General features: G+C 36.6%; 2 protein-coding genes across 3 annotated transcripts; both read right to left on the bottom strand.

The window, feature by feature from the left end:
- Window positions 1-23,030: 23,030 nt before the first annotated feature.
- LOC139123165 (QRFP-like peptide receptor) lies at window positions 23,031-39,044 on the bottom strand. Of its 2 annotated transcripts, none has more exons than XM_070689233.1 (4): window positions 38,398-39,044; window positions 27,616-28,026; window positions 26,856-27,065; window positions 23,031-24,685 (listed from the first exon to the last, which is right to left on the bottom strand). In XM_070689233.1, the coding sequence occupies exons 1-4, from the start codon at window positions 38,851-38,853 to the stop codon at window positions 24,563-24,565; spliced, it is 1,200 nt and encodes a 399-aa protein (XP_070545334.1). In that variant the 5' UTR covers window positions 38,854-39,044; the 3' UTR covers window positions 23,031-24,562. The 2 variants fall into 2 exon arrangements, with proteins under 2 accessions (XP_070545334.1, XP_070545335.1); XM_070689234.1 differs by having other exon boundaries at window positions 23,033-24,681; window positions 38,398-38,965.
- Window positions 39,045-66,645: 27,601 nt separating this feature from the next.
- LOC139122329 (SUMO-interacting motif-containing protein 1-like) lies at window positions 66,646-68,589 on the bottom strand. Its single transcript, XM_070687723.1, has 2 exons — window positions 68,506-68,589; window positions 66,646-67,467 (listed from the first exon to the last, which is right to left on the bottom strand). The coding sequence occupies exons 1-2, from the start codon at window positions 68,587-68,589 to the stop codon at window positions 66,646-66,648; spliced, it is 906 nt and encodes a 301-aa protein (XP_070543824.1).
- Window positions 68,590-72,089: the final 3,500 nt, after the last annotated feature.

Raw genomic sequence — 72,089 nt, 5'->3', positions numbered from 1 at the left:
GACGTGAAAATGATGGTGATTAGGTTTCATATTCCAACAATTAATGGCCGAAAAATGTACCACTCATGATGTAAATTCTAAAAAGTTAGATTGATGGGTTGCAAAAAAGGAGCACGAGACGATCAAGCATGTCCTATATGTTGATCGTCATACGGGAAATCGATACATTGGTATATTTTGGGATCGACTATAAATGCAAGTGTGAAAATCAATTGGGAAATAAGGTTATTACCGATATACCGATTTCAACTAGATATATCGTTTCGACGCGAAATGTCACGGATTGTTCTTGATGCAGCCATTCCGCTATAGAAGTCTTGCCTTTGACTTTGACTTTGATAAATACAGATATTGCTTATTTCGGAAATGCTGTGACACTGAAATGATGATGTGCTTTCAGTATTTTGTTTTTTTGCATCAAAGATTGGTCTCGAGTCAGGATGTCGCTTTTAATTTTGCTTTGGTCTAGGCGTCCTTGGGGGCTGATTTCGTCGCTTGGTGATTTTGTTGCCGTGGTGATCAAAGCCTGTATTTGACGGCAACTGCATCTACTGAGGTTGTTTTTCTCTTGGGATGATATAATTTGTAGCTAGTTTTAATGATCGATCATGTTATATTGAACATGGGACGACAACTGTGCAGGACTCTCTTAACACGTAATTAAAGGTGATTGTTTGAATGTAATAAAGCCTACAAGGCCTAACTTTTATTTGCGTGTTAACTCCAGTGGATGTCATGCGTCAGGCGCCCTTTCCACAGCAAAATTTTAGTGCACAAGTACGCGGTTGTAGAGATGCGGAGACTGATGTTAGGTATGTATACACAGTAGCTAAACTCAGGAAAGTCGATCTTAGAGTTGTCTGAATAAAAATATAAGTTGTTTATTTTGAATATGATCAATGATGAATCTATACCTTTTTCCTCATTTCACAATCGGCTGGATGTAATCCCTATCTGCTACCGCCATCGAGTCCAGCGCCATTTTCCGACAAAATGGATTTACCGTAGCCCCTATCTGGAATACTCCTTGCATATGTCAGGTAAAAGTGGAAAACGTTGGCGTATAGAATCCTGGCGTTTGGTGCGATCTGCCCGATAAGTGCATCCGATTTCATTAAATTAGCGCCAAACGCTAGTAGCTGAAAGACTTCTCATAGAATTTGCCGAGAACATGTTAACGACGATAAATTTAAGCAATTGCCTTGTTTCATTTCAAATAATACCCTGATTACGATATCGAAGTATCAGTCGAGAGCAACATTTGAAAAGACCAAAATATAAGAATTGCACATTCCCCTTTGAAAAAAATATTTCACCGATTAATGCAAATAAAAATTGCTAGGTGTCATGTTATAATGTTTAAATGGCTGCAAAATGAAGTGCACATGCAGTAAATTGTAAAATGTTAGACTGCTTGAGTAGGTCTTGCAAAAAAGAAGCACATGACGATCATATATATATACTCTGATGTATCGATATCTCTCTTGTATTATTAAATAATTCATAGTATTTTGATGTGTTTTGGAATGGATAATCTTACTGTTATAGAGAGAAGCTCGTCGCTCAACCGTGGGCGCTTACTATGCCCTAGTCACCCATTGAGCTTATTGTTTCAAAGCTGAAGACGATACTACAGGTATGGTCACTGACCGGGTACTTTTCCAAATTTGGCCTAAAAGTATTTTCCAAGCGAAAGTCTTTCGAAATTCCTGCTAACGTCACTTTTGTCGTTTTAGTGGGAACAAGACGTATCTATTTTCTCGTTTCATGACCTATTCTGGCGAATAGCAACAATGATGAGCATGTTGATGTTACACACACACACACACACACACACACACACACACACACACACACACACACACACATATATATATATATATATATATATATATATATATATATATATATATATATATATATATCTCGAAGTATACAGATATCCTCATCGAAAATTAGCGTGCTCGATGCGGGAAGCTGAGCGTTATAAATAATAACACAAATTATTTCAAGCACAAAGTCACAATATGTGTTACTTAAGTTTTTTACGCATCCTGCAATCTTCAGACAGAAGTGAAAGGATTCTTAGCAACACTCTCATTTATATGTTTCGGACGTACCATTCTATTTGAAGGTGGTGTTAAAATTTGATAGATAATATTTGCTTTGGTTGCGACATTTTATAACAAACTCAGAGCGTTTGTTTAACAACGTAGATTTCTTAGCATTGATAATGTGCAGCTTTTCTGATATACAAATATTACATCGCTTGCCTACGTTAGCTTGATGCTTCGTCAATAATTGAACACAAAGTGTCAAAGACTTTGTCCTTACTTTTTAAGTTCCATACAAACTTTGACAACTCTGTGTTATATTTTTATTTATCGTTTTGGGACGATTGCATGTGGTTAGTGAAGGTGTTATAAGTGAGACAGATGTAAGCCTTCTCCGTTTTGTCCTCCGTTAATACTATGGCCTTGTAAACCACACCTTTGACTTGATTGTTACCCTTCAAGGGGCATGCAGACTTGACCAGGCAATTACAATCAGCTGGTTGATCCTTACGCTGATCTCCAGTGATTACCCTCTTATTATGCGATTTAATTATACTTGCCATATTCTTCATACAGCTGTAACTCACTGTACTTGTATTTCTATTGAAGATCTTGTGAAGTTTTGACTCTTTGGAAAGTGCTTGTCAACAAGCTTAAGAAATTTCTTGCCTGTATTAGTTTTCATATTCTTGCAAGAGCGTCAGGATCAACCAGCAGATTGTAAGGAGATGAATGCAGGACTTCAATTCTGGTCGAAAGCTAGAAGAATCACCACTAATTGAACTAATTACAACTTACAATACCATCCCCTAGCAGAGTTTGTAATAAGGATTCTCATTTAGTACATGAAAAACCTTAGCTATATTTGATAGAGCTTTAAGGAAGAATCGCAATTGCACACAAATAAAAAGTGGACAGAAGCACGTGCACTGTTGCAGTAACTTGTAATTTGCGTTGAATCTAAGCTTAAGGTACTTGTTCAATGCACCAATCGTTGATGCAGTCAAAGTAGGTGATCATCATAATTATGTGTCCTTTTACCCCTGTCACGATTTCCCATCTTCATCGACACTACACAGAGATAATTAATATAATTTCCGTGGTTAAAATGCTCTGTAACTGGGTTTTTTTGCGTTTTGTTATTCTTTATTTACACTTGCTCTTTTCTGGTTGTGCATTTCTATACGAGGTCATAACACATGAATAGAAATGTCGACTTCAGATATTTCACGTAGGAATGCAGAGCATTTTGGAACATACTCTCTTGGGGAAAGACCTACATCACTTATTTCGAAACATCAGGAAAATCCATCTCCAATGCATATCATAATATAAATAAAACAGCACTAAATTTCCGGCTCAATTACGGATCTACTCAGACTTTCAGATCATATCAATAATGCATTAGGTATCGCCAAGGGTCTTGAGAATAACAAATTCCACTAAACACAGATTACATTACTTCTCTATGTACTCGTTTTCAGCAGAACAGATAATCTATTATCCATTCCAATTTCAATTTACAGATGTGTCCTTAGGGATATTGCTGCATCATAACTCTGGTCTGAGAAAAAGGTGAATTTACGTGAATAAAATCCACCCACCTTTTCAGAAAGTATTTTTTTTGTTCATCACCATCTGGGATCGCTTAGCGTTGTTAGGCTTTTATATGTATTTCGTATTTGCAAGGATTAGGTTTCTCAATTCGCTATTACTGCATTTTCCTAGCAATTTTTAAAAGTGTTTCAATTAAAAATGAATAAGTCGATTTTATTCCTTTTCATAGGAAATATATTCTATTGTCTCCTTACAAAATCGTACAAGTCGTTTATTTATGAATGGAACAATGAAAAGAACGGAGCTTACAAATGCGGAAACGAAATGAATCTGATCTTAGACTTTGGATTATCATTCCTCAGATACTCTCGTATCTTCAGAAAATCATCTACTTGCAATTGTTAGATATCGTGAACTTATTCAACTTGTCTCATAAATGAATAATATATGTTATTAGGAGAGGAATCACATCTCCTGAGGCGGTTAATACAGAGGCTCTGGTGGCATAACATCGTCAAACACATTGGACAGAACTTATTGAAATAGTAAATCACTATAAGCGTCTCTCCTCCTTTCAAAGCATATAACATTCAGAACGTGTATTTCTGTTTCGGTGATTTCAACGAATGTATCTCATACTCGTTAAAATGCAAGATGGTCGTTACTTGGCAGAGTGGTCGTTATTTGGCAAGGTGGTCCTTATTTGGCAGAGTGATCGTACGACTCACATACTTGAATTTCACGCTCGCTCTTCACCATTTTTCATTCATGGAACGGATTGATTAAGAATAACATTAAATTCATAAAATCATTGTATCATAGATTGATATTTTCATTTTGACAGGAAAATTGCTATAGCTTATAAATTTTTCAGCATAGATTTTTCTATTCTTCGGTTATACTAACAAAAACATATGATTGATTATTTAAGGCGGAGCTGCACGTCACCAACGGAGTTTTTTAAAAGCAATTTCTCTTGCCAAAAATTACAAGGAAACACCCTTATACTATACATTTTCAAGAAGCAGAGAATATAAAGTTTAGTATGGTAGCAACACTTTATATATTTTGGATAGAAAACCTTAAGTTTGGCGTGAATGACAAAGTTAAGTCAAAAACTTGATACTATTTTCTGAAATTTAATATTCACTTGAAACAAGACCATATGTAGAAAAACCGACCATTTTCTTTCATTCTAAAATGGCAGGGATTCTGACATTCAAAAAAGAGCTGCATGTTGCCAACACAGTTTTTTTAAAGCAATATTTCTCATCAAAGATGATGAGGAAACCCCCCTTATATTATATATTTTCAAAAAGCAGAGACTCTAAACTTTAGTATGGTAGCAGTAGTTTAGTCGAACGATGAAGTGGGTGTATATTTGGGGTATAAAACCTCAATTTTGATAAAAATTAATTTAAGTCAAAAACTTGGTGATATTTTCTGAAATATAATATTTCACTTGAAAGAAGAGTATATGCAGAAAAAAACGGCTATTTTATTTGGCATTATCTATACTCATTCTAAAATAGCAAAAGTTGAAAGACTGACACTCAAACAAGTGATTAAAATCATTATAAATAACATTAAAATGCCTCTTATTCAAAATGTAAGAACTCTATTGCCGAACAAAATAGGCGGTTTTTTTATACAGCATTTAAAGAACATTTTGCGAAAATTTCAGAAAAGTTGACCCAGCCAGAGTAGAGTTAAAGGAAAAAAGAAGCAAAGAAATCGGGTGATTGCATACATTTGCATAAATTAACACTTCTTTATCACGCAACTTACGACTTTTTGACAAGCTAAAAGGTGACCCTAACCAATATTTTAATCTTGGCTTCACACATATCTGAAAATGGAACAAATCTTTGCAGAAAGGTGGAATTTAGCAAAATACGCTATGTTCACCTCAAAATAGCTCCCATTTGCAGTGTACACCCTTTTAATATTAAAATCCTTCGGTGAATTCCATAGAACATTTGAAATATCATATCCCACATTGTAATACACTCTTTTAAAATATTTGATGAAGTTCGGGGTATTACACTCGAATTTTCGCTTTTAAATAAAAGACCTTATGTCTTCTATTACAAGTACTGTTGCTTAGAGACGACAAGGAAGCAAGATTTCTGTGTCATAAAAAAGTAAATTTTCAATTCACATAGTGCAAAATACCGTACATCTTTGCAATATTAAGGGTATTTCCCTTTCACGAAACCAAAAACAAATTAAGCTTCAAGGTACACAGAATAATATGATTGAATTTCTTTAGCGACAGTAATGACAAAACCTCGACACAAATGTTCATGAATAAGCAACGAAACAGTATACACAAGTTAATAAGCCACTGTCAGGATATTATCTTCCCAAGAGAGTTGTCTGTACGTATGTATGGATGGATGGATTGATGGATTGATGGATTGATGGATGCATGCATGCATGCATGGATGCATGCATGCATGCATGCATGGATGTATGTATGTATGTATGTATGTATGTATGTATGTATGTATGTATGTATGTATGTATGTATGTATGTATGTATGTTTTAAGTTCACAATTCAAAAAGTGGATCGGCGCGTAGGTAAGATAGGCATGTCCTAATTCCATTACCAGTTCCAGCGAGAGGGGAATTATATTTTTGAAATTGGGAAAATAGACGAGCCACGAAATTCGGTGATTTGCATAAATTTGAATAATTTACACTTGTTTCTCTACCAACTTACGACTGCTTGACTAACACTTGAATTTTCACCATGGTTGTAATAGAGGACTTGTTCTCTTCTATTGCACGTTTTGCTGCTTAGAGACGACAAGGATATATGACTTGTTCTGTCATGGAAAGTAAATTTTTAATTCACATAGTGCAAAATACCGTACATCTCTGCAATATTAAGAGTATTTCCCCTTTTACGAAAGCTAAAGCAAAATTTAAGCCTCAAGGTACACCGAATAATTTATTGTTTATATAGCACACCACGTTCAGCAAGGCTTGAGTATTCCACTTTTAAAGGGAGGTTTCGTCGGAACTGTGCATGTGTCCCTTTCTTTCTTACAAACAATCCATTTCTTACATGATATCCAGATGCATCACGGCAGCATAGCTGCAATTCTCAAATTTAATGATATTCACTGTTAACAAACATTTTTTACTTTCACCATCGCCAACGTACCCCAGATACAGTGTTTACATCGGTCTTAGGGGTTTCTGGCAACCTTTGAGCAGAGTTCCGACGATCCCCTCCCTTTAACTGAAATCTGACATTTTCCTCTTTCGGCGACGGGAATAACAAAGCCTAGACACGTTTGTTCATGAGTGAGCAAGGAAAGTGTTAACATTGTGTTTATTTACTAACTTTTCTCTGAAAACGTACCAGCACGCAGACGGCAAACAAAGAATTTCATGCAAAGCAACTAAATTAGGTGACTTCTAGTATAAACGTAAACATGAAAACAAAGTGTATTCATCATTGACACACATACATATACATACATACAAACACACAGACACACACAAATACAAACACATACATGCATGCATAGATATGATGTATGTCTGTCTGTCTGTCTGTATCTATCTATCTATCTATCTATCTATCTATCTATCTATCTATCTATCTATCTATCTATCTATCTATCTATCTATCTATCTATGTTTGTATCTATGTATCTATATATCTCCCTATGTATCTATCTATGGATCTATCTATGTATCTATCTAGTTATGTATATATGTATCTATCTAGGTATGTATCTATGTATCTATCTAGGTATGTATCTATGTATCTATCTAGGTATGTATCTATGTATCTATCTAGGTATGTATCTATGTATCTATCTAGGTATGTATCTATGTATCTATATATGAGGTTTACAATAGGGAAACCGGATCGGCGATGATTTACGACAGCCTTGCCACCAATTTCCTGACCACTGTAATTGATGAATGTTCCTTCATCAGCTGTTCAATTTTGAAATCATTTATTTACTCTTGTTCATTTGACTCGTTCATAAATTGATTAGCCTCTTTTTGTGTAGTATTTATCCTGATATTTTTGCACTGCTTAGTATATGCAGTCGTATCCATTTATGTACGTTCATCACGAATTTATAATGAACCATTATTCAACAAACATTTTGAGTACATGACCAAAGAATTTTTAATAATGTAACAAGTATTGTCCCCTAATATATTTTTCAGTGTAAAGTATCTAATATATTTCGTACTTAAACCAGAACAAGATGGCAACCTAGCAAAAATGACGTCAAACTGCTTCTAGATGATGACCTTTCATTAACCAAACCCTCTATAACCTCTTTTATATGAGTAATCGACCCTATCGCGTTTACAACAGGTCCCTGCAGTAACTGAAGAACATTCATTGATCACCTACGGTGGCTATCGACTTTACGCTTGAGTTGGTGATGAAAGAAACGCGGTATTTCATTCACAGTAGTACAACAGTTAATGTTAACTCCGGGGAGAAACCGTCTGTTAACATTTCACATCATAAGTTACACTCTGTTTGCCACCCTTTTGTACTGTTTACGCCTTTGATTGTTTGATTTTCGCTTTGGAAATGAAAATTGCTAACCAATGAGAGACAGCATCTTCAGGTATTTAGTGAAGGTGTAAATCCCTCGTTTTTGTGTTGTTGTAGGTAAATCGTTTCGTGGCGTATGATAAACGGGAAGGATCATATTGATTATATAAGTGGTTTTTTAAAAATAGGACAAGTAAACATATCTTCAGTGCTTCAAATCTTGAGATCGGCATCGAGCAATACGTGACAAGGAAGAATCAAAACCCACTTTCCTTAGATGACAAGTCCGATACGTCGGTAGCATCCCTGTATTGAATATCTTAACCGCCCACAGTGAATGAATATACAAGCAAATACTCAAAATGGTTCATCCATAAACAAAAATAGTTGAGTCCATTGAGGTGACCCATACTTGTTGTGCTTTTACACCTAATGACAATTATAAAATTGACATCACCTCGGCCTCTGCTGATGGTGACGACAGCGACGACAACAATGCTGCTGTTACTGCTGCTGCTGCTGGTGATGATGCTGATGATGATGCTGATGATGATGATGATGATGATGATGATGATGATGATTACAGTAATGGTGCTGATGCCATGCTTTTGAATAAACTGATGGGTGTGTAATTGGTATAAAACAAATAGGAAAGGACGACTAAATTGAGGCATCATCTGTATCAAGGATTTCTCTGCAAACTAAATGGAGTCATACAGCTAGGAATATGTTTTATTGTACTGTTGTATCCTCATTGAAACAAGCAGACAGAACGTCTGTGTGTACATTGTATACGGTATAGACATATTGACTGACCATGAGGGCAACAGCATACATCTGCACCCTGAGGGACTGTGAGTCACCCAAAAAACAGACTGTTTCCCGAGACCGAAGGCCGAAGGAAACAGTCTGTTTTGGGGGTGGCTCAGGCCTGAGGGGCTAAAGACGTACGCTGTTGCCCTCATTGCCAGTCAATATGTATTTTATAACACACCTCATCTGCAGTCATGCATAAGAACGTACCATTCACAAAACTTGTCGCATATAATATGTTGGAGTGATTCGGCAAGAAATAGTTTTTCCCCACAGGGTCAAAATACCTCTGCAAAACGTTCAATACACCTTTGATTATCGTTTTCGTCCGTTTTGACTCCTTGTTGGAAACCAGGGCATTTGGGTCTTCTTCAGAAAAAGAAGGATAAACTGAAAAATTGCTCGACTATAGTTTCACTCGGTCGCAGACGACATCTTTGTTTAAATTCCAGTTCGCGCATGCGCCAATGTCAATTTTGAGGTCAGCGGGCACCCTTTTTTCGGAACTGATGCGTGGCAGGCAATAGTTCCGACAAATGATGCCTGATGACGTCGTGAACGTGGTTCAGCACAAAAAGATTCACTGCTCACTGCGTCTCACGCTACCAGACAAGCAGCACGGAGTAAGACGCAGATACAGGCAAACCGCCATTTTGAAATTTGCTAGTTTTTGGTCTCCCGAAGTTGTTAATTGAGCTTGTCCGCTCATAGTGCATCCTTTTTTGTCGCGTGCTTTTAGTTTAGTATGGTAGCTGCCAATATTTCAAAACTTGTAAGTATGGTTATTAAATCCATGGTTAAATTCTAGCCACGGTCGCATCATGAAACTGATAATTTTAGCTTTACTTCCCAGTAAAATTGAACAGCCAATGACAGCGCTCCATGGTTCAACCAATCAGATTTCGTAATTCTATATATGGGGTTTCCCATTACCTGCTTCTCTGTGCCTGTCACTGAGGCAGGGACCAGCCAACACAAAAAGAACGCATCCCACGAGACTATCCATTGGCGAAAGAGAACACAGACTGGGGATGAGGTGTGTCATAATATTCTATGTTCATTGTGCCCAGTGAACGTTGCCTTCTCAGGGCATTGCGTCTGTTTCTTATGCTAGGGCCATAAGGCTGAACGTTACTTTTTAAACTCCAAAGTTAACACCGTCCACGCATATGTAGATGTTCAGTTTCCATTTGAGAGAACTTATGATTTCATGTGACGATTTGCTGAAAACCAAGAGAGTTTCATAGTGCCACGTTAAGGTTTGTGGCATCTCTTGAGGGTATGGGGTACGTGCTCGATAAATGGAACTCGACATTTGAATGATAAGAAAGTAGACGTGAAAATATGTAATATCACACCAGCCCCGATTATTCCAAATTCAATATGTTCAGCAGTTTCATCGTATTTCAAAATTCTTGTTTTTCTTCTTCTCTGTGAACATCGAAGGGTTACTCCTCTGCGCTTGTGGTCTTAAGTAGCGTCGAAATAGAGATAATGTTTGTTTACTTGATATTCAACAGCCTTCAAACACGAAACTGTCATATAATGTCGATATATATTTACCTCTTGTTTGCATATGTACTCTTTCATTTTGAGTTAATCCCTTTTACTTTTGACGTCAGAAATTCTGATAAAACGGAGCAGATAGGGATAAATACTCCTGTGGAGAAGATAAACTATGTACCTTGTAACTGGTGAAACCCCCGCTGTATAGAACAAACGAGACTAATTCTCCAACAAATGTTGTATCAAAACCGTGTTTCTCTAAATAATCCATAAATGACAGCGGTGCTCTAGCCAAGTGACCTACTTAACATTAACAGTTACTACAATTGCCTTTTTTATATAAAGGTTAGTGCCTATGCAAAAGCAAGTATGAGAATTTCTTCATAATTGGTGTGGTGAACGATGAGGGGATATGATATATGATGAGAAAAGAGGTTTTCCCTTTTTGACTTTTTTAGACACATAGGTGCTTGATGATTTACATCGTACCTGACGATTTCATATCATTTTTATTTCTGGCAAACTTCAGCTTTCAAAATGCATGGAATTGATTTTGACTGAAGAATTGCCATTTTATTTCAGTGTAGATTTCCAAACATTCCTTTACTGAAACGGGGGTCACTGACCAAACAATGAAGGTGCACGTTTATACACTTTTCAAAAAGCGCCAAAAAACCGCCAAGTCAACATTTTTAGCTCACAAGTTCATACACTTGAGCTAATGTCGTAGCAATATCTCTGTGCGTGAGTAAGTTCATGAGTGTGTTTGTTTGTCTGTCAGTTAACATGATATCTTCAGAACGCCTGAACGGATGCAAGTCAGATTTGGTAGACAGATAACATATGCTAATGAATAAAGGCAAAATCTCACTAGACTTTGGTTAGTGTTGCTTACATATTTCGTGCTCATTTGCATAATTAATGATTTTAGAAAAAAAAACAGAAGATACGATGAGAATAGCTGAATAGCTGGTACAAATATTGATCACACAAGAATTTATCCACCGTGAAAGACATAAAGGGGTAACATAAAAATGTATTGCTAATTTGCATATTTGACGAACTTTCTTATTAGGGTTATATCTGAATTGACTCAATAAAAATTGACAAAACGTTTTATGTGTATTAAGATTATCTGATTAACATTATTGAAAGTCATCAAGCATCTTTACTACAGACAATTTATAATTTGCATATTTAATGACTTTTCCTAAATAGGGATATACGTCTTGACTGCCGTACCCACAGTTGACGAAACTTGCTATGTACATGGACGATACTATGATACAACATTATTGAATGTTATTTAGCATTTCTACCTAAAATAATTCCTAATTTGCATATTTAATGAACTTTCCTAATTAGGGATATATATTTGGATTGACTTGAACTAAGTTGACCAAACTTACTATGTATATTGTAGATACTATGATATAATGTTACCAAAAGTCAGTTTTTATTGTGTGAAACATCTTATGACCAATATGCATACGTTGATTGACTTCATTAAAGTCGATGAAACCTGCTCTGTGCGTTGAAGAAATATGATAAAATATTAATGAAAGTTGTTTAGAATTTTCACATCGGTAAGATACTAATGTGCATATTTAATTAACTTTCTAAATTACTGTTATAAGACTGGAAGGCCTCTAAGAAAGTATATGAAACATGCTATGCATATTGATGGGACAATTATGTTTTATGATTGAAAGATATTTTGCATTTTCAAGTCAGCTTATTTATAATTTGTATATCTAATACGCTTTGGCATATCTTGGCATATATAGTTTGAAGGACGTGAGCAAAGGCAATTACACTTGCTATATAAAGTGGTGATATAAGGACAGCAGTCCAAAATTTGGTATTTTTATTTCAACTAATTCCTTTGGAATTGAACTGTGTTGAATATTGTTCATGATGTTAATCATAACATTTTAGTGAATTTGAAAACATGTGGCAAAAGTTTAAATTCACAGACAAATGTAATATATTCTGAAAGGAGAGCATTTTCAGTTCATATCTGGTTTTCATATGTCGTAATGCCGAGAAACAAACCGTATTATCAATTTATCTCAAGATCGAATATACATTTGTAACTTGGTTTCTACTATCCAGTGTTTTCATTAAATATTATGATATATAATAATGAAGGATTAAACCACACCCAACGACGGTATACCATAGCATTGTGCACGAGAGATAGCGAGAGCATATATGGCATGAACTCGTCAAATTTTATTGCTGAGGTGGTTTATAGCCATCATATCATAATATCAAATTGAAATTCTTGCGTAAAACGTCAAAAAGGTAATTTTTTTCCTCTAGCTGAAAGCTCATGCCTATTCCAACCGTGTTATATTGCAAATATGATACGATTATTTTCACGTCTCGACTGATCAGATTGCAGTATTTGCGGACAATCATTTACTTGCGTGATATAATATATATTATATCATACAAGTGTATTGATTGATTTTGATCAGTTCACTCCATATATTAAGTTCACTCGATATATGCACTCGCTATCGTTCGTGCATATATGTCGTGAACTGGTCAAAATCTAGTGGTATAATGTCGCTGGGTGTGCTTTATTGCTTAAATATAACAATATTACAATGGAACTAGCTAAGAATGAGTAGTCTTAATGATAAGGAGCCTTGATACAATGACTAGATCAATTGGAAATATGTAAGTCATATATCTCATAGGCATTGTAGATAAGTTAAACTTTAAGGCGCTCCAGCTAAATGTAGTAGTAAATAGTCATCGGTGTTATTTTTTTCCTATTCTGGAAAAAAATTACTGTGTAGTTTATGTGTTACTTTGCCGATGGCAAGCCTATCTTATCAAAGTATATCGGGACATTAATGTCCTGCAATATTTCCATATCGGTAGATAGAGAGTGGCTTACGAATTTGTTTAAATTGGAAATGTTGTCCCATTCGATCAGAATAAGACAATCGCAAAATCTGAACTGTATACGTTTCTGTGTCGAAAGTTTACAGAAAGACATTTTTTATATTTTCACAGTGATATTTCTGCACCTTACAGGGATAACGTTATCAGTCGATTTCTTGGCGGCTGACATTTCTCTTAGCATTTGGCAACAATGAAATCTATTTGAATTTTTGCGGAATGCTATTCTGTCCTATCACGCTTGATGACTGCATTACTCCATCCCTGTAGGACATATAACTGTACAAAAAGTGCAAACTAATAGGTTTTCCAATTCTCAATACTCCAAGATAGTTACTTTGTATCGCGACAAATTAACTGATAAGGCATACGCGAAATGCATTGCACGTACATCGATGTCTGTCGTATTTTAGGGATTTTGTGACGTCAACTCTCCATAAGGAATACCGTAAGCCGCCAGCGAGACATACATTTTCGAGAATTTTTTTTCCATTTTCAGACTCGGGATAACTGATATTTTGCAATACGTGACTTACACGTCTTAAAAATGTCGACTTTGAATAAATGTCTTTAACATAGTAATCCGCTTGCATAGTAAATTTTAATATTTAAAGCATTAACATGAAACTTTTGATATTGACTGTGAAAGCCGGAAAAATGTTAATTCATTGACTCGTTCTTGATACAATTCGATGTGTTTTGCAAAATATTATATTCTTGGATTCTTAAAATGTATAGGGAGAAATCAACCATTCATTTATTTATTTATTTAGATTCACATTTATTTCAGTTTATGTACTGCGTAAATATGAACGAAATGAAAAATCTTGTTTTTGCTAGCCAACATAAAGTCACGATTTTCAGAATGTTAAAAGTTAAGTCTTTCTGAACCAGAGTTGTAATCATCTTTGCCCATTTTCTATTTTTGAATTGCTACTATCAGTATATACCATTTTGCACGAAGGATTACAAAAATTGCACTTAGTATTGGAATTCGGTTTCTTTCGGTGAAAGTTTACCAGGGCACTAATGAAATATAGTAACCCATTGACTACCTTTTTAGATGATGAGATGATAAAAATTATAATGTAAAATGTCTGTGACGTCGAAAGTAAATGTTTTGTAAAGTGTATTCCCTATGTCTGCACTATGGAAGCTAATTTCCTTTCTTACGTGACGCTCCAAAAAGAACTACGAAATGTTGCAAACGACGATATGCAAAAACAATCACAAGAAAAAAATTATAATGTAAAATGTCTGTGACGTCGAAAGTAAATGTTTTGTAAAGTGTATTCCCTATGTCTGCACTATGGCCACAATGTATAACAAAGGTTTACTTGTTGTCTTCCTTAATTAAACTTGCCTCTCGTATATTGACGATGATAAATGTTTAAACCAAATGACAATGTTTGCGATAATCTCAATCGGCTACAGACTGCTTCAGAAAGGATGGTATTTTGGTGGAGTACAGTAAATAGAAACACGCTTGCAAAATGGTTTCTTATCCCTTTTACAAAACTCAAAAGGTCCAGAATGCTATAATTATTTAACCTTCCGAACGCCAAAACGAGAAATAAATATTTTGCAACGATTTTAACCTCAATGTATACATATCAGATCGCATTTCTGTTGTGATATGTTGAGGATTTGCGCAATCAGGCTTGTCTGTGAAAAGCACACATAATTTTATGGTACAAATTTTTTAAATGTCACATTTGTTCTTCGTAGCTGTATGAAATACGTTTATTCTGTTTAGAAACTCTTGCAAAGATTGAATTCGGAAAGATTGCAAGAGTTGAAGTGTTAGAGAGTGGTTATCATATATATTTTGATTTTTTTCCTTTTTACAAATCGGTTAAAGTTCATTGATAATCTAAACGTCATGTTGTAGTATGTAATCAGTGTTTTCCAAATCCTCTTCGTATTTACTATGCCATGATGTTTCATAAAAGAGTGGAAATGGTTTTCACCATGCCCAAAATCTTTTTGTCAAGTAAACCTTCACACATCAGCTGTTTTTAGACAACATTTAGTAAAATCTTCAATGGACCTGACCAGAAACCCTCCACAGATTAATTATGTTACCATGGTTATTTTTAAACAGTCTGTCTGCATGTGTAATAGTCATCGAGATTTTAGTAAGATTGGATTTTCGTGTGGGTGTCAACCGTGATTACACTTATAGTCGGGTCGGAAGGTAGGGTTCCCATGCACCCCATGGATGTATTTTTTAACCTACATTTTTGTAATCCTTAGGGTCTATATTTAATGAATTTTGATGTTCCCAAAATCAAATCGTGTCCCATGGGTTTCATTTGGCGCCATCTTTGCCGCCATCTTGGCCGCCATCTTGGATTTCAACGATGGGGTAGGGGTCACGTATCTACCGCTCGACGGAAACAGAAACAATAAAATACTATAAACGTTACATTTTTAGAAAGCCAAGATCATGGCCTTTTCATTGATATATAACTTAATAGGGATTAATTAATATTCGAACGTCGATTAGACTTTATAACGGCCATTGGCCGTAAATCGTAAAATTGCTAAATTTCACACCCAATAATTAAGTTCCCGTTCCTCCAAACAATTTTCATAAGGTATTTATATAGTTTTGGAAGAAATCAGTGCAATAAACAAGAAAAACAAGATTAAAAGTATGTGTCTTGAGATTAAGTGGGTGCATGAACTTGTTTTCTTATTACGCGGTATGCCACATATCCGTGTGTAACATAAGGGGTAGGGGTAATGTTTCCCTTTCTGTTTCGAATCATGAATGATGAAACCATAAAATGTTACATTTTTGAAAGTGCTGCATCAGACCTTTCTAAAAATATATAGATTTATGGGGAAAAATTGCATATTAAAGTTACAAAGCTTAAACCTTTCGGTTTGTGTCGATTTTAAGTGATTTTTTAAGAACGAAATTACAACATATGGGGTAGGGGTAATGTTTCCCTTTCTGCCTCGAGCCATGAATTACGAAACCATATAAATGTTACACTGTTTGAAAGCTCTGAAATTGGCCTTTCCAAACATGTATAGTTTTATTGGGAAAAGCCCATATTTTAAAGTTACAAAGCTTATGCCTTTCAGTTTGTGTAAATTTTAAGTGATTTTTTAAGGACGAAATTACAACATATGGGGTAGGGGTAATGTTTCCCTTTCTGCCTCGAGCCATGAATTATGAAACCATATAAATGTTATACTGTTTAAAAGCTCTGAAATGGGCCTTTCCAAACATGTATAGTTTTATTGGGAAAAGTCCATATTTGAAAGTTACAAAGCTTAAACCTTTCAGTTTGTGTCAATTTTAAGTCATTTTTTAAACAAAATTATAATATAAGGGGTAGGGTTAATGTTTCCCGTTCTGCCTTGAACCATGAATTATGAAACCATATAAACGTTATACCGTTTGAAAGTTCTGAAATTGGCCTTTTCAAACATGTATAGTTTTATTGGGGAAAAGTCCATATTTGAAAGTTACAAAGCTTAAACCTTTCAGTTTGTGTCGATTCTAAGTGATTTTTTAAACAAAATTATAATATAAGGGGTAGGGGTAATGTTTCCCGTTCTGCCTTGAACCATGAATTATGAAACCATATAAATGTTATACTGTTTGAAAGCTCTGAAATTGGCCTTTCCAAACATGTATAGTTTTATTGGGGAAAGTTGCATATTTGAAAGTTACAAAGCTTAAGCCTTTCAGTTTGTGTCAATTTTAAGTGATTTTTTGAACAAAATTATAATATAAGGGGTAGGGTTAATGTTTCCCGTTCTGCCTTGAACCATGAATTATGAAACCATATAAATGTTATACTGTTTGAAAGCTCTGAAATTGGCCTTTCCAAACATGTATAGTTTTATTGGGGAAAATTGCATATTTGAAAGTTACAAGGCTTAAGCCGTTCAGTTTGTGTCAATTTAAGTGATTTTTTGAACAATGTGCACAAAACAGTTAGTCCGTTGGCCAGGTATCGAAATCATCCCCTCTAAGCATTTTACCTACTATGATTTTCTGTTAGCTAGTATTCTCAGCTGTCATAATCTGCTTATTTTCCATTTAACTGATGTGTGTGAGAGTGTAACGACTTGTTTGTGAAGGGCTGTCACGCCCTCAGTAGTAAAATAGGAATGGGTTAGGGGTAACATATTTACCGCTAGTCGGAAACAAAAACAAAAAGTACCATAAACAATACATTCTTAGAAAGCCCAGATATAAGCTTTTTACTTTTATGATAATTATTCGACTTTAGATGGCGCCAATATTCCGTATGTACATGGCGGTGAGCAGCTGAATCATTCACATAACGAACGTTGATATGGCCTGAAACTTCGGTAAATTCATTCAAGCAAACTCTTGTTTGATTAAGTTGATAGTTTTCCTTTCTTTTTTATTTCGAGTATTTGCCATGGCATGACTGAAACGAACCTTGAAACGAAGGCTGTACGTATCTATATTAGTCCGAGCCTGAGCGTGATCTGAGAGCAAACAGATCCGCAGATAATGCGAACGATCGCAACCGTTACCAACAGACTCATTATGCAGAGCCATGCCCCAAAACGCCCAACCAAACTTGGCACTAATCATGATCCCAGTCCATTTCGAGCCGGGCTTTAAGGGAAGTGCGGTGGCCTTTGAAAGACCCTTTGGTTTGGTTTTGTACCGTAGTATAGGAAGAAAACCCGACCTGTCGTCGTTGCTATGAATGTTTGTGTTGTTTTTAGCCTCTTTTTTTGCCTATTTGAAGAATCGTCTTTGCAGCCTTCCATCCTGCGTTCTGTGTAGCGAGTGTCTTCGATTGCTCTCTTAAGTTTGTGATGTACAACTGTCTTGAGTCCCGGTGCTTTATTGGGTGTAGAGGTAAATAGTTAGAGATCAGGGTGATAAATTGGTTGCCGCAGTGTCTTTCCAGGTGTTGCCACTTTTGAAGGAATTCAACTCTCGGTATTTTGCCTGGTAAGTATTCTTTAAGGTGTACCTGTAGGCTACGTGGTACTGAATAGGGGCCACTTAGGTTTCAACACATTCGATACTCTTGGCTTTCGCTTATACCCCGTTGTATGAGTAACTGGGATCGGAAATGGGAAAGGCTCAATTAATATCCATCTTTGCTAATATTAATTCTCGTTTGGCTTACAGATGGCCACCTCTACTTGTTTCGGTGAAAATTTGACTTTCAATTGGACAAAACATTGAGTATGACTTTCTTCTGTGTGTTATTTAGGCCTATGAAAAATATGAAAATTGCATACATATTGTTGTCAAATATCTCAAATCTTAGATTGTAAGAGATAGGCTTAGGCTTCCCTGTAATCATACAAATTAGTTAAATGGGAATTTATTGGAGTAGATTACAGTAATCGAAGAGAATGGTTGACACTATAGAAAGACTTATCTCGGATTGCGGGGACCTAACTATAAAAGAACAGCACAGAATACTTGCCGGATGTATTGACTGTTCATTTATAGTACAGGCTAGTACAACATGGAATGTAAAACATACAAATCAAAGAAGTGGCAAATTTTCTCAACTTTTAACAAAGTTTATATTCCATCATTACTATCAGGATTAGGATTTTCCCAATCTATAAATAAGCTATTACTTGATTGATTACACCTTGATTCAGCATGACTAACATTTTGCATTTGCCACGCAACCAGCCATTCCCGTCCCTGGGATCGCGAACAATGCCTTTAACGAAGCTTTTGAACGCTTTTTTTGAATTGTGTAAGAATGTCCTCTCTGTGGAGTATAATGTGTGAAGCCGTTGTCTAGCTCGCTTGACTCTGATGATTATGTTGATTCTTTTTTTCTCAGCTGCTGGTGGCTGATCTAACTCGAAAGTTAGATCAATCTAGTCTCTCTGATTCTATCATGCTGGTGGGAATGGTATCTTCAAGCATTGACCCTAAAACGTCCGTTTTTAGGGTCTTTGCTTCAAAGACGTCAGGGTCTAACATTGGTTAAATGTCATCCATGATAAGAAACTAATGATAGATTCACTCACAAGGCATTTTAAACATTGAGGTGTCAATGGGAATATAAGCCTTTTTAGTCATTTTCTGAGGTTTGTCTCGCCTTCTTATTGCTTGGTGTAGAGAGTGTTTGTTTGCCTTCTGTTTACTATTAGTTGCGTAATTTGAATGCGTTCTGTGACATTTGGCTTTTCGGGTTTAGTTCCAGAATTATTTTGCTATTGAATTTAGTACCCAGTCGAAAATGTAATCCTCATTGGGAGTATATAGTGTTCTGCGTTGTAAAATAATTTCGAAAAATTGGTTATGATCTCTTGTTTTCTGGTAAGGAAGGTAAAGTGTTGTCGATCCATCTTATCTTATTATGGAGAAGTTATATTGTGGATTAATGGTGATTGGTTTTCAGCGATAAAAGATTCTTTCGTGTTCCCGTGTGGTATTAAAAGTAACACTATTAATAGTGAGCTCTGATTTGACCAGACGGTCACGTGACTGTGCATGTATTTACGATATACTGTAAAGTGGCCATTCCATCTCCAAAGTGGGTTTCTTTCACATTGTTTGTATTTTCATCACAAGTTTCAATATACTGATATAATATAGCGATAAACAACCCTATAAGTTGGGTACACCACTCGAGCTCGGTTTTGACCATTTCACTCCTTGTACAAACGACTGAAGTTCGTGCGTATGTGTTGTTTACCGGTCGACACCGTGTGGTATCCTTTCAAAGTGGTGCTTTATTGCTTATATATCTCTCGCGATACAATTAAAGAAAAGGGATTGATTGTTGCTGCTGTCATATCAACTTGGCATGACGACTATGACATCCAATTTAGTGTTTGTGGGTTTGGAATATATAATTTTGACATATTATAGCTGTTAACTTTCTTTCCCTAATTTGAGTTATTGAAATGAGTAAAACGTCTTTATTAACCACCATTTTAGCTTTTTAGTGCTATTCCTATAGAGTATTTTTCTATGTTCCTTTTAACAAGTAAATGTCAGTAAAGTAACACAAACTTTTGAGTTTAGGCATTGTCACTGCAAATTTTTGAGTTTACCCCATCAAGCCATATCTTGTTGGAAAAACAACTGCGTTAGTGTTTCAAAGATATGATATTTATGTGGCTTCCTTATTCGCTGCGTTTGGTAGGAGAGGAAACATTACCCATACCCCTATACCTTAAATGTATATTATAGAGGGATGTACGGCATACCATATATTAGGTAAACAATCGACGCACCCCATACGTCTCAAGAAGATACACTCTTTTAATGTTTTTTTACTTCTCTATTGCATTAAGTTCTTTCAAATGATATCTAAATACCTTGTAAAAATTGTTTGGAGGAACGTGACCTTAATTATTGGGTTTGAAATTAAGCAAATTTTACAATTTACATTTCATGTCCGATATAAAATCTAATCGATGTTTGAATATCGATTTATCCCCGTTTAGTTGTATACCAATGGTAAGGGGATTATCTAGGCTTTCTAAGAATGTATTGTTTATGGTACTTTTTTGTTTTTGTTCTACTAGCGGTAAATACGTTACCCCTAACCCATTCCTATTTTACTACTGAGGGTGTGACAGCCCTTCGCAAACAAGTCGTTACACTCTCACACACCATCAGTTAAATGGAAAATAAGCAGATTATGATAGCTGAGAATACTAGCTAACAGAAATCATAGTGGGTAAATGCCTTAGAGGGGATGATTTCGATACCTGGCCAACGGACTAACTGTTTTGTGCACATTGTTCAAAAAATCACTTAAAATTGACACAAACTGAACGGCTTAAGCTTTGTAACTTTCAAATATGCAACTTTGCCCAATAAAACTATACATTTTGGAAAGGCCAATTCAGAGCTTTCAAACAGTATAACATTTATATGGTTTCATAATTCATGGTTCAAGGCAGAACGGGAAACATTACCCCTACCCCTTCTATTATAATTTTGTTTAAAAAATCACTTAAAATTGACACAAACTGAAAGGCCTAAGCTTTGTAACTTTAAAATATGAACTTTTCCCGATAAGACTATACATGTTTCGAAAGGCCCATTTCAGAGCTTTCAAACAGTATAACATTTATATGGTTTCATAATTCATAATTCGAGGCAGAAAGGGAAACATTACCCCTACCCCATATGTTGTAATTTCGTTCTTAAAAATGACTTAAAATTGACACAAACTGAAAGGTTTAAGCTTTGTAACTTTAAAATATGGACTTTTCCCAATAAAACTATACATGTTTGGAAAGGCCCATTTCAGAGCTTTTAAACAGTGTAACATTTATATGGTTTCGTAATTCATGATTCGAGGCAGAAAGGGAAACATTACCCCTACCCCATATGTTGTAATTTCGTTCTTAAAAAATCACTTGAAATCGACACAAACCGAAAGGTTTAAGCTTTGTAACTTTTAAATATGCAATTTTTCCCCATAAATCTATATATTTTAGAAAGGTCTGATGCAGCACTTTCAAAAAATGTAACATTTTTATGGTTTCATCATTCATGATTCGAAACAGAAAGGGAAACATTACCCCTATCCCTTATGTTACACACGGATATGTGGCATACCGCGTAATAAGAAAACAAGCTCATGCACCCACTAAATCTCAAGACACATACTTTTAATCTTGTTTTCTTGTTTATTGCACTGAGTTCTTCCAAAAAATATATAAATACCTTATGAAAAATTGTTTGGAGGAACGGGAACTTAATTATTGGGTGTGAAATTTAGCAAATTTTACGATTTACGGCCAATGACCGATATAAAGTCTAATCGACGTTCGAATATTAATTAATCCCTATTAAGTTATATATCAATGAAAAGGCCATGATCTTGGCTTTCTAAAAATGTAACGTTTATAGTATTTTATTGTTTCTGTTTCCGTCGAGCGGTAAATACGTGACCCCTACCCCATTGTTGAAATCCAAGACGGCGGCCAAGATGGCGGCAAAGATGGCGCCAAATGAACCCCATGGGACACTATTTGATTTTGGGAACATCAAAATTCATTAAATATAGACCCTAAGGATTACAAAAATGTAAGTTAAAAAAATACATCCATGGGGTGCATGGGAACCCTACCTTCCGACTAGACTATTAAAGCATCACCTGAATTTTAGATGTTGAAATTCCCCTGAATTGCGATTTTGAGTGAGTAATGTGATGCTTTACTAGGTTAGCTCCTAATTGAAAGTCAAGAAATTATCATTCAAGAATAGAGACAAGTGTGCAAAGTTTATTTCTAAATAAATTGTCTTTGTAGAAACATCATTTTCGCAATTCATTTTTCGCTCATATCGGCTTTCATCTGTAATTTACAAAATGAAAGCATCCCTTTGTTTCTTGATAAACATATATATATATATATATATATATATATATATATATATATATATATATATATATATATATATATATATATATATATATGTGTGTGTGTGTGTGTGTGTGTGTGTGTATATATATATATATATATATATATATATATATATATATATATATATATATATATATATATATATATATATATATATATATATAACATGGTACATGCCATTGCTTATGTCTGTGCATACACATTACATGCATAATCACGTGGAATATTTACAAAACCAATTCATATATTCGAACACAGTCAAGATGAAAATAAAGACACTCATATTTGATTTTAATTTTCAACATTCTTGAGTACTAGTTAAGATATAATTTTGTTAAAGAATACGTATAGCAAAATTACGATTTTGTGTGATTTGAACCAGATAAATTTAAATTGATTGTCATATTATATTCAGTAAACTTAAGCACCAAACATAATCTTACAGAAATCCAGCAGGGGAAAGCAAAAATGTGTTTGATATACATAACAGTGAAATGATGCATATTAATTTACATATAAAACGAATGAGCAAGTACTTGGTCCAGTGGTGCGACGTATTTTCTAGAACTGTGCAAGTATCTAGACATACTTCCTTCCTTTCAACTATTAGTGTAAAGTTACAGACCTAGACAGAAAGCAGCTACAGGATATACTTGCAGAATCTGAACAACTGATCACAATAAAATAATTATGAATATCCTTCCTAAAGATGGATTAATTTACCAATTTGTAGACTTTTTATCACATAAATATATAATGATCATTTGATGGTTGATGAAAACGTAGACGAAACATAGCCGTCACAAATCTTTACAAGTGGGCGGGTCGATTTTGAAGGTGTAAAGGTTGAAAATTGTAAATTTAATTATTTTTCGACATATATGAAAATTGACGGATTTTATCTCCAAAGCGAGAGCCAAACTATTCTTGCAAATGTTTTACACTATTATGAGATGAAAATTGAACCACAGCTATGTTTCATTTTGTATTACCCTTTCATCCTTTACACTTTTGCAAATTTTGGTATCAATAATTCATATCAATATCACCAACGTTGAAAGGTGCAGTATACTGACATTTACCTTGACAAGTTCCATGAATAACATCTCCAAATGTCAGGGCTCATATCAGGAGACTTTGCGACTTCGCTAGTTAGATAGCTCAAAAAACGAGTTGCAAGAACTACAATAATATCAAATACGACAGAAAAAATCGGCATAATAATGTTCTGCTCTAAATATTACATCGGTATCTTAATAAAATTATGAACATTGGCACGGTTTCTAAGATATTCTCATCAATCGTAGATTATGTTCTAATAGATCACATTACGCACTCTAGGGCCTCGTTCAGTGATCAATACCTAAATTATTGGGAAAATTAATTAACTGTATTAAAGCTTAGTACCTCATCACGACAATATCAATGATGTGAGTTATGTATTGCCATAAACATCAACCAAGTAAAGTTGACTTCCTTCTTATGTGCTTGCCAAATTTTATAAAACACCTTCTAACTGTAAACGTGTGATAATTCATGTGCACACAGCTTATCGGAACCTTTGCTTTTAGTAAATGTCAGTTCCGATAGGAATCATCATCCATGTACTAATTGACTTTGAAAATGTTGACTCATTCAAATGATTAAATTAATTCTTTCATCGTGTTTCCTCTAGAGCAATGACTTTTATAATTTTCCGACATGAAATTTCACTCTTGATCACATGGGAAAGCCATTCACCGATAAACTTGATGCAAGCATACAAGATGTGTCTTGTGTATCAGGCACATTGTATATTCAAAGAAGGCTAATAGTCTTGATAAATGACGTTCTTGTATATTCTGTTCTAGAGATAGATGATTGATGATGGCGCCCCGCGATCGTCTTGAAATTGCACGGCAGAGCGTGCTTTAAATCTGTCTGAAGGTAAAATGAAATAGACATGAAGTAAATTAACTACTATCGCTTTGAATTGTAGTAGAAGGTGGATGTTTAAAGCGGTGCTGAAAAGTTTAAATGGACATGCAGCAGTTGCCAGGAATTATTTGCAATATTTGTGAAAATGAGGCGTGTGTGATTTGACGTGTATGGAAATGCTACATAATGTAACAAGGGCGGACATACATGGGGTTGGTTATCACTGGCCGTGTGGCATCATGATATACAAGTGACTTTAAAAAGTTAAAAAATTATTTTCGGTTGAATAACTTTAAATCCAGTCAAGTATTCCTGCAAGCTAGAGAAAGTATCTAAAGAGTTGATTTTAATCTAGTTAATTAAACTTTAAAGTATATGGATAACCACAGTCTTCGAAACTGTGCTGAAAGGTCGTATTGGACCAATGCGACCGATGTTAACACTGTATCCGCGGAAAGATGGTGACTGATGAAAGTTAAAACATGCCTGTCATAATCTACATAGAATAATTAAAATGTTGCAGGTATGATGATGTAGTGCATCTAGATATCGTGAACGAAATACATTGTTTGTAAACAAGAAACTCGCACAGGCGAAGTTCCGACGACTGTTTCCTTCTAAGCAAACCACCAACTTTATATCCATGCAAGCTTAAGCAACAGTGCACGTGTTGGATGCATTGCTAACTATCTACTAGCCCACTGATTAAAGGATTTTGAAGTAGAGAGACATGTAATCTTTCATATTTACGACAGGTCGTTGGATTTCAATGATTCTCTATTACGAAACGTAGCGTACAAATTACCGAAATTCCCTGTATGATTAGAGAAGCAACTCGTGAGCACCGAATTTCATAGTTTCACTTTGAAAAAGTGTCGCCATTTCGATCGTACACAGGTGATCATCCAAATTGATCTAATAAGCGTAGGAAAAATGTGGAGTTAAGAAAACAAGTGGAGCACCAAAGGGCGCTGAATATTGATAACGAAAGCGACTGAACTGACATCATAAATTATTCTATAAACTGAGCCTTAAGCTTAATGACAGACAACGAATCACTATGAATAATTTTTATTTGATGCCAAACGATTTTTTCTTTAAAATATTTTAATAAATGCCAAGGAACGTAAAGTTACAGATAATGTCACAGTGATAGTGATAGGTTTTAATAGGTTAACATTTGAACGTGTGCCATAGTGAGCAGATATTGTTCCCGTGATCATGCCGTGCATTGAATTGCGTATGCGAGATGGTAACTGACCAATAATAGGTTGGGTATTGTCAGTGAGTTTGTCAGAGCTGCCATCTTGCAATCAAAACGCAGCGTTGGAGTCGTTTCTATAGGTGACAACTCAGTTAAGTTTGGCATAGTATCGTTATTAACCAACCAACAGACAAACAAACAAACAAATAGCTAAAAAGCTGCTGTCTCATGTCTGTCTTCATTTGCTAATCGGTATGTATGTATGTATGTATGTATGTATGTATGTATGTATGTATGTATGTATGTATGAATGCATGTATGCCACTCTCAAAGATCTCTTTTAATTATTGTTACATCCAAAGTCTATTTAGCAATGTAAAATCTAAAAACACACGGGTCCATCAGTATCGCTTAAATGAATACATCAGCAGGGCGCGAGCTTTTTCATGGATAGCAAGAATGCACAGGTATGTTCGAAATGCGAAAGAATGGACAGCGACTTACAGATTTTACAGTGCTAATTTGCACTGGGTTTGTAATTAGATCGCTTATGCCTATTTTCTAACATTATTGTCTGGGTTTACAACTTACAATGGCATGTTAATCTGATGTGAAAGACGTTTGATAAGTTCAATGTGAAATTTGACTTGATGAAGTATGTCTTGGTTTTCCTGTCCATTGTGTTGTGTGTAACACAACTCTGCACATTTTAACCGTGTAAACGTGTATACCTTCCTTCCCTGAAAACATAACTAATTCTGTGAAAAATCGGAGTCGCTTATTTTACTGTAAAAATGACAGTAAAACAAATTATATTATAACGATTTTAACATTTTACATGAAAAATGAAAATACTCAAGAAGATACAAATGAAGATACTAAACTGTCACCTCTTCCACTGTGATATTAAATAGGCATGTAAAACAAACTTAAGAGGATTTGTTAGGAAAATAGTTACAAGAAACATACCCGGAAGTTTTCGTTGAGAAAGGTGTAGATGAATGGATTGAGAAAGCTGTCTGACATGGCGAGATAGTGCACAGCAAAGTAGACCTTGACCACGGTTTTGCTGTGGACCACAATTAATTGTTCATTGACATGGTAAATGATCCGTAGGACATGTAATGGTAGCCAGCAGAAGAAAAATACAAACACCACCAGTACGACCATTCGAATGACCTGAGAATAGAGTGAGACAGAAACAGTCATTAAGTTACTTCCATCTGTTGTTATAATGTTACTTGTTTATCCATTTAAGTTGTTGTTGTTACGGTTTGTGACATAAAAACAAATGTACCATGTGAATCCTTCGGAATATATCTGTCCAAAACCACTGTAAAGCTCCGATATCCCCAGTACATCTAGAAAAGACAGTACATTGAGTCTGTGGTTTAGAATACATTCCGTTTATCCAGTAAATACAATTGGATGCATAATATGTGCAGATAAGATAAATTTGAATCAAGTGCATTTGACGTTGTTCTCTGTAACCATCTGTTAACGACGTTGGCATATTAATGGTTAGATCTGAATATTGCTATAAAATTTGACACAAGGAGATGAAACAGTTTCCTATTGCCTGGAAAGACAACACGGACACCAATGTTTGTTGAAAATAAAATAAACTTGGCGTGTGGAGTAAAGTGAGATGAAGAATAATGTATGTAAGATAAAAAATAAGGATTAGAGTTACATTATTTTGACACGACAAGTTTTCAACCTTTAATACCTTCCATTTCATTTTCAGTTGTTGTTCATGTCTTGATTTGTTGTCGTTGTCAGGGACGTTTCTGTTCCACAGTTGCTGTGCAATCCTGCCATACATTGCACACATGATTATCAACGGTATAACGAATGATATGGAAGTGTAGCATAGTTCATACACCATCGGGGCGGCTGCATTCCCAGGCCAGGTTTCTTGGCATATCACCCTGGTGACGTTGTTCTCAACAGCAGTATGCGTGCGTGTGATGAACAGTTCGACGATTGAAATGTTGATTGCAAGTATCCATATGACAGCGATCATCAGTATTTTACGGTAGCTTGGAGATCTTGTCCGAACACTGAGTGGGCTTTCCACCGCCCTACACCTGCCCACGCTGATTACTAGCAAGGTGAATATACTGGCGAGGACAGACACCTGCGATATAATGATATGAAAAGCGATTATTTATGAAATGAAATATAATTGAGATTGTCAATATATACATATTGGCTGGCCATGAGGGCAAGAGCGTACGTCTGTACCATGAGGGACTGTGAGTCACCCCCAAAAACAGACTGTTTCCCGAGGCCGTTTTTGGTGTGACTCACAGGCCTGAAGGGTTAAAGACGTATGATGTTGCCCTCATGGCCAGTCAATATGTGTTCTATAACACACCTCATCCGCAGTTATGCATAAGAACGTACCACACACAAAACTTGTCGCATGTAATATGTTGGAGTGGTTCGGCAAGCAAAAGTTTTTCAAGACAGCGTAGCGATACTTCTGAAAATCGTTCAGTGCACCTTTGATTATCGTTTTCGTCCGTATCGAGTCCTTGTTGGAAACAAGAGCATTCAGTTCTTCTTCGAAAAGTAGGATAAACCGAGAATTTTCTCGACTATCGTTTCGCTCGGCCGCAGACGACATCTTTGTTGACATTCCAGTTAGAGCATGCGCCCATGTCCCTTTGAAGTCAGCGGACATCATTTTTTGGAACTGATGCCTGGCAGGCAACAGTTTCACATGATGTCCGACGACGCCGTAGATCAGCACAAAATAAACGCATCCCACGTGACAATCAATTGAACACAGACTGCAGATGATGTGTGCTATAATGATAATTGATTCTAATAGCATTCCTCGTACGCCATGCAACTTTGACATTTCTTCAGTCAAGGTAAAATAACCCCTAACACGTTTGGAAATAATTTGGGATAATTGGATTTTCCTATTTTCAAATTTCTTAAAAGTGTTAGATGCCCTATAGCTGAATGTTGCAATATTGCAAATTACTCATAAAAACAATTGTTTAATGTAAAAAGAAAAGCAGATGAGATTACATTTGCATATTAAATCCACATTACTTCACCATCCAATTATCCCAAATTAGTTCCAATCGTGTTACCTATAGTTTTGTCGGTTGTCTTTACTTAGCTGCAGGAAACTAATCGCTTTCTCAAAAACATTTCAAATCCGTCAGTTATGCCGACAGTTGCGTCATTCAATAAGTTCATGGTATTATGAGTTGTCGCGTTAGATGACTAGATGATCATTAGATGACTAATACCGGTGTAATGTTAAGGAGACCCTTTCATGTATTATCATGTTATGTCTTTGAAAACGAAGCAAATGTAAAACAAACAAAGTTCGGTCGATTTTGACAAAATTTAAGCTTAGGTAGATGATTCCGTGAACTTGTCTCATCAGTTTTTATTCGCATTGGTCACGGTTTTCCCGGATCTGACAGTCAATAAAAGATACAACTCACACAACAAAAAAATAATACTTCTCGTAAGTAATATATATGATAAATTATAAGCGTATATTAAAGGCGAAGACAGAGAAAGTAAAATTAATATTATTTGCATATTTGAATTTCAAAAAAGACTATACTTAAACTGGAGATGTGTATGTACATGTATAAATCAAGCACCAGCAAGAATCGTCGCATTCATTTCTGTCCTGTCAATCGATTACATCAGACATTAAACTTTGTCCACCGAACACTCGTTCGCCTATTTTGGGATTCGTTTCGCAAATTTAATATTCATTGTGTCATTCATCGTTAAATTTCGATTACAAATTAATGAGTTTACAAAAAGCTCCTACAGGTCTACGCACATTAGTCCACAGTAGATGTACACGTTGAGTATTCCTTTTTATACTCTGTTAAATTTAATCAAATTTGAACGTGACAGCCGAGCAAAACTAAAGTAGCAAACCCTGAAATAGGTTATCCGATGGTACTTTGAGTATTTCTAGCAAAGGCCAAGGTCAGGGGAATCAGCAACATATTATTAGATATGTTCTTTGTTTTACGACATCTGTCGATGAACATTAGCGTCATATTGTGAAACGCCAACTTCAGTCAAAGAAAAAATAACCCTGCTCTATAGCCTTCTGTTTATACTTGGAAAATTATAGCAAACACACTCCACAACAAAGATGAACCGTCTCCGCGAACACATGTTTCCATTGACTCGAAACAAATTCATTCTTTTAAAATACCGTCCGAAGGATTAACGGGGTTTCGCTCTGGTCATCATTTTACGATAACCTTGATATCCGACGAACCTAAGCATCCGGGCACTTACATCGTAATGAAGCCATGCATGAAGTAATCTTCCATCATTCTATTCCCTAGCGTTAAGTGATCATGTTAAAAACACACTATAAATTATCTCTCTCTCTCTCTCTCTCTCTCTCTCTCTCTCTCTCTCTCTCTCTCTCTCTCTCTCTCTCTCTCTCTCTCTCTCTCTCTCTCTCTCTGACACGCGATATCTTTGCTACAAGGTGTATGGGTAAATGGCTTACTTTATAATTTTCCCAATTTAGCAATCATTCTAACCGTACTAATGTAACACAGATGACCCCTTTGTTTTTATATGATACAACGGCGGGACGTGGTACAGTATGTGTCGACCAAGCTCTTTCTGGGAAACAATAAACATGGTTATTTCAAGCTATCTGCATAAATTGTTTATTGCCTAGCCTCATTCAACAGACAAAACTCTAGCTGAATACCTGGATTTGTCCGACTTTCATATTCTGACATTTTTAATACACCGAGTCTGCTATCGTGTTTGTTTAGTTAATGGATGATTTCCTGTGACAACATGCCCACAGAAATTGATCTGGTCGTTAAAACTTACATTTTATGGGTGTGATTTAAGCGAAATAAGTAATCATGCACGTTATGCCGGAACTTCATAACCATTTATTAAGGCCGACATATATGCATTGAGAGTTTTTTTTAATTGAATGGTATTGCCCAGAAGGGATGCTGCCAGCGAAATGCAATTACACCCTAAAAATAACAATTGCGTGAAAATAGCTCCAGTCATCTGTGTTCGTTATAAAATCCCTGGTCTGTATTACCAACTCCGACCGACAGAGGAGAGGACTAATAAAATAATATGGTGAATCGTGTCTCTGCTACATGAAACCCTTATACATTTTGCCATGTTTTCTATCAAAACTTTATCCTTTTACAGTAATAAAAGTATGCTAGGTTCATACAGTCTATTTGAAGGACATAAGTTTAATGCTAAGAGAAAATCTTTCGCATGACACATGTATGATAGAACCCGCTTTGTATTCAGGATGATATAAACTCTTAAATTTATGTGAAAACATATATTGACCGTCAGGCGCTCAATCACCTGTCATATTTGTTCAGTAACTTTCCTGATTTGTCCAGTTCTGTAAATGATAAAAAGTCAAGTTGTGTAAATGATAAAGGGAGAAATACTTTCATTTCAAGGATTTTCCATACTTTATGCAGATTTCCTGTGGACGCTTTGAATAGCACGTACTTTGCAAACGGTGAAAGGTCACATTTTGCATATGAAATAAAGTATTCATCGTTGGACCCAGAGGTATCAATAGGCGATATATGTTCAAGTACAATGAGCTGGAACGCATTCTGTAAAATTTGAACTTAGGCTCGCGATAATGTACTTGGTGATCAGATATAGACACGTGAACTTGAAATTGTCCTTAAGCGAACGAAAACGTATTACTCAAAATTTAGAAATAACTTGGAATCGGAAACGATTCTTTAGCTTGCAAGGAGCATATATACAGAGCTATCAAACTGAGCAATAGATACGAGCTGCGTGTATAATATCACGTGATAGCAGTCTACGATGTATTTCAGATGTTATATCGGCTTCACCGGTCCCTTAATTGACTCGATGAATTTATTTCACATGCCTTCAAACTTTACTGGAAAGGGAACTTTAAGGTTTTGTTACGTTGTATTCCCCATCCCATTTCAAAACCTCGGCAATAATACTGTTTATTTGCAAAACAGACATCAAAGCTGACCGACTTACTATTGAAAAAAGACGTATCAGTTTACGCCTGCTGTCATTGAAGTGACCTGCTAACCTTCGGTCATGTATGCTTTCCTTTTAAGGTCAAAGTTATTCTGATCATTATCTTGATGTCAACGTTACGATCATATTTTGCGTCATCAATATGTACATCTGCTTGATGTCAGGTCAACGTCAAAATCTATACCATTCGTTGCCATGTTATCTTATGCAGCCATTTTAGGAGTCAAAAAGATACTTTTCTGTACCGTTGTCTCAGCGAAATTACTCAAAACCTTTCCATTCGAAGTTACCGCCCTGAAGAGAAGTATCAAACAAAATTCTTTGTGAAAACTTAGATAAAACCGTGCTCTGGGGAACCGTGCTCTGGGGAATATTCTTGGCTGCTTAGGCTAGATAATTAGTGAACAAGTATTTGCGACGTTTAAGCTTGTTTACTGCAAAAACATTGTCACAACAATGATAATTAGTATCGTCTTAGTCTGCATTTCATTGTTTGCCGATGTCTCTGTACTCATCTGTCAAATCGTCTCTCGCACGATTCAACCCGCTCAGCGCTAACAAACATGATTGATGAATAAATACTCCAGACAATAGAGTGAAAACAATAAATTGTTGCAATATTCATCCAGATAATAGTCATTGAAATTGAGTAGAAGTCAGTTTCAAATAGTTCATTTAGTTGTTGCTTTGTCCAACAATTTTTCAATTAGGTCATTATTATGTGTTCTTTGTAGTTGCCAATTCAAGGGATTAAATTGTTTTATGGTCAGTGATAAATACTGAATGTTGATTCAAGTGATTACAAAGTCCTTCACTTTATCTTCTCAATTACTCGTCATACTTAAGGTGGTTTGACGATATAATTTTTCATCAATGTTCGTTCAATAAATCATTCTATCCGACGTTGCATATTTATTGTTTAGTCTACTTTGCACTGTGACGAATATTATATTCAACAATGTTTCTCAGCAGTTCAACGGAAACTCATTTTATTCTTTATTGATTTATTTAAGGATACCTTTGGGAAAACGAATCCATTTACAGCATTTTTGTAAACTGTCAGTACATTAATAACTATGACAACATTTTTGAATAAAACATGTACAAAAGCGAGTTAGCTAAATACTGAGCAAAGATGATGCGCGAAATTTCACTTTGATACGGTTAGAATTATTGAAAAGGTCAATTCCAGTAAAACTGATATACAATCGCATTACAATAATCATTTAATTTCAGAGAACTGAAAAGAATTAGGACGACAACGAAGAGGCGTAAATACCAAGCTGAAGCAAAATTTTCGATACAGAATTTAATTTAAAATGTACACAATCTCATTTAGGTAACGCAACTTTGAAAAAACGAGAAGTTCCCTCGCAAGTGATATTTTAACTTGAATTCTGAAATTTGACATGTACATAAAAGCGCTCCTTCGACTATTTCAGAGAGACTTGTAAAGTATAAAAAAAGATGAAGAAGCTATCAGGAGTTACAGCTTTCAAGGAGGGTGGTTTTTCAGACATATGGTCTATTTTAAAGGCATGTATGAATCGTAAAAGTCATGCTGCAACATCAATTTTAAACGAAAGATTATCTCTATGGGCAGCGTCCGACAATATAAGGTCCGACTGTCAGGCAGGAAGGTTTTCGTAAGAACCACAGCACTGTCGATGACATTTTTGTTCTACATGCGATTATCCAAACATCTGATAAAGAATTATGTCAATTATACACATTTATTTATAAGGTTTTTCATTTACGTGAAGAATTGATCTGATATAAATTAATGTTGTTTTGTTCCTGGCACGTTAGCGTTTCTCAGCTGGTCTTCTTTTTCTTTTCCATAAATGTACGTTAAATTATAATTACTTTATCTAGAATGTAACTCTTTTGTACAGGGGCTGGAGGCCTAGAAATACAATAAATCTATCAATCTATCAAAATTACAAATGACCTAAAAGAGGGACAAAACTGCAGCAAGTGAAAATGAATGCAGTAAAAAATTGACCGACTAGCGGGAAATACAGTACTCGTTAAAATAAAGAGCAAAGTTAAAACAAATACAGTAAAATATTAACAGACCAGCGGGAAATAAAACACTTGCAAAGCAGAGACTAAAATGCGCAGACGTTTCGGGTGCAACCCTTCGTCAGTACTAAAAAGCACTGACGAAGGGTTGCACCCGAAACGTCTGCGCATTTTAGTCTCTGCTTTGCAAGTGTTTTATTTACCGCTGGTCGGTTAGTACTTTACTGTATTTGTTTTAACTTTGCTCTTTATTTTAACGAGTACTGTACTTCCCGCTAGTCGGCCAATTTTTTACTATCGATCTATCCTTCGGCTTCTTTCATAGGTACTGTATAGTGTGTCCTAAACCTTCTCAGTTTTTATATAATCACAACCAGGGAATGAGATCGGGTTTTCGCCTTGATCAAACTTTCCTACCTGTAACTGAATTGAATGTTAAAACAAGTACGTTTAAAAATCAAGTGATTTATTTTGCACTCGTGACAAATTATTCACCAGTGGCAATGTTGATCTCATTAATAATCAGAAGACGAACGATACTATTGATCGACAATGTTGATCACATTAATGATCGGAAGTGAGTGAAAGTTAGTTTGCGTTGCCCAATCATTATTCACTTCAGTAATTATCTGTATTCCAATACAGACGAAAGCCAGTGGGTAACTATACAGGAAATCTGATCATCTTTAGAGGATCGAAGTCACGGCAAAAAATTCATGAAGGCAATTATCTCGATCCAGTCTGAAATTCTCAGGAGGGAGTATTTCATGTGATGACCCTTACCGATGTTTTTGCACGTAAGCAAGTGTAGTAAACTTGCAACAACAGAGTATGTGAATATTAATGTAAAATTGAAAGGGGTTAGTCTAAAACAGTGTTACCTTTAACAAGGAAAAATAAGATATTGACACTACAGGGGGCAATATGCACTCGATGTTGGACACGATGAAGTAACGGAATTGCTTCCCTCAGTAGAAATTGCTGCTCTAGGAGCAACTAGAGATGTATGTCTTACAGCGCTGCGACCTCATTCACAGTTAAGATTAGCATCGAGGAAATTGATCAGGGCGCTTGGTTTATCAGGCATTTTGGTACCCTAGCTATCAACACAGGGGTTGAAGTACACTCTGCTGTTTTGGGATTACACTAATAAAACAGAATAGTCGTGCTGCCGACAAAAATCCCCCACTGTGCTCTCACAGGGTAACATTTCATCACTCAAGCAAATGATGCCAACTTTCAACCGCTTCTGCTTGTAAACGTGCGAACATACACAATTCAATTTTGAGATATATTTCTCTTATTTGACCAGGTGATGAAGATTGTGAAGACAATGCGGGCTGTGCATTGAACCCGAGTATAATTAAAAGAACTAAATGCGATATTTTACATTTTTGTCAGATCTTCCATTCTCACAGGAAAACAAGCCAGTATGATACCCGTTACGTATAGAGTTAAATGTTATACAATTCTGCTTTGCTTTCAGAGTTTCTTCATCGTCTACTTGAAACTTTAGGCCATTTTGATGTTTCGCTTTCGTCTGATGTATTAATTTGCTAAATACAAAACCTCAAGCCTTGAGGGCAAAGTTCCGTTTCATGGAAAAAAGATTCTTTTGCACACGGCTAGATCATTGCAATCATCACGAGTGAAATTTAACAGAAGAAATCAGCGAAATCCTACTGATTTACGTGGTGGAGCTTAAGGCGTGCAGGATGCTGTCTACGGAGAAATGATGATACATCATTAGGGCGCGTTAAATCATGACTGAGGTATGCAAACATCTCTCACAGTAGAGCCGGAATCCATTGTTGGAAAGTATACTATAAAAGACACCACGGTTATTAAATTTACGACCTCAGTGATACAACTATTAGCTACTTTCGAAAGCTCATGACTAATTAAACACAAAAGGAAAGTTGTACTCTGCACGTTCTCAATCCGCGGTGACGAACAATTCTGCAGTGATAATGAATCCTGTTGAAAAATTAACCTACAAACAAACAAACAAACAAACAAACAAACAAACAAACAAACAAACAAACAAACAAACAAAAATCAAACAAAGATGGAAGCTCTGACAAAGGAAATCAAGAAGACCATACTGGATCAAATACACTGGTAAACATGTTTCTGAGTAACCCATGATCTAAATGTCAAATATATTAGAGTTGAAACTCAGTTCCAAGGGAAACTTTATTTTGCCAATCCTTTACGAATATCTCGAATTTAAAAACAACTTCTATTCAATTTCGTACAACACAATCTGAATAATTTTCCTTGTAATTGCCCTGATGTATCTCTTGAAAAATCTGTAATCGCAGTACAGTACAATGCTACAAGATCATGGAATCTCGAAATATCAAATGTCAGTCTGTGTACTAAGAGCTTAAGTGAACTGTTCCAATCTTCAGTGACGGTTCGTAGGTAATGTAGGCTCACACAAAATTGATGATGACGTTGACAGCGCTCCCGCTGAATCACCTTGCTAAATGTTTAATGCATTACGTCAAAGTCGATCAGAGGTCGTTTCCTCTTTTTCCGACTGGCGCCTTTTCTTCTTCGGGGCATTTCCACCGTGACGAAAAGTGACCTCTACGTTAGTAGTTTAAATGTCAATTTTAATTGTAAAACAAAACTGAACATGACAATGACAATTATAATTTTTAAGTGGCACATCCTTTTGGAAAAAAGCAAAACGTAATAGCTTGAACTTCCGTAATCGAACTAATTTCCTTCGGATGTTTGTTATACTTTCAGCAGAACTTAATATGGATTTCCATTCCTTTAATTAAACATATTAAAGTAAACAAATGTATTTCTCCGTTGTTAATTTCATTAATATTCATCTTTGCGATTGTTTGATTGATTCTTTTCGAGCGATATGAATACTATTAAGTACTTTACCAATGTATGTACTTTTTGTTTATTAATTGCATAATTACAAAACCTGCCTAATGTGCTACTCATTGTTACAAATATCATAGCATAGAACACCGAATAATATGAAATTAATACGCAATATATCAATTACTTTTTCATGCATTGCTAAATAATTGTTTTATTGGTTTTCGACATCAACTGTAATGATGTCAATTTACGGAAGAGATGATAAATAAACATTGGAAAGAAGTCTATGAAATGAAATGTCCTGAAATGTTGAATTCTCGTCACGATTTCAATTTACGGCACTCTGAAATACTAATTAATGAGATGATAGTGTACCTAATGAGAAATTTTTCTTGTGTCAGGGAACGAAGTGAAATTACGAACCTTAAGCCATGCGTTTCTGTTTGAAATTATTCAATGTGTTCTGACTTCGCCAAGATTAAATATCTCTCCTTGCTTGTGTAAAACACACAACTAGTGCACTAGAGATAAGCTTCCGCAACGTTTCTCGAGACAATTGACAAAATTGAGAAGGCCTTGGATTTTCTGACTTTGAAACGAATGAGAAAGGTTTGACCAAGAGGCCCTGAAATGATTCCTGGCTCGACATGGAACTCTAACCGAAAACACCAGCTTACAAAAAATTCTAAGGGATCTATTTCATATTAGACTATTTTGTTACATAAATTGAATATATATATATTTATATATGTATATATATATATATATAAATATATATATATTCAATTTATGTAACAAAATAGTCTAATATGAAATAGATCCCTCAGAATTTTTTTTAAGCTGGTATATATATATATATATATATATATATATATATATATATATATATATATATATAAGAGCATCAAAAAGTACTAAATATGTTTAGAATACTTTGATGATGTAAACCGAAGATGAGGGTTATGATGGAAATTACAATTATTTTGTAAATCAGACTACCATTACTAAATAAAGTACAGTAATAAGGCTTAGTATACTTTAGTACAATTTTAATGAACCTACCAACGTTGTATGAGTTAAAAACGCTGAAACGCGTAATATATGAACGTATTTATGTAGTTTAACCATGGAAAACGCTATTTCACGTTAGAAAATTTTGTGATCACTCACTGGATTTCCAATCCACAGAGAGTAAAAACGATAAAACAAGGGTTTGTAATGTTACGGTCATGAGCAAATGTTTAACAAATTAATTTAATAAACGTAAATTCAATATGACTGATATAGACAGTTAGTCAGACAGATAGACAGTCAGACAAATAGACAGCTGGGCAAACAGCTAGGCAGATGGGCAAAGACACTCAGGTCGGACTATTCTAGGAAATTATGGGACAATGTCCACTAAATTTTGCCGCTACTCTTCATGTAATTAAGACTAGACTAAAAATGTCATATCGATGTTATTTTTCCATATCGATTTTGTGGACATCAAAACGTCTTGAAGCGGGTGTGATTTAGGAAACTGAGATGAGATGAGCCAGGGAAATTCTATATACTGCAAGTATTGGAGATTGTAAATATATCAACTTACCTGTTGCATGAAATACACGAAAGGGCACATGAAATCACCAAAGGTCCATTCTTGTAACATCACGGACATGAATGTAAAAGGCATACAGAATATTGCCATGGCAATATCGGCCACTGCAAGATTTATCAAATATATATTCAAATTCGATCTTGACCGCTTACTGCGAGACAGGACGACTATTACTGTCAGGTTTCCAACCAAGCTCAGTGCGATGGCTATTGAGTAGGCTGCAATCAGAACAGATTGGCCAGTCGTCGAGATAGGGTCGTCGAATTCAACAGACTGGCTGGGCAGTTCGTCCATCGGCGGTAAGTTGGTCATATTGCCACATAATTGGTTTTGAAATTGCCAGTAGACACTGCTCTGTTTGCAGGATTCCTCGAAACACGAGCAGTTGTAACCCAATAAGAGGAAAAGACGAAGAAACTCAATGCCGGTAATATCACTGGTACTCATACCTAATTCAATGATGTCCCAGTAAACTCTTGATCATTCACAGTATCGAAGCGCAACAACTGTAGGAACTTATCAATGTGCACACCCTTTGCTTCAAATGCGAATTACGTTTGCTGTCGTTCCTCGTTGAGTATGTTTATATATTTGCTCGTGTCCAACCAGTTTGAGCAACACTTGTGTTGTCGCACCTTACGGCGCATGCGTTCAACGGCTGGACGGTCACCTTCAACAGCCAGTTAACAACTTGTAACCGAACGGAGGCGCTTTCCCGCATGGGTGGACGATCTTCATCCAATGTATTAATTGCCCTGCATGAATATTCCCTCATTACGGAGGTCGTTGACTCGAGTTTGCACACGATCCAACCGTCATATATTTCGCAAAAAGTGAAAATAGTAACCCCGCACAACTAGCGCATGAAAGTATGACAGGTGTCGCCGACAAATGTAGCAATGAGAACACGACAATACAGTTCGAAACTACCTTTGTATAGACAATAAAAACAATAAGCAGCACACAAACACGTCAGTATTAATGTTAGAACAAGGGGTCAAAAAAGTGCCTACGACAGAATGCAGAACTTGAACAAACAAACACGTATTAATCAAAATGTAATTAAGTGTTTGAATGAACAGCTCCATTAAACTAAGTCTTTATAAAGCCGTCGTCCAATTTCCCTTCCTTTATCTCAAAGATCAAAAACAACAACCGACAGATGTCATGACGTCGGTACTTGCTATCAGACACTTGGGCTGATCACAATCAGGTTAGTGGCAAATGAATCCGCGACACAAACTGATTCAGTCGGAGTATATGATGTTATCGTATTTCTGACTCAGTTTACGTATAAAGTCACTACTAGTCTCAGGGGGATAAACTTTTACCTCATTTGCGTGACATATATGCTGGTTGATAGTTCCAATCAACAATGGACGACGAAAATATCAAATGCGTACTTTTAAGCAAAAAATGATGGTCTGAAGTTTGGGGTTATACTGTTGCACTATTGTTCGTCTTTTTACTCTATTCATATTCTTACAAAGAAATCATACATGGTGCACGTCACTAGCTGGTATCCATAGTAACAGGAGAGAAGGGACACAATTCTGTTTATTAGCAGCGTTGGATAAAAGTAAACAACATGCCTGCCGTTATGACATGGATCATGTCTCGTTTTGCGCGTTATACAGAATGAATTAGCCCGTTAACTGCTAGAGTGGATCGAGTTGTCTTACATCTGAAAGGGAGACTATAAAAGACATTGCTGCATATGAATGACTAGTATGCGTTATTCCACGTAGTGTTGGTGAATTGGCTTCTATATCTTCTTCTACCCGAGAAACAGATTTGCCGACGATGACTGAACCCATCAACATTACCGCGTTGAACCTCAGCCAAATGATATGAATTTGACAATAAACAGATATAAATAGATATAAACAAGTGTTTTTATAAATTTTCAGTAAATCAAGATATTTAATACTCAACGAGCTTATCAGTCTGGTGCATTATCATTTCGAGTGAATCGATCTGTCGGCTTAGGGAGAGCAAAGCCTCTGTAATTCTACATTCTGCAAACTAACTAAAGTTCACTGACAGTTCGATGTAAAATAGATTCAATTTTAATTATGAAGCGATGCCCTTGTTTTTCATATGCAAACTCAGATATTCTGAGATTAGAATTCCAAGACATGGCGCTGCGAAGTGAACACGCCATAAGCGTCTTTTCTAGTGCTTGAAACCACAGACTTTTAACATTTTATGTCGCAGCTCTCGGAGGAATGTTAATTCCAATTATATTCAGACCTAAGGGATTTCATACTTCGTCATGTATGTGGAGGCTGTAGTTAATTAGGCGAACGAGTAGCTTGGCCGCGTTTGATTGTGTATTTATAGTTGTCCAGGCTGAGAGAGAGGGGAGAAAGAGGTATACAACAGATAGACAGACAGACAGACAGACAGACAGACAGACGGATGGACAAAAATACAGATCGACAAACAGAGACAGACAGAGAGACGACGACGGTGCCAGACAAAGAGAGATATACACACCGAAATAGACAAAGATATACTAATAGATTTAGATAGATAGATAGATAGATAGATAGATAGATAGATAGATAGATAGATAGATAGATAGATAGATAGATAGATAGATAGATAGATAGATAGATGAGTAGATGGGTGGGTGAATGGGTGGATAAATGGATAGATAGATGGAGAGATAAATTGAAGTCTACATGATAGATGAAGAGATGACATCGTGAATTAATGGTGTTGAAATTGATCCTTGTCATATGCAGTTCTCATAAAGTTATTTCTAGTAAGGATAGTGAGAATTATTGACACCATGTGTTCGTACTGTGCCGAGTCATTGGGCTGAACTTTGCTGAATAGCTATAATAGTAAAACCTTTATGTTGATTGTCGAAAAAACAAACAGATGAATTGCAACACAATAGTATGATTTTACTGTGTCGTGGATCAACTGTAATTTTATAATCTTCATGGTAGACAATGGGGAAGTATCGAATATCTCATTAACCTGATGTAACCTTTGTATTCATACGCTGCATTTCAATCGCTGACAATTCCTTTCCGATACTGATAAAATTACTATTGCACCGTTAACATGTTCTTAGTGTTGGAAAGCAAGTACCCGGTGTTTCAACATTAAACTGGGATCTATGGATAAAATGCCATTGACACGAAAAAAATTGCCAGAGGTCAAAGTAACTTGACATGGCTTTGGTCGACACCTGTAAATTATCATCCAGACCTTCTACATGGTAGACTTGACATAAACCCTTTGAAGAAATGAAATACGTTGCATTGCTTTGAGCTGAAGTACAGTCAGTGTAGAAATTTATCGCACTTTAAATGGACCCTTAAATGAACTCCCAGATTAACTCAACTCTTGATTGACATATATCTTGGAATTGATCGGCCATTGCCAAAGTCCTCCTTCTACTGTGTCCGAAATCTGAATGAGATCATCCCTTGGGAGTTGATATACTGCCACCAAATTGTCGTCCTGGGAAACGAGATCGTAATTTTGAAAGCCTGAGTTATGCCCTAATTGGCCTTAACCTTGACAGCTTTACGGTCTGTAGATCACCAAATCAAGTATCGGCATTTACTGTTGCGCTGTTTTCTTTAATTTAACTATCTATTCCGACTTTCCCTGATGGATTTCTGGATCGACCTTGTGAGTCCAATATTTTTGCGCATAAGCGACAAAGCTTGCTCTCACGTTTAGCGTATTACTTAGGGTGCAGCTGAGGTGATGCCTTTCTCATGTATCAACGATAAAATATCTAAGTAATACATCCTCATAATATTTTAAGTTCGATGAAAGAATATGGTTAATACACAAAGCATACAATATGAGTAAAAATCACTAAATTTGATATCTAAATAATCATTTTAAAATTATCAAATAAGATAAAACCACCCCATAATCGATCAAGACGTGGTTTATATGTAGGGCCTCATATCAGAATACGAAATAAAAATAGGGTTATTTGATTCTCTAGTACTGCAATTTGCACAATGACTCCCGATTTTTCTTCTTGATTTTGAAAGATGTTTGAAAGTTTACTGTAAGGAAATTTGAACAAAAGTTTTCACTTTTGAGGCACGTAATACCTTAATTTGTTTTACCTATTTTAACATCTTATTCCGAGATATCTGAGGCGCGTTACGTGATACCTCAATGTCACCGCCTATTTCCTGCTTGTATTTTACATAATTTGTTTTACCTATTTAATATCTGATTCTGAATGATCTATCAGCAATCCATCTTTATTCATTTTCCCGTACCACAGTGTTTCATTCACCCTGAAAATAAATTTAAAGCTTTTAAAACAGTCGATAAATTTAAAGCTTTTAAAACAGTCGATAAAATCTATTTTATTTGATTTTTTACTAAAAGTTGTAAATAATCACCAAATGTATTTTTCTATCAGTTCTGTCACAATCGTTCAGAACTAATTCAGGTTATTGCTGGACACCATCACATGTCTATTAAAGGGATGGAATAATCAGATTTCATACTGGAAGGGGATGTCGTGATCAGAAATGAAAACGACACAAATAAAGTTAAGTGGGTCTTCCCATGTTCTAAATGACTAAATGGAGTGTTTGTGACTATTCAAATTTTGATGTTGTAAAATGTTTTGCCGCGCTTTTGTCGGTTTGATTTATGGACTTTTTCCGAAAATGCCTCAATCTCACGTAGAATACTTCAGCACCGCACCGCAACATTTTAAAGCGGTTGATCGATTTATTTTCACACTGTGTTCTTTGTTTTCATTTTATTAATGCTCATTGGCCATTCCCTGTCCCATCGCTGTAGCAAGCGTATTTATTGGCCAATGGGATGTCGCGTTGTGTAAAACCAGAACAAAAGCGTAGCAGACGACCTACTATACTGTGAATTTGGTTTGGAATTCTCAAGTGGGGACAGGTGCATTTATTTGAACATAGACACGTTGTGAAATGCACAGCTGTGTGTAATTCTTATGAAGAAGTTTCAAACACATTGGTGTGGACGAAAGCGGACTGCATTGAATGTCTCGCGTACATAACGTCAAGTGTTCCATTAGATTCAATGGTAACTTGTCGGTGATGTAGCAGACAACATAGATGTCATTTTGCTGAAACTGACCTGAAACAATCTTCAACTCAACGACTTCGGGATTCAAAACTAATAAAAATTACATAATTGAGAAGGAAATCATATGTTTTACAAATTAAATTATGCAAGAAAAATTGATAAACCGCATATCATTGATTTAAATGTATCCGTGCGCCAAACGCCATCAGATTTTGATTTCAAGGTTGTCGTGTTTACTTTCATTGCATTCAAGCGTAGCCTACTCAATTTTTGTTACATTTTGTTTAGAAATTGCTTTCGACAGAAATCGATAATGAGTGATCTGTGGTGTTTAGCCATGTCCAGTGTCTTTGAAAGCCCAATTTCATACTTTAACTGAATGTGGCAACACTAATATTTGCTATAAACATTGTCTTTCATTGTGCATTCGTACAGAGACTAGAGCAATGAAGGCGAGTAATTTAAATAAATAGAAAAGGGAATGACGTTGTTGCATCCCTGCAAAACGTTTTACTGTGAATATAAAACAGCATACTTTAGCGGCATTAAAGTTTCGCCGGCATCGAATTCACAAAGTCACTACGTGTACTTTCAATGACATTCCATTTCTCAAGAATGGAAAAACATATGGTACTTTTTTACATATCTTTGGAAACTTTGCATTTTTATTTTCTCTATTATTGCCTTGACGAGAAAAGAAGTTATCAGGTATGAAAGTATGGCGTCATGCTAGCGTCTGAACGCCCACAGCTTTGTGTGGGTTGCAGCATATACGAGGATACAATTTTTACCGGTGTTTTGACAAATTTTGCTGCTATGTTTCGGGATGAAAGGAACGGGAGTTGACACGCCAAACTCAAGTCTGAATATGTCAATCATTGCCATCTAAAAACTAACCGTGTGTAGACTTCCTATAATCATGATACCAAGAATACAAGACAGATGAAGATCTCTTGGAAAACATACCAGAGATTCTTTTATACACTGACACGGTCGTTTCACTGTTAAATTACAATCAACCGAGATATAATGACGGTTCCGATACTCAGTTTGTTCTGTTTTTAAGAGTATTAGGTCAGTGTCGATATTCTGATCAGAAAAGCACTTAGTACCATCTCGGGTGCTCAAACCCACGGTATATCAACCGAAGACATCTTGTAAGACAGTGAACTATGCCTCAGGTGATTTACAGCTCCGTACCATGGTTCAAACTCTGAGAGACGTACCAAGCCTTCAGGGACTTGCACGAAAAATATCGGTCCTCTAAATAATAAAATAACTTCTCGGAGTTACAGCCTATGGAACTGTCGACTGGGTCGAGTTATCTACATGTGTTTTGAAGATTCAATCAAACGACACCAACAGCTATTTCTGAAAAGCAGCAAGGGCAAGCTGTTGTTCATGCAGAGTTCGTATACGTAGATTTCAATTCGTAGATAACAGAGAAACGGCTGATAATTTAGAATTTGCTTTGATAACGCTTTGTGGATTGACTTTTTTTTTTGCTAACCTGGAGCAGTCTATCACGACGTTGGATTTTATCGTCACAGAATATTGAGAAAGAGTCATATGCCCTGATATTTTAATTTTAGTTTCAAATCATGCGTATGAACGACAGGTCATGACCGAGTTATCGGTAAAAATGACGTTTGGATGGCATTACACTCTCCTGGGATATTAGATTTATCTGGATTATCAAGTATCCCACGGCACAAAAACAATATTCTGAAAAAACTCCTAAAATGCAATTTCAGGGCTTAGATCAGACTTTGAAGCTACGTCGCGACAAACCTCTGACCGGAGCATCGATTGCACACAAGTTTTGTCGGTATGATGTTTGTCATGATTATCATGTATGATCATCAGGTATTCATTTTCTTGTGCCGTGGCTTAATAACATATCCTAATCAATGGCAGTATGGATTATTATGTCGCGGTAATACAGCATGGTACGTTCACGAATTTACCAGAGTAAATAAACTGTCCTAGTATCTTTCAGAAAACTTAAATTTATGATGGTGTATATTTATTTTCACTTTTGACACGCAGAACATTATTTTGTTTAGTTTAGTTTTTGCTTTTATTCAACTTCATTGAGCAACACAAAGAAGACTAACGATTTCGGAGCACCATTAACACGATTGGAACTAATTTGGGATAATTGGATGGTGAAGTAATGTCGATTCAATCACAGACAAATAAAAAAACAGACTAGCAACGCGGCATGCCTTTTGTTCAATGGTCGTCTCGGTAGACTATGGCCCTTTCATATTAAAATGAGCTTCAAAGTTGTTAAACTTTTTGGAGACTTTGTTTGTGGTTGATAATTGCGCGAGATTATGCAAAAAATACGACGAGATGGAATCGTTTTGGCAGTCGCGTAGCAACCCTAGTTACTTTGTGAGCTCTCAGGGCAGAAACACTGCTTCACGCCAATCAAAACATAACGCGCCAGCAGTTTCATAAACATGTCTTTCCTTGACGAACGTGTAAAAGACGGTATGACTGACCGTAAACCATTGAGTAAAACCAGACAGTATCGATAAAAGACTTTCAAATTTGGTTCAAACAAACTCATTACATATTCATAAAAATATGAGAGGAATTTTTAACATGGTAAAACTCACTTTCGTGAAGCTCAAAACACACCCGTTTTCGCCAGCACGCCAATTCCGCTCAGCACCACACGACAACAACAACACAAACTTTGCCGAACATACTTTCGTTTAACAATTGCCGAAAATCCGAAAATTACCGAAGGATGCATGGTCGGCACTCTTCGGAAAAGAGAGGCGAGAGCTGCCTGAGGCGAGGCGAACATGGATGGGTTACCTAACCATTTCACGCCTTGAACAACACCCGTTGTTAGTCTGTTTGTCTATTTGTCTGTGATTTAATCTACAAATGTTATCTCATCTGCTTTTCTGTTTATATTACACGCTTGATTTTATGAGTAATTTGCGATATTACAACATTCAGTTATATGCACCTAACACTTTTGAGAAATTTGCAAAATATGAAAATCCAATCATCGAAAATTAGTTCCAATCGTGTTCATTTAAGAAATGACATGGCGCCACAAACTGAAGATGTCACAAACGCTGAACACAAAACACGAACGCTCTATCTATGCATCATTTACAAACTCACGCAATCGAAATAAAAAATTATCAAACTTTCTTGAAATAGTTTTAACGATCTTGTACTGCGTGTGACGGATGATGTGCTGCAAATCGTTACAATCAAAACACCGGTGATTCATAAAATGTATGGATCAAATGATCCAACTTACAGTTTGCAAAGGTCAACCCATACAGCTACTGTTTCACAAAGTTCCAAATGACATCATTCATTGGGATCCAAAATTTCAACAAAGCTGCATGAAAAGTCGCAATACTAATTTCAATTCATTAATTAGCAACATGCAGAATATATTAGGCGGCGTCTTAAACGTAGCAACAGCTCATCTGTTGAATGACCGTACAAAGGTCACGGGAACACATTTAGCATCACCAAAACATGCCTTCCAATTCAGAGCGAACACTTATTGGAACAGTGTGTTGCAATTAATACGTTTTTGAGAAACGCTGGATAGCATTCCTGAAGTGAACAGCCGTTGTTAGAAAAAACATGTAAACATGTTTACCGCCGGTACGATCCGTCCCACAAAGCTTGTACCGGTGTGTTAAGCTTTACAAAATTGTACACAGACATTATTGTATCTCTTCCCCAATCAGGTGGAGAATTTCGTGACCTTTAAAAGTGATTCCGCGCAAAAACACTGACTATCCCCAACAAGGTTGTCGTTTCTCTCCCGTTCCTTACAAAAATGCCATTCCTTTCTGTTCTCAAGAAAGGCAAACTTGACTTTCAACCCAAACAGACTTTATAAAATCTACCAAAAAATTCATCTTCCAGTTAAATGGTCAAGTTCTATATATTGCATGTAATATGTTTCAGATTTTCAACAACGAAAGAAAGGTCTGATTTCATTACTAGCATACCTGTTGACTTTTTTGTTCAGCTTCGTAGAATTTAAGACAGGCATTCATCAAATTATAAGATATATGTTGAGAGCCTTCATATGAGGGCAATTTACTAAGAAGATTACTATAATTCCTTTGTAAGAGATAAAACTGGCCTGCGGCGGAGTAATATAAAAAGGAAATTAATTAATTTATTAATTTATTTTTAAGGTTCGGCGACCATAAACCAGTTACCTATGATTGTTTACTCTATATATTCGTACAATAAGATATTACTTATTAAACTGAATAAAAATCTTCTCTATGTATAGCATTGCACCAAGGTGTTTCGTACATCTTGAAAGTGTTGTCTGATGGTTCTATCTGTGTCATCATTTGCCTGTTGGCGCAACGCCGTTCCCTGTCTCACCTCTATCTCTATCATCCTTGTCACTGCCTTCTCGCGGGAGACTCTGTGCAGTAATTGGGCAATAACAAGTTTCGCTTTGTCATTCTTCTCAAAATTCGTGATGTTTCCAAGATTATAAGCCTCTGGTTTTCTGATAAATTATTTCTACCATAGAAATCGAATGCCAAGCCCTTCTATTTACTTTCAATATTGTTATGCCCAGTAAAGCAATACTTTCCTGTACCAGAGAAAATTTTGCCAAGAAATCACAAGAAAACGTGCTTGTTCCTAGTACTTTCAGCTGATTTCACAAACTTGTGTTTTTACATCGAGTGGAGAGAATACAAGTCACCTATTAAAATTTATCTCGGGTCATAATTTTTTTTTCATCGATAGGTGTGAGTGCTAGGTGAGCGGATGTTAATTATGGATCATCGTAAAGTCATGGCAAACGCACCGGAGAAGTTTCTTCACCGTAAAGCTGGACAACATATAACAAACTAAGATAACTTCCATGTATCGCGTTCATCTCACTCACGTACTTTCAGAGAATGTTCATAAGCAGAACCAAGTTCAGGTTTTCAGAAAATATGCCGGAAGTACAAATAAGTTAGTAACAAGGTGGGATGACTTTATAAAAGTCTTCATATTAAAATATGACTTGGCTGTTTATAATTTGTTTGACCTTTGCAATTTGTTGCAAAAATGTGAGCGATGCTTATCCTTCAATGACATTTAATGTCCCTCCTGAAACCGCTCATGAAAAAACAAGACGTGAACTGAATGCTGCTCCAATGTTTCATAGTAAAAAACATGAAGTCCTCGAAGTGATAAACAAGCTATGCACTAAGGTACAAGCAATAGAGCTGTGGTGATTTTTTATGAAAACAATTATGAAAATGAATCAGTGCTTCGTTTTTTATGAAAACAATTATGAAAATGAATCAGTGCTTCGTTTTTTATGAAATCAATTATGAAAATGAATCAATGCTTCGTAATACTGAACATTTTACAGAGTACATTCAATATCAAATGTTTTAAGTTCAAGTCAGTAATTTTAGAATAACACGACTTGAGAAAACCTGCATGCCAATACGAAAATAAATGAAACATTTCAGCTTGCGATTTGTGACGAAGAGGCCTTCACCGTCTCAGTCAAACAGTAAGGTAAATAGAACAAGACGATTTATCCAGCAGAATTCTCATTAAATAGTGTATAAATTTTGAATTACATTAATTTGAAAGAGGTTGCCTTTTAGAGTCAAAATATGAAGTTCAAATTAAGCAGTCATACAGACTATTTCCAAGAAGATGGTAATTACATTTCCGTGTTGTTATTTGAAGTTTTATTACTTATGCTAATAAGCAATAATTCTATTAGTACATCCCAACAAAACTTTCTTTCGGGATACATAGCGCATCTGAACTATCCTGTAAATCAAATATTGAATATCCCACAAAGAACTATTAGACATGCGATTTCTTTATATATGGTTTCGTTAAAATGCAAATCGTCTGTCAATTTACAGTTAACCGAGAAATTTATCATTGTACTGAACAGAAATGAATCGGTGTAATTAATGGTTTATCTATTTCCATCAATTGCCATGTCGTCGTTATAAATTACCAATTGTTTCTAATATATAATTATATAATAATTCTGCAAATTAACGCACTGGGTAATTATACGAGCCAAGCTAAGCAAAGCATTGGCTTAGTCATGTCCTTGTAGTCATAGTATACACCTGTAATTAATGACCACCTGTATATGTTCATCAATCATGGGAGTAATGGAACACATATTGATTGACAGAAAGATAGGCAAACAGACATACAGACGGATAGACACAAGGATGGACCAATGGACAGACAGCAGTATACTATCAGCGCTCATGTTTAAACATTTCAGCGAATGACTGCCCTTCCCTACTCCCATGCGAACGTACTGACTGGAAGGCGGCCGTCTACGGGCCCTAGATCTTCATTCATTCTCAGGAATGTTCAATGTAATCGAACCAATTACTGATTCTTCTTGTCCAGATCGATTTTTATAGATAAAGTAACACCTACAATATATAATTAACTAACAAAGCAAACATGAAGAGGACTTGAAAGATTAAACACGTTCAAATTCAGGAAGATATATCGACTTTATAAACGAAATGTGAAATCAGAAGTTTTAAAATGACTGAAGGTATCCTATCCCATACGTGGCATCTGCCGTATATCGATCTCAGTTTATTATTGAAAACGACCAAGCACAGTCCCTCTATCCACGGGACAGTGGATCAAGCCTTCTATACATGTCATTGATGACAATTGAAATCATTGGAGAAACAGACATACCATATTTATTTATATGCCTTATTACGTTGTGGTAACAGTGCAATGTGTAATCCATCAAACCTAATGCAATGGAACTCAGCTACATCAATAAATATGTAACTTCTGTTTCATGATAAAAGTGTGAAGTATTTTTGATCAAAAGTTACACCGGTCCTGTAACTGAAGTGCCGTGACAGGAACGTTTTATGTTTCTTTATGACGATATAAAACATATAATGGTTAAATAAGGTCTACAACGCGCTAACTGTCCAGTATAGTATGCCGCCTCACTTCCCAGTTCGATAATCATCAAACTGTACAGACTCGTGACGAACAAAATATCTGTAGAGCTCACAGACTTAAACTTTTCATTTTACAACTCCAACAACGATAAAGAGGTTGATGTACAGTTTAACTATTGGAAGTGAAGTCTCTTCTTAGCATGACAAGACTGTGCGTAGGTCGTATTAAGGGTCGCATTAATCCCGTGAAGCATGATTTGCTCCAGGTCACCTTTGATTTATGCCAAGCTACATGTCCTCTGAGCATCAATGCGTCAGATAAAGTGCTATAGGACATAGTACTCTTTACATGACTAAATGTATCTGATAGGTCGGGAAAAGGAGATTTGTTGCTTAGCTACTGACCGTAAAATACAAGTTAGAAGACTCCGAATAATGAGCTTAACTAAGCTACAGTTGAAAATCAGATCTTTCCTTTTGTATTACCGCAATGTACAAGATCTTTTGGTTGATTTATTGACTCGATGACATTTACAATCACTTTACCGACATGCACGACACAGTGCTATCTTCCGCTTCTTGGAAGGTAGTCTCCAATAAGGCTTTGCGAACCATCATGTATCTTTCCAAAGACATTCATTTAATTTTCAATATGATTTCTCTCTTTACGTCTAGTATTCATATTTATATCCTTAACTTCTGTTCACTGGTTAACAAAAAATTCACTATTATTACTTTATGTTCAATTATTATGTGAGTTGGCATTTATAGTGGCGGGGGGGGGGGGTACTTCACTGGTTCAGCAACAATCATATGAACTATGGGACCTACTGTTTCTCTCAGGGGTTTTCTGTATTTCCACTCCCCGGATAAGTTGATTGAAGGGTCATTTCCTGCACTATTCAGACACAGGGAATGCATAAAAATGGGTTCAAACTGTTTCAAATGACCATTTATCAATACGAATGATGTCGTATTGGAAATGCAGCGTTTAGATGTACGGACTGCGCAACTTCCACTTGAACGCCAGGCGTGATAAACTTTACGGACTGTTTTCACACTTGCGTTGTGTCAACTGTCCTCTTTCTATTCGTAAAGTTTACCGAAGATGCGAAAGTAGAATTGTTCAGCTGTCCTTCCTCCTGAGATAATCCCTATGAAACAAATACATGGTATCGTGATTTTAATTTCTGTTACCACCAGCATAGACTGGTCGATTTCCACAATCAGTGTCCAATGATGATACGAGGCGCCAAATGTAAACAATTATTTACACAATCACCCTTATTTCAGTATATGTATATGGGGCCTACATACATACAAGTATGTAAGTAAGTATGTATGTATCTGTGTGTATGATGATAAGTATGTATGTATGTATGTGTATGTATGTATGTATGTATGTATGTATGTATGTATGTATGTATGTATGTATGTATGTATGTATGTATTCTACATGTATAAATGAATACCCTTTATGCGTATGTATATATATGAATACATATGTATGGCCGATGTATATGTGTGTTTGTATGTATGTATATATATATATATATATATATATATATATATATATATATATAATATATATATATATATATATATATATAATATATATATATATATTTAAGATTGCTCTATATAAACAGTTCCTAGCTGTTCTCTCTCTGAAATAAAGGTGATCGTGTACATTATTTTTTTACATTTGGCGCGTCGTATGTTAATTGCAAATTAACTTGAAAATAGTACACTGGTGTTTAAAGGTATACAGTCACCTGAAATCTAAATATGCCCATATATAGTCAAAGGGGCGTTCCTGGTATTCAAATTTCCCGTGTGAGGGCGCTGTGTTTGTATGTATATATATATATATATATATATATATATATATATATATATATAATATATATATATATATATATTTAAGATTCCTCTATATAAACATTTCCTAGCTGTTCTCTCTCTGAAATAAAGGTGATCGTGTACATTATTTTTTTTTACATTTGGCGCGTCGTATGTTAATTGCAAATTAACTTGAAAATAGTACACTGGTGTTTAAAGGTATACAGTCACCTGAAATCTAAATATGCCCATATATAGTCAAAGGGGCGTTCCTTGGTATTCAAATTTTAAAAAGCGGCCACCCGCTTAAAATCTGTGATTGGTCAGATTTTCTCTTTCCATGGTAACTGTGGCAAAATTGGAACAGGTGACAGTATACCTTTAAGGTAGACGATCCTCGGGGACAGATATTCAGACTGCCAACCTTTTACAGTTCATTTCTAATATACCACCAATAGCGATTCATTTAAAGCTCTTGGTGTAAGAAAACTTTTCATTTTTTTAGTTTTTCGAAATTCGAAAATTTTATTTTTCTCCATGGGGTTAACACAGCGATGGTGGCCATTTTGAATTTTAAATATCGGTAAATCTTGAGTTATTTGTTTCTCTAGTACCAAAATTTGCATTGTAACCCCCGATTTTTATTCTTCATTTTGGAAGAGAATGTTGAACGATTCCTTCATGAAAGTTTGAGCAAAAGTTTAAGTCTTTGACTTTCGAGGCGCGAAATACCTTAATTTAAAGCTCTCCTTATTTGAAGAGAAATCAACTGCCGTGTTGTTTCAACAATGTTATGCCCGTGACTACATAACCTTTGGTTAAACCTACTTAATGCGGTCAAAATTTGTCTGTATAAAGACAAAACTGACCCTGCCAAGAGTTGTTCATGAGTGCCAACGATTGACACCCTGTGTTCAAAATGGAGACACAAGATAACTACTTCTATACATTACATGTAAAGCCTCTACTCGTAACTCAATAATTAGTTTATTGAAGCAACACCTTTTCGTTGAGATCACTGATATTAGCGTCATACAAACGTGAGTGATCTATGCAGACAATCTTGAACACAGGGTGAGAATGGTGAACTCCCATTTACAACCCTTGGTAGAGCTGGGTTTGCCCTCGTACAAACAAAATTTTGACTGCATCAAGTTAGCTCTGCTTGACAGGGCTGCGTGTTACCGGCAATATGGCCAGCAACACACACCCTCTGCCACGCAAAGCTAGCATCAAGTGATCATAATTAACAGTTATACTGTCACCTGTTCCAATTTTGCCACATTTACCATGGAAAGAGAAAATGTAACCAATCACAGATTTTAAGTTGGTGGCCGCTTTTTAAAAACAGCGCGCTCACATGGGTATTTTGAATACCAAGGAACGCCCTTTTGACCATATATGGGCATATTTAGATTACTGGTGACTGTATACCTTTAATTTGGCCCCGGGTGTATGTCAAATTGGTACATTTTGTGTGGGTGTGTTTCGTTCTTTTCGCAACATTACTCAGTCTGGTTCCTAAATTCTATTTCTGGCCGTTCCAACTCGTAACTGTTTCGAGGATTTTCTACCACCTTGTGACAGCAAATGTGTGAAAGTTAGCGTGAACGATTTTGATATACAGGCCGAGGTTGCATGTATTCAATACATTGCAACCCGCAACTTTTACAGGCTCTAACTTAAATTATGAATGGCAAGTGACACGCATCGAATTTAATAAGATAGATTTTAGAAAATTCAAAAATTAAAGGATATTTTGAAATGTTCAAATAAACCTCGGTGACAAATTGAAACTATTCGACTCTGTCACCCGGTGTCTCGACGCCTCGCTGGATGTTCATAATGCAGTGTTTTCATTTACATGGTGAAAGGGAGGGCCGAGTAGCTGTAACTTTTGACGAGTTCTTAGTCACTATTTTTGTTTTAATGTCAACCACAGTTTCTTTTTCTGCTCTCCGAAACACGTTGAAACACACAGAGTTAAGCTCAACAACTAGACCTGTTCATCGAGTTGTTATTTTTGACAAATAAATTTTTGTCCGGACTTAAATTCAAATAACATTGTAAACAATGAATGCCTTTTACTTGAATATAGGCTTTGTTGACAGGCTGAAGATTAGTTGTATCAACACACTTTAGGGCATAGAAAAAAATTCCCGACAGACACAAACGAAAATAGTGAAAAAACTTACAGCTACTGTTAATTTTCGCTCAGCCACAGAGAAACATGGACAGAGTCGCAACGGGTATTGTTTAAGGCGTGAAGCGGTTACGTAACCCATCCATGTTTGCTCTCGCCTCACTTTTCCGAAGAGTGCCGACCATGCATCCTTCGGTAAATTTTGGATTTTCGCCAATTGTTAAGCGAAAGTATGTTCAGCAAAGTTTGTGTTGTTGTTGTCGTGTGGTGCTGAACGGAATTGACGTGCTGGCGAAAAGGGGAGTATTTTGAGCTTCAGGAAAGTGAGTTTAATCGTTTTAAAAATTCCTCTCATATTTTTATGAATATATAATGAGTGCGTTTGAACCAAATTTGAAAGTCTTTTATCGATACTGTCTGGTTTTACTCAATGGTTCACGGTCAGTCATACCGTCTTTTACACGTGCGTCAAGGAAGGACATGTTTATGAAACTGCTGGCGTGTCATGTTTTGATTGGCGTGAAGCAGTTTTTCTGGCCTGAGAGCTCACAAAGTAACTATGGTTGCTACGCGACTGGCAGTACGATGCCATCTCGTCGTATTTTTCGCATAATCTCGTGTAATTATCAACCACAAACAAAGCCTCCAAAAAGTTTAACACCTTTGAAGCTCATTTTAATATGAAAAGCCAATAGTCTACCGAGACAACCATGGACTAAAAGGCATGCAAGCGTTGCGACTCTGTCTATGGTTCTCTGTGGCTCAGCCAAGTATATGTTTCTGAGGGTGCTCGTCATCCTTTATGACCTGTGGTGACCTACATACATAGCAGCTGGTATACAACATATGCTGCGTTATATCTAGTTTATTTTGATTAGCCTAGTTTATTTTCAATACCTGTAGCACCATCTGCATGTCATACTGAATATAAATATAAATAGTCTCATAACCATGAAAATAGGGAAATTGAAACCCTTGCACAATGAAAATCAGTTCAAGTACGGCTTTTTTTCTCCGAAATCAACGTTTAGGCAAACCTTACTTTAATTTCGGTGGAAATTCGCAAAGCGTGAAAATTTACAAATTGATGACGTTGGTATTCTATTATGAAAACCAGCAAGCAAAGATATACTGAATCATTGGTGATACAGAATGACATGTGATTCATATCGTCAACGAAAAGAGATTGGATATGAAATATTCAGAAAATTGGTCGGTTTTAGAATATTTAGACAGATAAAGGGCTCTTATCGTTGAAGCATACGTGTCACTCACAAAACATTTTATTTTGCCATGCAGATTGTAAGACAGACATGCATAGATTTGAGAGTCTCGTATCGAAGCAAGGACCGGGTATAGATGTTGCCTTACTGTTAAACGGCTTTTCATTTGTTTTGTTTCAGAAGATCTTAAGATGTTTTGTGTCGACGTCGTTTCCATGACAACTGAAGTATTATAATAGATTCCTAAAGCCCGTAATATATAGAACTTGATCGACAGAGGACGCTCTTTTAATTTTTATCTATCTTCAGTTGGCACTGATTGAATAATCCCTTCACAGACAGCGCCGCTATGTGTTCAAACAGTGCAGTGCTACTCCAACCAGAAGATAATTATCTGAGTACGGTGAGAGATCTTAGGTTGGTGAATATCCTACTGAATAGTTAGGTAGCTGATGACAAGGATAGCCATACGATTAGCTTACATTTAGTTTTATACGGCTAGTCAAGCTTTTCTGAATTTCCAGAGTCATTTTAGCCGCTAAAGGCCACCTTGAAGTAATAAAACGAGCTATGCAGTGAGTTCTTTGAAAGCCTGGCTAGTCAGCTATTTGATTTATTAGTCATTTTAGCCGCTATTTGCTGTAAGAGTTTTAGTTTACTATTAAGGGGATACCAGCTCACTTCAGCTGACTTATTAGAAGGCCTTGCTAGTTGGCTGATCAGGCTAGAAGCAGTCTTTAAGTCTATAATCGCTGTTGTTAGCTGGCTATCAGCTGGCTACCAGCTTGCCAGTGGATACATCAGAGAATACCGAACAAGTCGGCTTCTTAACATACGAAGTTCCTAGTCTGACTGGTCTTTATGTGTACACAGAAGAATTCTCTTGAATTAGATAAATGAACCCTACAGAACCAATAAAATTAATGGTATCATGGTTTCATGTGATAGCATACATCATTTCTTCAAAGACGTAAATGAACATGTCTTTTCGGGGCGAAGCAAAATCATGAAATACCTAGTGACATATTCTATTATGCAAATTTAGTCGAGAACGTTTGTAATAAAGCTAGTACAGCAGAGAAAGATAAAGAAATTAGGAAACGAAAATCGATAATCCACTGAAGCTATGACATATCTAACATAAGATGGTAATATAAAAAACAGGCGAAGTGGGAGGCTGTTAGGTTCAGGAAAAAAACAAGTTGATGCTATTCAAATATAAAGAAAATGTGAACCGATCGTAATAATTCAGTAAGACGGACAAAGTGTGAAAATGTTCGTCTGCAACATGTGATAATGATAGTATGTCATAAACGTCCCTGCGTTTATGTACATTTATTCACAAACTCCTAGTCACTCTTCAGAGCTTGGCTGCAGTCGGCAAGTCATCATTAATTAAATAATCAAAAGAACCCTAGGAGCTCCAAGGTCCATGATAATGCAGTGCTAGCAAACTTTCAAGAAGAGTACATTCTTTGAAATGTCATACTAATAGCAACATATAGTACAGTGGATATATTGTTGAGGAGTACCTCACATTTTTCCTGGAGATAGAGATAGAGCATTTATGACTTTGGACTTACAATGTTAAAAATTGGAATAAGTAAATCAAAGGATATCAGATAGTTTTTAGTTGGATTGTTTGTATATATATTGTGATATAAATTTGTTGTTTGAAGGCAGAATGCAAAATTATAGAATGTGCGATGTCGTGTAATGTTTCAAAAAATGTTTGATAAATTCTTATAGAAATCCGCAAACATACAGTTATTATAGCCGTCTAAAAAGCTGATAGCCAGCTAACAGCTAGCTAAGAATGGCTAATAGAGACTAAAATAGGCCAATTGCTTGGATAGATGAATAGCAAACCTGAAGGTGTATCACCAATGCTTGCCGCTGGCTGCGCTGTGTCGTCTCCATAACCGGAGTTCAGTACCAACTTTTTAGACGATATATGTAAATTTTATTCAAATCGTTTGACGATAGAAAAACACGCCGTTTGGTCAACATAATTTTCAGAGAACAACTTACCTTGGCAGTTCGAATATTTTTGTATTAGCCATCATTTTCTTTTCTTCCCCTTTCGTAAAAGCTTCTCCAAAAACGACTTTGTTTTCCAGGCGAATGACGTTCGTATACCGGCATTTCGGTTTTGATCGTGACCAAGGGAGGCTGTATATCGAACCCTTTTCGCAATCATAGCACAGTCAGCGATAATTGCGAAATAATATTTACGTGCCTCTGTTAAAAAGCAAGGATCGGTCGACAGTAATCCCCTTCACCAAAAAACCGAAAATATTTAGCAAATTTGCGATTGCTTTTGAACATGCAAGACTGTTCTTGTTGAGCAGGTTTCAATAAGGGCGTCATTTGATCATGCAAAGCTTTTTTGAGACGAACGTTTTTCTTTTCAAGTTCGCCTTAAAGGTTAGGACACGTGAAACTACTGCGATTAGTTTCGCTTGAAGCAACACATATGTAAATGACGTCATGAACGTTTGGGGCATCACGTTCACAACTAGTTTGTGCATCATCTCATTGTCGTGCATGGGTACACAGTGTAATGTGGTGTCGACGGCGAGCAGTTTCACGTGATACGGTGCGAGGATAGAAACCAAAGCCAGTGTCACATTTTAGTGTTCTGCGTTGCATTGTGGGAGCGATCAGAACGATTCCTAAAGGTTGTATTTATAACTGTGAAAATTTGGCGCGTACTCCGATGCTACCACTTTCTTTCAATAGTTTTTATGCTACATTGTAAATCTACGACTAGTTATATCCTATAAACCAGTCGAATCTTATCAGTTTACTCCAAACAATATACCGATTACTGCAACACAGATACGTTTTAGCACAAGAATTGGTTTCGAAAGGTACAGTCTGTGACTGCAGGTGTTGTAACAACAGCTGCCATAATTGCTGATGTCTTCTCCAAATTTCTATTTCTGCTGATTTCTGCCAACTTCTTGCCTATTCTACTCTGCCTGGAAATTCCTTTGCAACTGCTTAGCTTCCTTACATTCTGTGCCTACTCAAAGGATTTGCCCAGTTTAGTTTTCACCCTCGTCGTTTCCAGTCGTCACCCCGTCTATTTCCTCTTCATAACATATTCAAAGTCAACGTTTTGAACAATTATCAAAGCAGCACTACCGATCATCAAAGCTGATCCTCATTTGTGAGCAAGCAGTCCTTCTCAGTTCACCCTTGTATCAAAGGCATTGCTCAGGTCCTTTGATAAACGAACGACATCATCAATCCAGAACACATAGCTGATCATCTTTCTTGGTAGAGTAGCAATACTTGTACCAGTTTGTCACTCACCCATACATTGAGCGTTGTTTCATTGATTTATGGAAATCTCAGTGAGCTATGCAGGAAAACCATTTTCGATTACTTACAGGTAATGCTCAATGTTAAGCTGCATCAAATCTGTTTTGAGGTTTCCTTTGGATAATTCCTTTCGACTCAGTTGAAAGCACATTCAACATGACCAGACACAGGTTTTTCTTAGACGGCTTTTATCACTCGGACATATTTTCTAATTACTAGGATGGAGATTTCCACAGATAAATTACCATGAATCTAAGAAATTGTCGTTGACAACGCTACACGAGTGAGTTTCATTTTTTATGCGTCGGAAACCATCATTTGTCAGCAGATCCTGAACTAAAGCTCCACTGATTTGGCAGATAAACGTCCACATCGTGAAAACATTTTCGATTGGCACTCATAGTAGCATAACGTCATGTTTCTATAATTTGCACCGGTTACTGTAAATCTTCATTCTAGTAATTCGCCAAATTTCAACATTTTTATCAGAACTGTAGCTGTCAAGTATCGCTTTTCATATTTTCACAGCTTGGATTTAAAACAATGGTGTTGTGACATGTCTCCTGCATACTACGTATTAATCATTGTGAAACAAGCGTTGGCAAGTTTTCTTGTCGACAAAGTATTGCAAATTTGGGAGTCTGACTTTGGTGGCTTGGAGTGAGCATATCCCCGGGGAAATAAAGTTTCGAGCGCAACGTTAATTCCTGTGTCGCCTGATCTATGTATTTACTTCATCTACGCGTACTGTGGTCTGAAGTTCCCCTTAATCGTGATTCCGAACACCAAGAACACTCTTTTACTATTTGATATGGTGGAGAACTTTTACAATTTGATATGGTGGAGAACTAAAACCCGGTTGCAATATCGACCAAATGTGGTGTTTGGTCGAGCCTCGAGCTGCAAAGCGAGTCGTTCTGCCAAAATCTGAGCTGCATGATTCCCCGAAAACGAAGAAAAATAAGCCTCTCACAGCAATGCTGAATGGAATTTCCCGATAGAACTGCGAGAAGCGAGTCGCTCCCGGACACCTGAGTGAAATTCCCGGATGACATAAAGGATGGACAATGCAGAATTCAGACCGAAAAAAATTACAGAAGAAGATGGTATTTACAGAGGCAAGCTGAATCATTCAACCCAAGGAAGCTAGCGAAGAGCACGTCAAGGTAGATCAACCATGAGAAGATAACAGTATTAACAGTTTGAAGGGTGAGCAGATTCGAGATTTGTCGAAGTTGAACAAAGAACTGTGTATGATCGTTGGAACAGCGTGTTTTGTCTGCGAACTGAGTTTGACAATTGTTCGAGGGCTTTTTGTGGTCAAATAGTTAGTATAGTAGACTCGCTTTAATTCCAAATATTGGTATTGTTCAACAGAGAAATCTAATTATTTATAGTCGTTTGTCTTTATTTTATACGAAGCCTCATCTACGCGGGTTGGTTTGGGGGTTGGGAGTGTTTTTTTATTAAGTGAAGATAATTACGAGAATTACCGACGCTGCAGTGCTACGCGTAAGACGTCTCCGATACGAAGGGTTGGGGGGTTGGAGAGTTGAATAGTTAGTTTTTAAATTTGAACATCGTCAATATGGTAATCGAAATTGTTCTAGAAACGGATCTCACTGGGAGAAACTTTTGATCACAAACATAACCGCGGACATTGCCCGATACAGCTTGTATACATCTGCTATCAGCACTGCAACACATACATTATTCGATTATTTTCAAAGAACAATGTCATGTTTCTAATTACAAACAAAAAATTGTACTTTCCACTTTATGTTCTTCTGAAATTCTGTACTTTCCTTGTGTATTTTGTGTAAATGTAATATTTTTGTATTCTATCCATATTTGAGACACCTTTTATAAGGCTTGAGGGCAAGCCTTTGTGGGAGAAAGAACGATGTCATGTTTCTATAATTTGCACCGGTTACTGTAAATCTTCATTCTAGTAATTCGCCAAATTTCAACATTTCGCCACTTGGGCTTGAATTCCCACGATTTACCGGAGGTGTAATTCTTCAAAATTGGCGGCAAATTTACATTTTCAAGTCTCTTCTGTTTAAATTCAATGGCAACGCCATTCCAGGCACCCGCATGTCTCGTGAATTCCTATGATTATGCATTAAATGTCTCACGCAAGGTTGGACAATAGAAAGACAATGTAGTCGATCTTTTATCAGAACTGTAGCTGTCAAGTATCGCTTTTCATATTTTCACAGCTTGGATTTAAAACAATGGTGTTGTGACATGTCTCGTGCATACTACGTATTAATCATTGTGAAACAAGCGTTGGCAAGTTTTCTTGTCGACAAAGTATTGTAAATTTGGGAGTCTGACTTTGGTGGCCTTGGAGTGAGCATATCTCCGGGCTCTCGGAGCCAAGGGTTGCCCCAGGCAGCCATCAGGCTGACCTGGGGAAATGAAGTTTCGAGCGCAACGTTAATTCCTGTGTCGCCTGATCTATATATTTACTCCATCTACGCGTACTGTGGTCTGAAGTTCCCCTTAATCGTGATTCCGAACACCAAGAACACTCTTTTACTATTTGATAATAACTTCATTTTACATTTGAATAATGATTGTTGGGTCACCAGCCTAGGGAGTCAGCCAGGGAGGTCCCAGTGTACTACAGTAGTCCGGTATGCAAATCACCCTATTTCTTTGTTCTTTTTCCCTTATTCAAAAAAAATATCATCTCCACTCTGGCTGGGTCAATCTTAACATCCTGTTCTTCTTTATGTGCTTAAATATTATATAACAAAACGGCAATTTTGTTTAGCGATAAACTTCTTACAAGTTGGATAGGAATCATTTCAATCTTGCTTATTATGATTTTAATAACTTTCGGAATGTCAGTCTTTCAACCCCTGCCATTAAGTATGAGAATAAATGATGCGAAACTACATCGTCGCTTTTTCTACATATAGTTGCAAATGAGATATTAAATTTCATAAAGTCATTTCAAATTTTTTGCTTACATTATTTTTTGTCATTTATACCAAAATTAAGGTTTTCTACCCAAAATATATACCCCTTTAATTCTTCGAGTAAACTGTTACACTAAACTTTAGATTCTCTGTTTTAGAAAAGAAGTAGTGTGGGAGGGTTTTTATGCCATCATTGACAAGAAATACGGTTTTGAGAAAAATGTGCTTGCAATTGGTTAAGTGCAGGGCTACCTGAATTTGATACATGTGTCGTTTTGGACTGAGTAGTCAGAGTGACCATTCTTCCAAGACGACGCCAGCTGTTTTTCGCTCCGCATAAGGCTGAATATCGGCTTACATGTAGTTTTGTCTAAACATGTGACCGTCTGGCTTGAACACCGTACAACGTTGCCAATCACGGCGGAGAAACGTCCATCACATCACAGCAAGGGGAGACACTGCATGTTGCTCGGTAGGGGGCGATGTTTATTAGATGCACTCAATATAAAAGGAATTACAACATAAAACTCAAGAAGAGAAATTTCTTTTGCGTAATCAGATAAGGCAAAGGCCAACATATCAACACACACTCAAGTGGCCTACTTGAAAGCGTATAAGGTTCCGAGGAGCATTCCTTTTGCATACATGAATAACCACTTTCACTATTAAGGTTGAGTTCGCCTTAGGGGCCAGTTGTTTTGGAATTTCAAATTATCATAGTTCTGTCTAGTCTACTGCTTGTCATGACACATCTTAGAGTCCTAGAAGTGAACAAAGTTTTCAGTGTCTTATTTTCTTTTGTGAAAATCGAAAATTCACCTTCGCCAATGGAGTTAACAAATGATTTAGAGGCCTCTTTGTAATTAAGATATCCACAATTTTTCAACAACATGTTCCATGAATTCAAAACATTGCACTCTGACCTCATTATTCCAAAAGAGCGTAAAGAAAATGGAATTGGTGTAAACTTTCGTTGGGGAAAGCTAGAGCACGAGTTAAAAACTTTTTGTTTCGAGACCTCTTGAGACAAACCTCAGAATATCTGCAAGCGGTACTTCAATGTAGCTTCTAAAGTTTTGAAATCCTTGCCTACAGAAAAAGTCGTGTGTTTTACAGTCCTAGTCAAACCATCAAATCAGAAAATGACTGAATACATACTCGTCTGTTATGAAATATTCGTTACAGTTGTCTGAGTGCATTCACTCAGACTTGTTATCCCCAAGAGAAGTCGTAACCATGGTGATCAATTGCGTCTTTTCACTGGACAGACAAGCCCCAGAGAAAATATGCAATTGGTTTAAGTTACACTCATTGTGAATACAGCAAAGAATCACGTTGTCAATTTTTCCTTGGGAAGAAAACATCTCAACACATCCGTGAAGAAGCCAACAACAAAATTTCATTTCAATAATCATTTCTGCTTGACCGGCATTCAAGACAGGGTCACTTTTTATCAAGTATGGTCACGCGCAATAGTCATGGATTGTAACTGAAATGTAAGGAAAGTAGTTTGATATCAATAAGTCCAACATCGTTTAGATGAACCATGTTAAACTTAATTATTCACCGCGGAGACTAGGCCTCGTTGTAAATTTAATTTTAACATACCATATAATATCATATCATATCACTTTTGCCAGCTGGACGGTAACCTTCAGACCATATAAATGACAAGGACTTTTTTGGTTCAGATCATACCAGAGTGACAGTAAATAAAAACTACGAAAGTGGAAATCGTTCAGTGATTTAGTATTGTTGCCCCTCCCTAATTGATAAATAATTGGCAGTGACTATGAAAGCAAATTAACATGGACACTGAGACAGTCTGTCTGTAAATGTTACAATTTCCGTTTTCTATTTGCATGTTCTCGCATTCAGTAGAAACTTCAAAATAACTGTTTTTAAAAAATGTGAATAAGTAATTCATCAACAACAACAGAAAGGCAAACAAATATTCAAGTAGCCCTCCATGTCAATCAAAACACTGCAAGACATCCGCAAAAGGAACCAGTACAGAAAAAGGTATAACATCAATGGAAGCTATGAATGACACGTTACGGCCATACATCGAGGCAAGAGCTATATGTACAGGTCGTCGGAGGATATAATGTCATCGGTAATGGATACGCACGAATTAAACAAATTCACAGGTTGGCTGAAAAAGTTGACCAATCACAACCATACACTGCGAGAGAGCTGCGAGCAACCCAAACACAGACTCACAGCAGATTTCAACCTTGCACAATTAACACCTGACATGCACAAAAATTTTACATGAAAAACTCGTTTTCGTTCTTCAAATTCCTAGCTGTAATAGCGCCCTCATATTCTCGCGACAAATAATTTAAACCTGTTACACGAGGTGCCATTCAACCCCTTATACCATGTATACCAAAGCATACGACAAACACATTCACCTACCCGAATTTCTTTCTATCTATTGCTCTTACTCAGATGTGTCCATTGCGCTAGTTATATTGTATGTTCATTTCCACAATATGACATAACGGAGATAAGCTTATATCGATTTCTATGTTATCCTTTGAATAATAACCAGCGAGATATAGAAGACTCTGTGGTGCAAATCTCATCTGACAACACATCAGTGTTGGGTACCTGAAAAATATTGATACTGCGAGGAGAAGTTTAAAATATCATAAATATTATACAGACACTGTCTTCACGACACTTTCTTAGCAATTAAAATTATTCTGAACTCTTCGTTGAAATAAAAGGTGCGTTGAAACGCCAGAGTGTGTAAATTGTATAAATGGATATACTTTTAAATAATGGACATAAACTCCACAAAATAGGGATTGAAATATAAATGTCATAATTATACCAAAGATGCACTTCAGGTGGATGTAATAATTTGATGGGAAATGTATACTGCATGCCTTAGTTTACTTTTACATTTATTTTGTGATTACAAACTCGACTCGACAAAAATGATTCGATAGGCGCATTTCAAAACAAGTACAAACGCATACATTAAGATAAGTTTTATGACAATGTGAAGTAAAAAACAAGAATACAAAAAACAAACTTGTATACTTCAATGCCATAGAGAAACCATAGGGGCAAGCGATACTCTCCGTCCCTAGAGGTTGGTAATATAACTCTTTATTAGTAAAACGTATTAAAAATAGAATAAACTATTGCAACAAGAACCGGACACCCCATCCTTGGGGACGTATATTTACGCCATCCCCTATACTGGAGGTAGAATTTGACAAGTACAGATATTAACATCACAATACCAGATACTTTTTGTGTAGAGATTATCTCATGGGGCAAGTCGGCCGCATCGAGAAAACCCTAATCACGGTAATAATAGGTCAGCATAACAGCATGCTAATGGACCTCGACTACATACAGTTTATGTAGTAAGCTGGTCAAAAGCTACCCAGGCCTCTTTGAATGCTCAACAGCTTACATTTTATTCTTTGTATAAATGACAATCTTCTTGGTCTTCTCATTAAGGTGTATTGAACCACCCCGTAATTGTCACAGCTAGCACTAATATTGGCAGCATTGTTATGTTGCAGACTTCCGCTCAATAGGCAACGAAGTGTACATTATTCATAGCCAAGCTCTGTTTACGAGCTTAAAGTCTGGAATTTACAAAGAGAGTAAAACTGGAAACATTGGTCTGTAAAAATTACACTCATGTCTTCCTTACTTTAATTTCACAATGCTGTTATGCCACCGTAATCTCTGTTATAACATCCTCAATCAATATAATAACCATTATTCTGGGTTTTGCAATCATCTTTATTATCACGAACTTCCCAATCACATCACTACCTATTCCCAATGACATGCCACCCTTCAAACTGACATCACCACCCTTCCTAATGACATCAGCATCATTCCCACTGACAATACCACCCTTCCATTACATCAACCCCCTTGAAATGATATCACCACACTTCCCAGTGACAGAAACACCGCTTCTAACGGCATCTCCACCCTCCTCTCTGACATCACTACCCCTCCTAATGACATCATCACCCTTCCCACTGACATCACCACCCTTACCATGACATCACCACCCTTCTCAATTGCATCATCATCCTTCCCACTGATATCACCGCCCTTCCCAATTACACAATCGACCTTCCCAATGACATCAATAACTTTCCAAATCACACCACCACTCTTACAAATGACTTCATCAGCCTTAACACAGACATCACTACCCTGCCTAATGATATCATAATCCTTTTAACTGACATCATCATCATTTCTATCGACATCAGCACCATACCGAATGACATCAACACCCTTCCCAATAACTTCACCACCCTTCCCAATGACATTACTAACTTTCCTAATGACATATCTACTATCCACTGACATCACCATCCTTTCCAGTGACATCACCACCCTTTTCACTGACATCACTATAAGCTTACTTCCCACTGACATCACCACCCTTCCCACTGACATCACCACCCTTCCCAATGACATTACCACCCTTCCCACTGACATCACCACCCTCTCCACTACACCACCATCCTCTCCACTGACATCACCACCCTTTTCACTGACATCACTATAAGCTTACTTCCAACTGAGATCACCATCCTTTCTACTGACATCACAACCCTTTACACTGCCATCACTATACCTCCCACTGACATCACTATACTTCCCACTGACATCACCACCCTTTCCACTGACATCACCACCCTTTTCACTGACATCACTATAAGCTTACTTCCCACTGAGATCACCACCCTTTCCACTGACATCACAACCCTTTACACTGCCATCACTATACCTCCCACTGACATCACTATACCTCCCACTGACATCACTATACTTCCCACTGACATCACTATACCTCCCACTGACATCACTATACTTCCCACTGACATCACTATACCTCCCGCTGACATCACTATACTTCCCACTGACATCACTATACCTCCCACTGACATCACTATACTTCCCACTGACATCACCATCCTTTCCACTGCATCACAACCCTTTACACTGCCATCACTATACCTCCCACTGACATCACTATACCTCCCACTGACATCACTATACTTCCCACTGACATCACCACCCTTTCCACTGACATCACCATCCTTTCCACTAACATCTCCACCCTCTCCACTGACATCACCACCCTTCCCATTGACATTACCACCCTCTCCACTGACATCACTATACCTCCCACTGACATCACTATACTTCCCACTGACATCACCACCCTTTCCACTGGCATCACCATCCTTTCCACTAACATCTCCACCCTCTCCACCGACATCACCACCCTTTCCACTGACATCACCACCCTTTCCACTGACATCACCATCCTTTTCACTTTCCAGTGACATCACCACCCTTTTCACTGACATCATAACCCTTTCCACTGACATCACCATACTTTCCATTGACATCACCACCCTCTCCACTGACATCACTATACTTCCCACTGACATTACCATCCTTTCCACTGACATCACCACCTTTCCGCTGACATCACCACCCTTTCCACTGACATCACCATCTCTTCCACTGGAATCATCACCGTTTCCACTGACATCACCACCCTTTCCGCTGACATTATCACTCTGCCAAATGACATCACTATACTTCCCAATGACATATTCTTTATTACTATATCACATCCATCGTCGCCCTCGTCAGATTGAGGTTGATATAAAGTTAGAGAAAGTGAGTGGCGCACAGTGTGGGAGTATTAGGACCAGTTTGATGATAGTTCGAAACACGGTAAATTGGTTCAGTTTAAATTCATAATGCTTGGTACGGGTTACTTCATTTTCTTGACGTGTAGGTTGTAAATGAGAACAAGGCCAAAAGTTTTCAAAGCTCTTGATGACGACAACTTAAACTATTTCAAGTGAATTATTTTAGACATCTCTTAAATACTTACACATCAATTTTAAAAGTATATAAGAACCAGAACGGCACATCGATATTCTAGAAAGACACCTCATATCAGCAGTAAACAGAATCAGATGTGCGGTTGAAAGTAAATTAGAAATTTTAAAAAAGGAGGTTACTTAAAACAGAAAGAAGAATGGGGTAGTGTACATATTGCAAGAAGAGTGCTGTAGATGATGAGTACAATTTTTGATTGTTTGTGATTTTACGCAATTATTAAAATACAGGCCTGTATGTTGTTGCGAGAAAGTCTCTTTTGTAAAGTGTATTCAGTTGATAAAGAATAGGGTAAAATGAGTGATTCGTGCGCTGGCGAACTATATTCCCCATTGATATTATAAGAGAAGGCTCTCACGGGACAACAAGAGAAAGATTGCATTGTTATGTTTTCTTCATGTAGTTTTAACAGATTTTTTTCATAGTCTTAGACGCTGAAAATGACAGGTTGTTGTGGTTTGTATGGACCTAACTACTGGTGACCAATGTTATATAAGTAAATATAAATTATATTCTGTCATTTTATATTATTTGTTGAAAATTTATACTTTATTCATCGTTTAGAGATTCATTTATATGTTTGTTTGTTTGTCTAAAGTCGTCCGACAGGCAATAGCTGCATTCAAGAATAGTGCATACATCACTCTTGGGATCGGGAGAAGTAGTTACATGAAGCTAAGTACATGCTCCAGGGTACGATACCATACCCAGGACCCTGACTTAGCATACTGTGACTGTGGGTCTTCCCAGAGACTCCTGGCGACCAACTGAATGTTAGGCACCGTCGACATCTTCCCTGGCAGCTTGAACCGCATTCACATCATCTAGTGAAACGCTTTTTATCTTAAAAGCAATTCCTATGAGGATCAGACTAGTAAGTTTTACACTTAGTTACTTCCCTAACATGGTAAAATGAAGCGTTCATAGAGTGCAAACTTCATGTCTCCCACAACAACAAAAGTGGGAGTTAATTTACGTTATCGGGTGGCTCGAACTATGCTGTAATAAAACGTTTCACTTCTTGTTAAATTGAACCTGCTTCAAGTAGTTAGAAACAAGCAAAAGAAAAAAACCAAGGCCGACTGGACAGACAAACATTCACGAACAAGCGGCGCTGTCGTGCTACGAAATGTTCTGACGAAATGAAAGAAATAGTCTGATTAGATATCACGGTTATAATGAAGATATTTGATAGGATCTCATCTAATTGGAAACGTCACACGAACTAGATGGAAAGTATTAATGACTTAAGGTTTATCAAATTGAAGTGAAGTTGATTTCGAATCGATCGCAACGTGTTTAGGAGCAATTAAACTTCATCTGACAAAATGCTATTTAATTAGTATTGCTCCCACCTGATATGTGAATCATCGCTTGACTAACTCTTATCGATTTTCCTTCATTTACTGACCGTTTGTTTCTGTCTTAGTGAACATTTTTGTGAGACCTGGTCGGTAATTTTAGATGTACTGTACTGGCGCGAGAAGACGTTTCGGCTTTTGAAAGTTCTAAAACACAAGTTTAAGTGTGAAGGTAGAATATGTCTCAAGCACATGGATTCGAAGTATCTGAAAAATTTCAATTTATCTCATTGTTTGCCACATGTGTGGATAAACTTTAGGCTTGTTGGGCAAATGAAATTTTCACCGTCCTGTTTCATGAAAACGGAAAAATTAACATAACATAACATGGGCATCTTCCTATTAACTTGTACAAAATGTGGACAGCTATTAGAAACACTTTTCTGAATGCCGTGGCTTTTTATAAGATATTGAAGTGAGATCAGGGCATGGAGGTAGGAACAAGTTTCATCACATGTGATGGAAATTTAGTTTACCACAGTAGATATACAGCCGATGGTAAAATGCAATCCGCAATTTTCAGAATTTTTTCACGAAGACGCTGCCGCTTAAACACATGCGCGCTCTTTTTAGAGGTGACCTTTTCACACCAAAGTCAAAGATTGAAGCAAAATTGAATCTGTTCATTCTCTGGGAGTGCACTATTTACCGCAGGCATTCCAAATAGCTCAGATGTAACACACTGTGTGACATTCGATCGAAGTTTGTATACGCCTGGTATCAAAGTTTTGAATTCATTTATCGTCTATATTCATAAAGGAATATATGGTAAGAAACAATCAGATCAAAGTTTTATAATGATACGGTTCTGTTTGTTATATATGCGTCGTGCAATTTAACTTGGTGGTCAAAATTCGAGATATTTTGATTAAGTACAATCTTATTTCCACAGGGAAGATGAGAATGCAGCGTGTACAGTAAAGGTACATATATGATTATATATCTTCAAGTCAAACACTTTATGCTAAAGTCGAGGAGAGCAGCTTTAGAATTTTAGTGTATAACATACATAGCAATATTCTCTTTCAACAGTTAACAAGCGAAATTTCTTAGTAGGACAAATCTATTTATCTTTGGCACTTAATTTTCTCTCTCTCTCTCTCTCTCTCTCTCTCTCTCTCTCTCTCTCTCTCTCTCTCTCGATAGAAATTCAAACAATAGCACAGGATGACATATTTGATAGATAAATATGTGCAGGAGTGCCGTTTGAAATAAACTATAGAGCAATGCACTTAACAATCAGGCCTGACTTCCCGTACATCACAGAGAAGTACAACAACCGTGTCGTTTTTCTGGTTCTATGATTTTAAACTCTTATGATGGGTTCCAGGGTCATGAACAGTGAACGCAACGGAGTGATATAATCTCTTTGACGTTTATTAGTTCGAGTCTGTCGCTGCGCGCCAAACTAAGTATAAGCAGCAGAAGCAGGTATTGTAACCATGTGTCAGAGGTAGTTTCGAAACGGTTAAAGGACGTAGGTCAGGCAGAGTAAAAATTCAGTCAGTCCGTGATGTGCCTGCTTTAGTTGTCTCATTAGTTCAAAAAGAACGTGTTTCTACTTTTGTAAACTGCAGGAGCGATTCATTACACGCGCTATTTATCTAACGCAACTGGTGTTGATAACAGCAGAGCTCTCTACAAACTCACCGGGAGATATTTTAAAGTGGGAGGCCATTCAAAGTTGACATAAATGAGGTTTTTCACTGTAATTGCCAAGTTTTTACACTCGCAAGACTTTCCTTTTCTCGTTTTGATGAATTCGAAGAGCTATGGATAATTAGACATGTGTTTTGAAGGATGAGTTGGACCTTAATTGATTACAATCCGGATAGGGAGGTTTTGCCAGTGTCGATTCGAGATACATCCATCCGACTGACAGATTGTCAGGCGGACGAACAGACAGATAGACAAAAGTGACAATAGCGTAGGTATATTGCTGCAAATCTATGGCTGTTTTCATTGGCAGGCATTTCCGTGAATGTCTTTTCGAGTATTCCTAGGGCCAATCTGGTTACTGTGACCAGCCGGTGGAGGGTTGCCTAATAAATTTGCTGTTTCCGAAATTAATAAAAACAACTGATTTGATTATTAAAAGCTTGTTGAGTTTAGTGGTCATGTTTCAGCTTGAGGGATGAATTCCTCAGTACGATTGTATTTGTTATATCTGCAAATGTTTCAAGGTTACAAAGTAATGGCTTGAACTGACCGCATACCTACAAGACCTAGAAAATAGGACCAAGATTAATAGCAGATGTGAACGTGCTTGATTGTGATGGCGATTTCATTAAGATGTATATGTAATTGTCGTTTTATTACACATAAATATTTCTTACAGCATCCCCATACAAATCAATGTTAAAGGTATACAGTCACCTGTAATCTAAATATGCCCATATATGGTCAAAGGGGCGTTCCTTGGTATTCAAAATGTCCCTGTGAGGGCGCTGTTTTTAAAAAGCGGCCATCCGCTTAAAATCTGTGATTCCTTAGATTTTGTCTTTGCGTGGTAACTATGGCAAAATTTGAACAGGTGACAGTATACCTTAAATGTCATATATACTTGGGCACCAATGACAATCCTAGCAGTTGTATTTTTGGGGTCGGCAATAGTTTTTTTGCATCAATGTCTTGCGCCACATCAAATCCATAACCACGGAGATGAAATATGAACATTGAGAATGGAGAAATAGGAGAACTCTTGAGTGATTTCACTGCATTTGTCAAGAAAATATAAACTAATCAAATGTTTCTGGGTCAACGCAAGACGGAGTTGACATCATTGCTACGGATGACAGATGCAAGATCGTAAGGAAAGGATCACATCATAATATTCAACGCTGGCGATGAAATATGGTCGTGTTGTCGGAAAGCTTATTTATGCAAACATTCGATTGAAAAATGCAGTATCGGATGTAGAGTCGGATTTT

This window comes from Ptychodera flava, chromosome 22 (assembly GCF_041260155.1).
Source record: "Ptychodera flava strain L36383 chromosome 22, AS_Pfla_20210202, whole genome shotgun sequence".
NCBI lineage: Eukaryota > Metazoa > Hemichordata > Enteropneusta > Ptychoderidae > Ptychodera > Ptychodera flava.
This window is presented reverse-complemented; position numbering and strand designations above follow the sequence as displayed.

Coding starts and splice junctions, on each gene's coding strand:
- LOC139122329 (XM_070687723.1), bottom strand. CDS start 68,589: ATGTCGACGGTGCCTAACATTCAGTTGGTCGCCAGGAGTCTCTGGGAA. Junction 67,468..68,505: donor ATGCTAAGTCAGGGTCCTGG/GTATGGTATCGT, acceptor GTCATTTGGCAG/AGTGATAATGTCAGCGGAAA.
- LOC139123165 (XM_070689233.1), bottom strand. CDS start 38,853: ATGAGTACCAGTGATATTACCGGCATTGAGTTTCTTCGTCTTTTCCTC. Junction 27,066..27,615: donor AACTGAAAATGAAATGGAAG/GTATTAAAGGTT, acceptor CTCTATTCTCAG/GTCATTCGAATGGTCGTACT. Junction 24,686..26,855: donor TTCTCAACGAAAACTTCCGG/GTATGTTTCTTG, acceptor TTTTACCTTCAG/ACAGATTTAAAGCACGCTCT.